Here is a 72,089-nt window from a genome sequence, read left to right as displayed (position 1 = left end):
CCCCAAACAGCCAATAGAACCTCCTCCATAATGAATTCAGATTGCAAAAAAGTATTCATGTCGTCAGTAACACGAACTGAGATATAAGATAACAGCATACGTATATCCTCTGGACCTTGAGTCGTAAATAGATCAGTAAAACACAAGCAAGCCACTCTTTCAATCTTCCCCTCCCCCTCAACCATACCCCTATCAGCATTCGCAATTCGATCTATAGTGTTAACTTGTCAATGTTGCATAACAAACCTATGGAAAAATGCAGTGTTACAGTCACCATGTCATAACCATGTAGTCCAAGCTCTCTACTCTCAGTACTTTTCAACCTTGTCAATTTCAAGGTTAAGATGCATCTTAGCCATCACCATCTTTTCAAGGACATCATCCTTTGGAGTCGCATCAACAAGAGCATGAAGGCGATCTTGAAGTTGACGAACACTCATTTTCGGTAAGCCTCGCACTCTATTGGCCTAGGCCATCAAACCCTCACCTATAGACCGAATGCAAGCAAGAACAAAGCCCACCGAAACCTCTCAAAGATGCTTAACTTTAGCCTTACAAGATTCTTTTAAGCACCAAGAAGCCTCAAACCGAAAGCTCCTAGTCCGATGCCCTGTATATATGTAACATCCTTATCAAGCAGTAATGGGCAATGGTAAGAGATGGAATGCACATAGTGGATGAGTTTGTAGTTAGGAAATAAATCTCTCCGCGCCGTTTAAGCCACCCCCTATCAAGCTATTCCCAGATGTTGTTATGATGGAATTTTCCTCTCTCCCATGCATACCAATACCCAACAAAGCCTAGATCAAAGAGCTCAACATCCTCAAGCATAGTGTGAAAAGCATCCATAAGCCGTTCATCCCTCAAATGCCCTCCCTACTTTTCATACGAAAATAAAATTTCATTAAAATCCATTATAACTATCCAAAGATAATCGAAATCAACAGTTAGTTGTCACAAAAGATCCCACGATTGAAAATGCCTACTCTCAACCGGTGAGCCATAAAACCCTGTAAACCGCCATTGATTTCCTTCAAAATCCTTCTCTACTAACACATCATATAACCAGAAAAGTAACTGTGTAAGTGAATTTTACATGCCTCCTTCCAACACAAAGCTAGACTTCTCATTGACTCATCACTACTAATCTCAATACCACATGAAAAACCAAACCTTCTACAAACCTTCTCCATCTGACTACTTTGTAGCTTCATTTCAATGAAAAAAGCCACACTTAGGTTCAACCCTTTCAACATATGTCGAAGGCGCCATATTGCATGAAAGTTCCCCAACCCTCAGACATTCCAACTTAGGAGTTCCGTGGTGCCTAACTACTCTGTCCACTAGAGCCAGTCAATATTCCAAAAGCATGAATGGTAATACGCTCAACAGAGGTGTCCTTAGCATCCATTCCCATAAAAACTGGAGAAAACCAGACTTATGTGATCATCTCTTCCCCTCCCTAACTTTCATTAAGAAATCCTCCTCCACAAAGTTCAAATTTGGGTTGTCATTTTCCATACCCTTAGTAATACAATTCTATCGCCTCCCAAAATTCAACCCCAAAGTAATATTAGCATGAATTACTGATAAACCGTAATATATACATATTTTTACCCCATGCTTGGCATATTTATGGATGACTTTTCCTTGGATTCATTGAATTCGATACTCCTAATCCTTTAAATTCATATTTTATACTTAGGCAAGCATTGGAAGGTGAAAAGAGCAAGAAACTGGCTAAAAACAGACAAAATGGGCCTAATTCAGCATGGCACACGGCCTAGGCACTTCTACACGGGTGACCACACGCCCGTGTGTGACACACAGATAGACCATACGCCCGTGTGTCATGGCCGTGTCAACATAAAACCAAGTCAGAATTACACACGGCCTGAGCACCTTCACACGAGCGTGGAACACGATTGTGTCCTTGTCGAGCCTAAGTCTAATTCTACTAAAAAAGGACAATTTTGGGCTAATTTGGGCATTCCAAAGTCTATTTAAAGCTAAAAGAGGATTGAAGGGGACACACAAAGTTGAAGGCAAAAAATACTCAAGGACAACTATCAGAATCACCTCAGAGGCAGGATCTACATCAAGACTGAAGATTTCCATCCGATTTCCTAGAAGTTCTTTGGGTTTCTTTATGCTTTGTTGTTTTCCAAACTTTGAGATGTTTTCCATTATTAATATGAACTAAACTCTCTAAATACCTAAGAGAGATAAAATCTAAGACAGATCTTATTATTATTTGAGTTATATAATAAATACTTGTTCTTATTTTTAATTGTGAATTTAACCTTTGCTTTAATATTCCAGGATATTAATTCAAGTTTTTGATGTTCTTATTCAGTAGAGTAAAAGTCCCTGTTTAAGAGTAGATCATTCATAATTAAGCGGAGTTGCATGCAATCCTAGAGATAGGATGACATAAATCTACCGGATTAGAGTCAAATCTAATAAGGGAATCCATAGATCGAGTTAATGCGACAATAGGGGTTTTAATTAGAAAGAGATTTCAATTAATCAACTTAAAGTCAGTTGTCTTTAGTTTCGAGAGAGATATTAACATAAATCAGGGATTTTTACGGTTTAAGTCAAGTGAATAAATCATCTAACTCAAAGGTAATAAGTAAAGTCTAGGTGGATTCTTCCTTGGGTATTGTCTTCTCCGTCGGTTTTCTAAAAAGTATTTCCAGCTTTAATCTCTGTCGTAACTTTAGTTAGTTAGATAGTTAATTTTAGTTTTAAAACATCCCTTTCATTCTTAGGCTAGATAATTAAAAGATAGTAATTACTAGTACTTTTAGTCCTCGTGGATACGATATTTCCGGTCTCACCACAACTATACTACTGTTCGATAGGTGCGCTTGCCTTAGTCTAATTTTTAATTAGTTTTACGACCATCAAGTTTTTGGCGCCGCAGCCGGGGACTAAGATATTAGGAACACTTAATTTTTATTACTTTATCCATTTTTAATTATTGCAATTTAATTTTGTTTTTATTTTTAATTACTAATTTTTCTTTTCTTTACATCCGACAGGTTTTTATAGTTTATGACTAGAAGAAACCCGTTAGGACCTCTACTTTTAAACAGTGAAATTGAGAGCACAGCTCGCAGAAATCGAAGAGAAATAAGGCAAAGCCTACAATACATAAAGGAAGGGCGAGACGACGATATCCATACTACGACTGAAGAGATGGTTGATAATCAGAATAATCTGCTACCTCCTGTGGTTGCTGTAAATCTAGTAGATCAAAATCCTGCTCCTCGTACTATGTATGGTTATGCTAAACCTACATTAACATGAACTGCATCGAGTATAGTTAGACCTGCTGTCGTTGCAAATAATTTTTAACTGAAACCTAACACGATCCAAATGATACAACAGTTTGTTCAGTTTGATAGTTTGCAGGACGAGGATCCAAACACTCATTTAGCAAATTTTCTGGAATTCTGCGAAACCTTTAAGATCAATGGCGTTTCTGACAATGTCATTCGCCTGCGGTTATTTCCCTTTTCATTAAGGAATAAAGCTAAACAGTGGTTGAACTCATTACTCGAGGGTCAATCACCACTTGGGAACAAATGACCGAAAAATTTTTGCTTAAATATTTTCGCCGACTAAAACGGCTAAATTACGGAATGATATCTTTTCTTTCATACAGATGGATTTAGAAAAACTTTATGATGCATGGGAGATATACAAAGATCTATTGAGAAGGTGCCCTCACCATGGATTACCCTTTTGGCTACAAGTTCAAACTTTCCACAACGAGTTAAATCCCTCGACTGGACAAATGATCGACGTAGCTGCTGGTGGAACTATCAATAACAAAACACCTGAAGAGGCTTATGAGTTCATAGAAGAGATGTCACTGAATAATTATCAGTGACAATTCATGAGGACAAAGCCGACAAATGTAGCCGGCGTTTTTAACGTCAATTTGGTTGCTATGCTTTCCAATCAGGTAGAACTTTTGAATAGAAAAATTGATGGTTTACTTGGTTCTACGCAGATACATCCAGTAATGCAGTACGATGCAGGTGGAGGTAGATTAAACAATTTAAAATATCCACCCTACGACCCCAACATGGAGAACGAGCAATTGAACTATATAGGTAATAATCTTCGACCTCAAAATAATCCTTATAGTAACACTTACAGTGCAGGTTGGAGGAACCACCCAAATTTCTCATGGGGAGGCCAAGGAAATCAACGACCACCACCCCCTCAAAGCTTCCAACAACAACCTTGCCAGCAAGAGAAAAAGCTGAACCTTGAGGAGATAATGACAAAGCTTATTTCAGTAGCAGAAACCCATTTTCAGAACATTGAAACTGCACTTAAAAATCAGCAAGCATCAATTCAAGGACTCGAGAATCAAATTGGACAACTGGCTAAGATGATTTCAGAAAGACCACCAGGGAGTCTACTTAGTAACACCGAACCCAATCCAAAAGAGCATGTGAAAACAGTTACACTAAGGAGTGGGAAAGTGTTAGCTGAATCTGAAAAAAAGTCACCACAAGAAGCTGACAGAAACGATTGAGAGGAGGTAAAACCCGACAAAATTTAGTACCGAAGGAGTATAGACCACCAATCCCATATCCAGCAAAGTTGAAGAAAGACATTATGGATGCATAATTCGGTAAATTTCTTGAACTTTTTAAACAATTGCATATTAACTTACCCTTTGTTGAAGCTATCTCGCAGATGCCTACATACGCAAAATTTTTGAATGAATTTTTGACAAACAAAAAGAAGTTTGAAGAATTGTCCACAATAGAACTAAACAAGGAATGCTTGGCCATACTCCAGAATAAACTGCCAACCAAATTGATGGATCCAAGAAATTTTACTATTCCCTACTTAATTGGTAGTTTAAATGTTGAAAAGGCACTGGCTGATCTAGGGGCGAGTATTAATCTGATGCCTTACAAAATGTTCAAGAAACTTAGTCTTGGGGAACCGAAACCCACTAGGATGAGTATTCAACTAGCTGATAGATCTATTAAATATCCTAGAGGTACTATAGAGGATGTGTTTGTAAAAGTAGATAAATTTATATTCCCTGTTGATTTTGTTGTGCTTGACATGGATGAGGATGTTGAGGTGCCGTTAATTTTAGGTCGTCCATTTTTAGCCACTGCTCGGGCTGTTATTGATGTGGGTGATGGTAAACTTGTGCTTAGGGTAGGTGACGAAGAGATTATTTTTAAAATATATGATGCCATGAGATTCTCTAGGGAACATGATGATTCATGTTATTTTATTAACTTTATTGATCATGCTACTCAAGATTCTTTACAGGAAATCGTACATAAGGACATGTTGGAACTATGTCTTGCCCAATAAAATGAAGTAAATGACGATGATTCTACGATAGGTAAGATAAAAGCTGAACTAAATGCCAATGAGCCCTCATTGAGACATAAGAGCTACGAATATATTGAGGTAAACAATGAATTAAAGTTAAAACCCTCTGTTGAAGAACCTCCTAAATTGGAATTAAAGCAACTACCAAATCACTTAGAATATGCGTTTCTTGGAAATAATTCCATATTACCAGTGATTATTGCTCCAGATTTATAGCCAACCGAAAAGGACGAGTTACTCCAAGTATTGAAGGAGCACAAAAGAGCCGTAGCTTGGAAAATTTCTGACTTAAGAGGGATCAGTCCTTCTTTTTGCACACATAAAATTTTAATGGAAGATGAATATAAACCTTGTGTGTAAGCTCAAACACGACTGAATCCTAATATGAAAAAATTTGTGAAAGCAGAGGTAATTAAACTCCTAGATGCTGGAATTATTTATCCTATTTCTAACAGCTCTTGGGTAAGTGATACGTGATGTTCGTGACAGGTTTTAAATATTTATAATGAATTGTTCTTGAAACTAACTATTATCACGATGAAGGCAAGTGTACCAATTGAACTGTAGTATAGCTTTAGCAAGACCGGATTGTCGAACCCAAAAGAACTAAAAGTCTAGTAATGGCTGTATTTTTATTATCTAGCCTAAGAATAATGGGGTTTGTTTTAACTAACTAATTAACTAAACTAAGAATTCACAGAAAATAGAATTGGGCAATTACTTTTAGAACAACGATTGAATTAAGACAATACCTAAAGAAAAATCCACCTAGACTTCACTTGTTATTTGACTCTGAATCGGATGATTTATTCATTTGACTTGATCCATAGAAATCCCTAAGTTATATTATTATCCCTCTCGAGACTAACAACATCTAACCCTAGGTTGAATAATTGAAATCTCCTTACAATTAATTCCCTAGGGTTGCATTAACTCTATCTATGGATCCCCTTATTAGGTTTCACCCTAATCTGGCAAAATCTTGTCAACCTATCTCTAGGCGCGCAATCAACTCCGCTTAATTATGACAAATGTACTCTTAGACAGGGTCTATTCTTCCTCTAAATAAGAGCTTAACTTGAATCAATATCCTGGAATTTCAAAACAATAATTAAGAATATATAATTAAGAATAAGTCAAATATTTATCATACAATTCAGAAAATAATAACAAGATTTGTCTTAGGTTTCATTCCCCTTAGGTATTTAGGGGTTTTAGTTCTTAATTAAAAAGGTAAACATCTCAGAAGAATAATGAATACAAAACATAAAGAAAAACTCAAAACTTCTGAAGGGAAATTGAGGGGAGATCTTCAGTCTTAATGATGAATCCGGCTTCTGAGATGGATCAATCGGATTTCCTTGAGTAGTTCCCTATTTCCTTCCCTATGCGTCCCCCTTTCCTCATTATCTAAGGTGTATTCATAGTCTTTAGAATGCCTAAGAACCCTCAAAATTGGCCTTTTCTGAATTGGACTCAATTTGGGCTCGACAGGGACACGCCCGTGTGCGATTACTTCAGGCTGTGGTTAAGCCTATTAAATAGGCACGGGCGTGTAGTCCACCCATGTGAGTCGTGCTTCGATTCTGCCAAATTGGCACGGCTGTGTGGTATGCCCATGTGAGGAAGTCCAAGTCGTGTTAATTTCGTACATTGGCCCATTTTCTCCATTTTTGGCCCGTTTCTCGTTCTTTTCACTCTCCTATGCTCACCTAAGTATAAAACATGAAATTAAGACACTAGGAGCATCGAATTAACCAATTTTAAGGAAAACTCATCCATAAAATGTGTTGAGCATGGGATAGAAATATGTATAAATTACAGTTTAGCAAATACCCCCACATTTAAGCATTTGCTTGTTCTCAAGCAAAATCCTCAACTCATAATCAAAATAAATTCTTCTCAACTTATAATTTCTATCAATAGTATCTCAAAATAATCTATAGGTAATCATACATTGAAAATTCAACTGAAAGAACATCAAAGTTTCAAACATTCCAAGTTGAGCATTTTATCATGAAAGCATAGGTTTCTCCCCTCATCTAAATAATTACTTTTGATTCAAAATATCACAGCGTTTCACATCCTCACTAAAGATTCACTCAAATTACTCGAGGTGTTTAAGGACAATAAATGAAGCACTCAATAGTCAATAATGTAAAGTCATTACCATAGGCTTGCATGAAAATTAAATCTCCACCACTATAAATTGAGATGAAACATCAATCAAAAGGTTTTTAGAGGGTTGTAACGTAGCTTTGGTTAGAGGATGTGGTCACAAGCTGAAAGAAAGGGTTAGAATCGAGATTGAATTGAAAAATTGCCTAACTAGAAAAATGACTAGTCATCAATTGCGTACAACAGAGCTTTTTCTCAGAATATGGAATTTAACTTCTTTAGCTCAGAAGATTACTACTACTAATATGTCTACAGATTTTTTTTAAGAACAAGTCAAATTACAAAATAGAATAAAACATAGCAAAGCAACTATTCCAACTCAAATCTCGACAAAAATAGGGATCAAAGTAATTTAGGGGATTTCAACAATAATGAGTTATGGGTTAATATTGAGGGTAAATCAATGACTAGGTTGTTAGGCTCAAGGGGGTTCACTAAGGGTTAATTGTGAAGGTAGGCTTTCATGGAGTTAGTAGGTTAAACCTAAGTGCCTTTATCTTTTTGACATATCAAATCAAATGGTGTGGTCTTGACATGCATAATCAAGCAAGTTCTAGAATAACAATTCAATACTGACGCACTCATAATGAAAGTGAGTATGAAAGAAATAATAGATGCTCTAAAGGCTCAAGATCTAGCAAAAATTATGGCTTTTTGATGTTTAAACTTGTGGATTTCAATTCAAGATAATACTTAAACTTGGGGAAACAACCTAAAATTTTAAATTCTTAAAAATCAACTTATCAGGTTTAATTCTCTAATGTCTTAAAGTTTAAATAATCAATGCATGAATGCCTATGTTTTAATTTAAGATATATCAATAAAAATCATAAACCAATCAAAATTTATCCTAAACATGATATGAGAGCTTTTTAAGAGAACAAGGCAATCATTCAGGGATTTTTCTGATAGTGAAATGAATACCCCCTACACTTAAGATGTACATTGCCCTCAATGTACAAAGATAGATATATAGAAAAGAACATAAATATGAGATGGAGAGAAGTGAAACTTCCTGAGTAATGAATGAATTTCCTTGAATTGGAGTTTTGGAGAATAATCAGCGTGAGGGTGGTGGAGGATACTCTGGTGGTTGTAGAGGTTCATTAGTCCATAAGTCCTGCGCCAACAGAATATTATATCTGGTGGTAGCTATGGTCGTGGTCGAGCAGGACATGGCAGTCGTGGAGAACCTTTCCCGGTGGAATTTTTAGTTTCTATGCGATGATTAGCTTAGGAGCTCTTTGTAACTGTGACAGAATCAAGAACTTTTTAGGAAATATAAGGAAGTATAATTACTCCATATGAAATAGCCGAAAGTAAAAATTGTTAAATAAAAATTATAAAACCTAATAAAAACAAGCTTAAATAAAAATAAAAAGTAGTTTTAAAATAAAAGTCAAAACATAAAAATAAATAATAAATAAAATTTTTCAAACATCTTCATCGCTAGATGGTTCGCGAGGTGGGGGTGGCAACGAGATGTGGAAGTGTTGAAAAATCTACTGTAGAGTAGCATCAATATTATCGAAGCACTGAAAACACTGTTGCTCGAATCGGGTAAAGCACTCAGAGATGTCAGCATATAAAGCCGCCGCATGAACTGGACAAGAAGAAGGTGGTGGCTGAGACGGTGGGTCCTCGTGATGTGGAGGGACATCATCAGTAATGTCCTTCAGGGCCTCCTCCTCGGTGGATTGGATGAGACGGTACTGAGGAGAGAAGGTGCCACGTTGTTTCTCGATCATTCTCATACTTAGCATGCTCGAGATGCACTGTGGGGACATCTGGCCCATGAGAGTGAGGGAGGATGATTGGGCTGCTGTATTGAGGAGCCCGAAGTGCCGAGCCAACCGCGTCACATAAGGCCCAATGGAGATAACCCCCTTCCTATGCCGCTTCATCTGATGTTGAATGGCGAGGGCAATGAAATCAGCAAGGTCTATAACGTGCCCGTGCGACATACACCATAGAAAGTAGGCGTCGTGAGTGTTGACGATGCCAATGCTCTCTCGCCTTCCTGTTAACGTGTGAGCCAAAATAGTGTGTAAGTACATCAGAGATGGAGGGAGAGCTGATGCCTTAGAGCGGCTAGGATTGTCGGAGGTAGTGCCAGGGATGATGGCGTTCCAACACTATGAAGGAGAGTGATGGATGTGGCGATTGAGAGCGTGAGGTTGATTCTCCTCCATGAACTCCTCAGTGTAAAGGCCCAGTGCGGTTCCGAACTCTGGGACGTTCAACTGGCGGACTAAACCGCTGAGGCAAAATTGGATTTTTTTCGGGTCATCAAAGCAGGCCATCACGGTTTGAAAATGGAACGTTGAGCAAAGTTCTATCGTGAGTTCGAGATATGTCGGCTCGACAATCTCAAAGAAAAGCCCCCAAGGATCGGTGGTGAGGAGGGCCCGAATTGCATCTATGAGTTGGACTTGTTCTAGCGCAGCCCAGTCTATACAGTGGCCCACTTCCAAGGGTCGGGCCCGTAGAATCTAGAAAAGTTCTTCTTGGGGCCCAATGGGAAACTGCAGGAAAGGGTGACGAATTTTCGCGGTAGGACCTGAGGAAGATGACTATCCCTTCCTTTCTTCGAAGCAGGGACAACGGCTTTCTTTTCTCGTGAAGACGACATGGTATACCTGCAAGCAAAACCATTATTTCGTCGTGATGAATGTTCAAAGTTAGACGAAAATAAATTTAAAAATGACAAAAGTCATAAATTAAAACTAATAATCTCAGGCACAACTACTAGCAAACTTAATAAAAAAATAATTAATTTTATGGTGTATCATTAGCATGATAATAGTATGAGTTTCATAAAAAATGGCAAATAATTCTATGTAGCATATTTTAGTGATGGAAAATGTCAACCCAAAAGGTATAAGTATTTCTATTATCCTAACCATAATTATTCACTTTAAATTAGTCAAATGGAGCAGATAGATCATGTAATAAGTAAGAACTTCAACATGAAAAAGATGATAACTACACTATATACAAAATTTGAGTGATAGAAAGATGAAAATAACAAGCATTAGAAAAATAAAAGAGAAAGGAGTAAACAAATGCTAGAAGGAGGAGAATGAGCGTCAAAAATGGGGTTGGAAGCGGCGCACGGGCATAGTAGGGAGGCCGTGTGGACTTGCAGTGGCTAGGGTTAGGGATTTTGGGTGAAGAAGATGATGAATAGTGAAAGGTATTTATAGATTTTAGGACACACAGCCATGGGACATGTCGGTGTTCCCCAATTTTTGGCCGTGTGATTCGCGAATTTTGAATTTGGGCGCGTCTGACATTTTGCCTACGCCCGTGTTCCTTGGGCGTGTGGGTGCACACGGCCGTGTCGCACGACCGTGTCTGTCTTTGTTTGCTTCTCCCACGCTCGTGTATGAAGGTCCACGCCCGTGTTGTTTTGGCAGGTTCGCCCACGGTTGCTTGGCACGGATGTGTCGCACGCCCGTGTTAATTTTACAGGTTCAGCCACAGTTTCAAGGCACGGGCCTGTCGCACGCCTATGTTGTTTTGGCAGATTCGCCCACGGCCATGTCACACGGTCGTGGCGATTTATCGTAGCCCGTGCTGGGGAAAATCTTTACCCTGTTTCCACACGGTCCTAAGCACGCCTGTTAGCTTGATCGTGTCTGTGTGGTAAACCTAAATTCAAGAGCTCCGTTAGTAAGTTAGGTGTTAAACACTAAAATTTAAAGAAGTTAATACAGCTAGTGCTCGGGTTGCTTCCCGAAAAGCGCTTATTTATAGTCTAAGCTCGACTTACCTATCCATTGAATGGTCATGGTGGTTCAAGGAGTTTATACTCTATATTCCTGCTATGAATCTCACCAAAATAAAGTTTTAGGCGGGTATTGTTTACCTTAAAAGTGCCGAACTTGGGATGACTTACCTCGACTGTACCGAATGGAAAAATACTAAGTACCGTAAGAGGGATTGTAACGGCCTAAATTTCAGTGATATCAGAATAGTTATTTGAGATCACTAAATCCGACATGTGAGTTTAGATATTAGTAAGTAAAAGTTAAGTGTGGTTTTAGAAATAATTTCGAATTAGTGAAATTATGAATTAAAGGAAATTTATAGATTAAATAAGATAAAAAAACGAGGTATAGAGACTTCAAATTCATAAATCGAGCCATAAATATTTTTATAAATATTTATGGAGTGTTAGTAAGTTAGTATTAAGGTTTCGTTAAGAAATTTTAAGGTTTCGGTAGTCAATTGGGTCAAAAGGACTAAATTGAATTAAGTGCAAAATTGTGAAATGTGATGAAATAGCTCTAGTAATAACTAAAGGAGGACTAAATAGGCAATTAAACACCTATTATTGGGCTGGACAGCATAAGTGTATAAGAAAAATAAAAATCAAGTGTGAACAAGGGGCAAAATTGGAAAATAGGGTAAAAATTAAATTGTAAAATATGATATATTAGGTAAAATCTAGAGTTTTCTTCATTTTTCTTCGTCCTTTCCGGCAAAAAAACCATTGAAGGGTACTTTTAAGCTGGTCTCTCATATTTTTACTGCATGTAAGCTCAATTCTTGATTATTTCTTGTAAACTTTGTGTTTTCGAGACTTTTACAACTAGGTCCACTTGTTTAAATCATTAGTTTTTAATTTCATGGGTAATTTTGAAAGTTTCCATGAATAAATGCTGAAATTTTATGATCATTTATCATGGAATTAAGGTTTTAATTTCATTATATGATGATTTTATGAAGAGATTTGCATAGACATTTATTTTAGGACCTACTTGTGAAAGTTGTTGGAATTAGGGTTTTGTGTTGAAGCTTGGAATGTCAAAGGCTGTGAAGTAGTTTTTAGTGTTTAGATAAAATGATATTTGAAAGTAATTAGTTTAATTGATGAATGAATTGAACAGGGACTAAATTGTAAAAACTAAAAAGTTTGGGGTAATAGTGTAATTTTAAAAAATTTAAGGGCATAAGTTGTGAAATAGAATAGAATCAGAATAGATGCTAATGAAGGAATGATTTTATAATTATAGATCAAGAAAACGAAGTGAATCGTGGAAATGAGAAAATTCAAGAATAGTCCCTAACTTTCTACGACTTTTGCAAATTAGCCCAGGTAAGCTCATATGACAAATTTAATGTTTTGTTATGAAAATATTATTGTTTTTAAGTATAATATTGTAGATAAATACTATTAAATTGTAAAAAGTATGAAATAGTATTTAAGTAAAAATACATATTATTTGGAACAATGGATTTCAGTGCTTCCATTCTGTAACCATAATCAATTGATGGAAATGATGTGATATGTGCTTCTGTATAAGACCATAGCTGGGCTATGGCATTGGTACAATGTGATTCGAGTTCCCGTATAAGACCATAGCTGGGCTATGACATCGGTGTGATGTGATAATGTGATTCCATATAAGACCATATCTGGGATATGGCATCGGCATGTTATGTGATCCATGTAAGACCATGGCAGGGATATGGCTTTGATGTGTGATGTGTGACAATGTGAAAGTCCATAATTTACTATGACAATATGATAATGAAGCACTCAATTCCTTTATTGTTCCTTAATTTGACAATGGAAGTAAATGAGAAATAGGCCCAAGGGAGTTAAATTTGTGAATAGTAACCTGGAAATTATCCATATGAGTTTATTAATGAAATTGTGATTTGCAGGATGACTTAGATAAGCTAATAGATATATGATTGTCTAAAATTTTTGGTAAGATTTGTGTAATTATGCCTATGAGCTTACTAAGCTTCTATAAGCTTACTTGTGTATGTTACTTGTTTTGTAGATTAACTTATATACATACGGAGGATCGGATCTACATCAAGGGTCACACTATCCAGATTTACTCCGGTAGATTTTGTTAATCAACTTTTTGGTTTATATGGAATGTATAGGAATTGATTTGATAATGTAATTGTGTGAATGATTAAATATGTAAAGTATGTTAAATATGATGTTTTGTGTTTGAAAATGAAACATACATATTTTGGATTGAAATAATTGATTGGTTGGGTTCTATTAGTGTATAATTGTGTTTAGGTACAAGAAATGGATAAAAGAATGTTATTTGATCAAGATTTATAAGTCAATGTTTTGGGCATAAATTAAGTATGTTTGATATGTAAAAATAGCTTAAAAATAGTGAAAAATGAGGTTTTCACACGGCCAAGTCACATGGGCGTGTGCCCAGGCCGTGTGGTAAAGTCAGAATCGCCCATGGGCAGGCCACACGAGCATATCCTAGGCCACACGGGCGCGTGCCCCTATTTTTAAGGAAAATTTTCTAAAGTTCCCAATTTAGTCCCAAATCACTTCCTAAGTATATTTTGGGTCTCGTAGGTCCATATGAAGGACTCAAAGATGAAATTTGAGAAATTTTTAAATTGAAATATAGATTTATGACTCGGTTTTATACGTTTATTATTGTTTAATTCAGGTAACACCTCGAACCCTATTCTGGCTTCAGATATGGGTGAGGGGTGTCACATTTATTGGTATCAGAGCTTCGGTTTAGTCAATTCTTGTAATATGTATAATGTGAAAAGTGTCTAGAGTTACATGCCATATAAATATTTGATAGTGTGATGTCTATGATCCGATCTAATCCTTGTTTTTATTATAGATTATCTTCAATTTAAAAAGATGCCAGATAGACCAGAACAAATTGAGTAAGAAGAGGTTAACAGCAGAATACAAACCTCGGAATAAGGAACAAGTAGTGAAGTTCCAATTTCATTGATGCGAGAACAAGAACTCAAAAATATGATATATGGATTCATGAATCAGTGGTATAATGAGAATGTGCGAGAAAGAAATCAGACTCAGCAACCTCCTCCCCCTATTTCAACATCGGTAGTACTCCTAGTTGCTCCTCCACCTCCTCCGACAATTGAATCTGGTGAACGTTCTCCATTCGAAAAGCTCAGAAAACATGGGGCCGAAAAATTTCAAGGAAGAACAGATGATGACCCCGTCAAAGCTGAGTATTGGCTACAAAGTATAATGAGGGTGTTTAAGAAAATGGTATGCTTATCAGATGATTACTTAGTATGTGCTGTGTCATTACTGAAAGAAGAAGCTTATAACTGGTGGGAAACAATAGAAGCTGTGGTACCGGCTGAGAAAATCACTTGAGAATTTTTCCAAAATGAATTTAAGAAGAAATATATCAGTAAAAGATATCTGGCTAAGAAGAAAAGAGAATTTCTCGACTTCCGACAAGGAAACAAATCAGTGGCTAAATATGAAAGAGAATTTATTTATCTGAGTAATTATGCTCGAGATATCGTACCCACTGAGGAAGAAATGTGTATCATATTTGAAGAAAGGATAAATGATGAGATCAGAATGATGATAGGGGGCACGAAGATACGAGAATTTGTTGTTCTATCAGATCGTGCTTAGAAACTTGAAGAAGTATATAATAGAAAAATGCAACGAGATAAAAGAAGTAAAGAATCTTTCAAAAGAAGTGCATCTAAGTCATTTTCAGCTTTACCAATGAAGAAATATAAAGAGGAATTTAGTCGAGCCACTTCAACACCGGAAAGATCAAGAAAGAGTAAACCAAGACAATCTTATTATAAAGCATCTGATAGACCTGCTGTTAGTGTGGGTAGTGTACAAAATACCCAAAGGCCTAAGTGCCAACATTGTGGAAGAAGTCACCCAGGTGAATGTAGAAGTAAGTTAGGAGCTTGTTATAAATGTGAGGTCATGGATCATTTTATTCGTGATTGTCCTCAATTACAAGTAGAAGAAGTGGAACAGAAGGAGAAACAGAAAACTCCTCCTCAAAAAGGAAGACACTCTGGTCAAAATAGTAGGGGCTACTCGTTCGGGTATGAAGGATACTGCTAGTCGATCAGAAGTTAGGGCCCCTGCTCGTACTTATGTCATTCGAGCAAGAGAAGATGCAACAGCTCCGGATATAATTGCTGGTACTTTCTATCTTTATGATGATCATGTGTATGCTTTAATAGACCCTGGGTCTACACATTCATATATTTTTACTATGTTAGCATCTGAAAAGAATTTGTTTGTTGAATCTACTAATTATGATGTACAAGTTACAAATCCGTTAGGCCAAAGTGTGATAGTTAATTTAATATGTCATAACTGTCCACCGAAAGTTAAGGGCTGTGATTTCCTCGCTGATTTGATGCTGTTACCCTTTCGGGAATTTGATATTATCTTGGGCATGAACTGGTTAATGAAACATGATGCGATAGTGAATTATCGAGAAAAATGAATTAGTTTGAAATGTCAGAAAGGAGATATTATTTTGGTTGAGTCTGGAAAGTTAGATGATACTGTTAGAATGATTTCATCTATTTCTGCTCAGAAATTGTTGCGTAAAGGAAATGACACTTATTTAGCCTATATTCTTGATACTCAAAGTTCTGAATTAAAATTAGAGCAATTATTTATTGTGAATGAATTCATGGATGTATTTTTTGAAGAATTACCAGGTTTACCACCCGATAGAGAGGTTGAGTTTGTGATAGATGTGCTTCCGGGAACAGCTCCCATATCAATGACACCGTATAGAATGACTCCAGCTGAATGAAAAGAATTGAAGACACAGTTGCAAGAGTTGTTGGACAAAGGGTTTATCAGACCGAGTATGTCGCCATGGGGTGCACCTGTCTTATTTGTGAAAAAGAAGGACGGTTCATTGAGGCTGTGTATAGATTACAACAGTTGAATAAGGTAACGATTAAAAATAAATATCCTTTGCCTCGTATTGATGATTTATTTGATTAGCTTAAAGATGCTGCGGTGTTTTCAAAGATAGATCTCAGATCTGGGTATTATCAGTTAAAGGTAAAAGAATATGATGTACCGAAAACAACTTTTAGAACTCGGTATGGTCACTACGAGTTCTTAGTTATGCCATTCGGTTTGACAAATGCTCTTGTTGCTTTTATGGATTTAATGAATCGAATTTTTCAGTCTTACTTGGATAAATTTTTGGTTGTGTTTATTGATGATATACTGATCTATTCAAGGACAGAATCTGAGCATGCTCAGTACTTGAGAATTGTACTACAGATTTTGAGGGAAAAACAGTTATATGCAAAATTCAGCAAATGTGAATTTTGGCTTCATGAAGTGGGATTCTTGGGTCACTTTGTGTCGGCTGATGGTGTACGAGTAGATCTGAACAAGGTGTCAGCAGTGATTAATTGGAAAACTCCAAAGAATGTTACGGAAGTGCGAAGTTTTCTTGGGTTAGCTGGTTACTACCGTCGATTTGTGAAGGATTTTTCAATGATTGTTTCACTGATGACCCGGTTACTACAGAAGAATATTGAATTTGTATGGTCGGAAGAATGCCAACGAAGTTTTGATCAGTTAAAAAAAAGGTTGACAGAGGCCTTAGTGTTGACTCAGCCTAAATCAGGTGTGCCGTATGTAGTATATAGTGATGCCTCTATGAATGGTTTAGGTTGTGTACTGATGCAGTCAGGAAAAGTTGTAGCATATGCTTCTCGGTAGTTGAAACCACATAAGAGGAACTACCCTACACATGATCTTGAGCTAGCTGCTATAGTATTTGCTTGAAAAATTTGTAGACACTACCTATATGGGGAGAAATGTTATGTGTATAAAGACAATAAAAGTTTGAAATATTTAATGTCGCAGAAAGAGCTGAACTTGAGACAGAGGCGATGGTTAGAGCTATTGAAAGAGTCATTGATTATCATCCGGGTAAGGCAAATGTAGTGGCAGATGCACTTAGTCGGAAATCTTCATTATTTGCTCTTCGGGCGTTAAATGCTCATTTGTCTATTAATGAAAATGGTTCTGTGTTAGCCGAATTAAAAGCAAAACCAGTATTCTTTCAACGATTTCGAGAGTTGCAACATGAAGGTCCGAAGTTGGTGCTGAAACAACAAATGGTTTAAGACAACATGAACTTAGAGTACTCTATTGATAATGGTGGTATGTTATACTATCGCAATAGAATTTGTCTCCCGAATAATCCAGAATTAAAGAATGATATCTTATCAGAGGCTCATAGTAGCATGTACTCGATTCATCCTGGCAGTATGAAGATGTATTGTGATTTGAAGAAAATGTATTGGTGGCCAGGGATGAAACGAGAAATTTGTGAATTTGTAGCGAAATGCTTGATTTGTCAACAAGTAAAAGCAGAACATCAAGTACCCACGGGTTTGTTACAACCTATAATGATTCCAGAATGGAAGTCGGCTATGGATTTTGTCTCTAGATTGCTTATGATTCCGAAGAAGAAAGATTCAATTTGGGTGATAGTAGATAGATTAATTAAGTCAGCGCATTTTATTCCAGTAAGAACAGATTTTTCACTTGAAAAATTAGCGAAATTATATGTGTCAGAAATTGTGAGATTACATGAGGTGCCGACTTCAATTATTTCAGACCGAGGTCCGAGGTTTACTTCGAGATTTTAGAGTAAACTACAGGAAGCTTTAGGTACCAAATTAAAATTTAGTATAGCTTTTCATCTGCAGACTGATGGGCAATCAAAACGAGTGATTCAGATTTTGGAAGATATGTTGTGTTATATACTCGAGTTCAGTGGTAGCTGGGAAAGGTATTTACCTTTAGCTGAGTTTGCTTATAATAATAGTTATCAAGCTAGTATCAAAATGGCACTGTTTGAAGCTCTGTACGGAAGAAAATGTAAAACTCCGTTGTATTGGTCAAAATTAAGTGAATCGAAATTAGTGGGAGTGGATTTAATTCAGGAAACTAAAGAGAAAGTTCAGACTATTCGAGAAAGTTTGAAAGTTGCTTCTGATCGTCAGAAGTCTTATGCGAATTTGAAAAGAAGAGATATAGAGTTCAATGTGGGTGATCGTGTGTTCTTGAAAGTTTCTCTGTGGAAGAAAATTCTACGGTTTGGTAGGAAAGGAAACCTTAGTCCATGATTTATCGGGCCGTATGAGATCACTGAGAGAATTGGTTCAATAGCTTATAGATTGACCTTGCATCCAGAACTTGAGAAAATTCATAATGTAATTCATGTATCTATGTTGAGACGATATAGATCAGACCCTTCACATGTGATTCTTCATACTGAGATAGAGCTACAATCAGATGTGACTTATTCGGAGGAACCAGTGAAAATATTAGCTCGGGAAGTTAAAGAGCTATGGAATAAACGAGTACCATTAGTAAAAGTGTTATGGCATCGACATGGATTGGAGGAGGCAACCTAGGAGATTGAAGAATCTATGAGATCACAGTATCCACATTTGTTTTCAGGTACGAAATTTTGAGGACGAAATTTCCTAAGGGAGGAAAGTTGTAACGGCCCAAATTTCAGTAATATCAAAATAGTGATTTGAGATCACTAAATCCGACATGTGATTTTAGATATTAGTAAGTAAAAGTTAAGTGTGGTTTTAGAAATAATTTCGAATTAGTGAAATTATGAATTAAAAGAAATTTGTAGATTAAATAAGATAAAAAACGAGGTATAGAGACCTCGAATTCATAAATCGAGCCATAAAAATATTTATGGAGTGTTAGTAAGTTAGTATTAAAGGTTCGTTAAGAAATTTTAAGGTTTCGGTAGTCAATTGGGTAAAAAGGACTAAATTGAATTAAGTGCAAAATTGTGAAATGTGATTAAATAGCTCTAGTAATAATTAAAAGAGTAGTAAATAGGCAATTAAACACCTATTATTGGGCTGGACGACATGAGTGTGTAGGAAAATTAAAAATCAAGTGTGAACAATGGGCAAAATTGGAAAATAGGGTAAAAATTAAATTGTAAAATATGATATATTAGGTAAAATCTAGAGTTTTCTTCATTTTTCTTCATCCTCTCCAGCAAAAAACACCATTGAAGGGTACTTTTAAGCTGGTCTCTCATATTTTTACTACATGTAAGCTCAATTCTTGATTATTTCTTGTAAACTTTGTGTTTTCGAGACTTTTACAACTAGGTCCACTTGTTTAATTCATTAGTTTTTGATTTCATGGGTAATTTTGAAAGTTTCCATGAATAAGTGCTGAAAATTTATGATGATTTATCATGGAATTAAGGATTTAATTTCAATATATGATGATTTTATGAAGAGATTTGCATAAAAAATTATTTTAGGACCTAATTGTGAAAGTTGTTGGAATTAGGGTTTTGTGTTGAAGCTTGAAATGTTAAAGGTTGTGAAGTAGTTTGTAGTGTTTAGATAAAATGATATTTGAAAGGAATTAGTTTAATTGATGAATGAATTGAATAGAGATTAAATTGTAAAAACTAAAAAGTTTGGGGTAATAGTGTAATTTCAAAAAATTTAAGGGCATAAGTTCTGAAATAGAATAGAATTGGAATAGATGCTAATAAAGGGATGGTTTTATAATTATAGATCAACAAAACAAAGTGAATCGTGGAAAGGAGAAAATTCAAGAATAGTCCCTAACTTTCTACGACTTTTGCAAATTAGCCCAGGTAAGTTCATATGGCAAATTTAATGTTTTGTTATGAAAATATTATGGTTTTTAAGTATATTATTGTAGATGAATACTATTAAATTGTAAAAAGTATGAAATAGTATTTAAGTAAAAATACATATTATTTGGAATAATGGATTTGAGTGCTTCCATTCTGTGACCATAATGAATTGACGGAAAAGATGTGATATGTGCTTCCGTATAAGACCATAGCTGGACTATGGCATTGGTACAATGTGATTCGAGTTCCCATATAAGACCATAGCTGGGCTATGGCATCGGTGTGATGTGATAATGTGATTCCGTATAAGACCATATCTGGGATATGGCATCGGCATGTTATGTGATCCGTGTAAGACCATGGCAGGGCTATGGCTTCGGTGTGTGATGTGTGACAATGTGAAAGTCCATTTTTTACTATGACAATGTGATAATGAAGCACTCATTTCCTTTATTATTCCTTAATTTGACAATGGAAGTAAATGAGAAATGAGCCCAAGAGAGTTAAATTTATGAATTGTAACCTGGAAATTATCCAAATGAGTTTATTAATGAAATTGTGATTTGCAGGATGAATTAGATAAGCTAATAGATATATGATTGTGTATAATTTTTGGTAAGATTTGTGTGATTATGCCTATGAGCTTACTGAGCTTCTATAAGCTTACTTGTGTATGTTACTTGTTTTGTAGATTGACTTATATACATACGGAGGATCAAATCTACATCAAGGGTCACACTATCTAGATTTACTCCGGTAGATTTTGTTAAACAACTTTTTGATTTATATGGCATGTATAGGAGTTAATTTGATAATGTAATTGTGTGAATGATTAAATATGTAAAGTATGTTAAATGTGATGTTTTGTGTTTGAAAATGAAACATACATATTTTGGATTGAAATAATTGATTGGCTGGGTTCTATTAGTGTATAATTGTGTTTAGGTACAAGAAATGGATAAAAGAATGTTATTTGATCAAGATTTATAAGTCAATGTTTTGGGCATAAATTAAGTATGTTAGATATGTAAAAATAGCTAAAAAATAGTGAAAAATGAGGTTTTCACACGGCCAAGTCACATGCGTGTATGCCCAGGCCGTGTGGTAAAGTCAGAATCGCCCATGGGCAGGCCACATGGGCATGTCCCAGGCCACACAGGCATGTCCCAGGCCACACGGGCGTGTGCCCCTATTTTCAAGGAAAATTTTTCAAAGTTCCCGGTTTAGTCCCAAATCACTTCCTAAGTATATTTTGGGTCTCGTAGGTCTATATTAAGGACTTAAAGATGAAATTTGAGAAATTTTTAAATTGAAATATAGATTTATGACTCGGTTTTATACGTTTTTTATTTTTTAATTCAGGTAACACCTCGAACCCTGTTCCGGCTTCGAATATGGGCGAGGGGTGTTATAGGGATTTCTTCATTCGGTTTGGTAGTGACAATGTGAGGATCTGCGGCATCTAATAAAACTTTATCTCCAACCTTAAGTTGATTTGGAAAGGTATTGAGCTTGTTCTGGCGTAGTTTTGGTTTATCATGTGTTCACAGTTTATATGTCTGCCATTCATCTAGCTCCTCGATTTGTAGCATTCATTCTTTATGAATAACTCCTCTACTATTGCTTGAAAATGGCTCATGTACTTCCTTCAAACTCATTTCCTACAAAGTAGGTTGCACCATATTGTCAGTTTTAGTAGAATGGTTTAGACAATCACCTTTAATTTTCGATGTGTTGCCGGAATTTCGAGCTCGAAGGGTGATTGTTTTGTCTTCTACACGAAGTATGAGCTCACATGTGTCCACATCAATAATCGTCCTAGTAGTTGCTAAAAAGTGCCTTCTTAAAATCAAAGGAGTGTTGTTATCCTCCTTTATGTCTAGAACAACGAAGTCAACGGGAAATATAAATTTATCAATTTTAACTAGCATATCTTCAATAATACCCCTAGGAAATCTTATAGTTTTATTTGCTAATTGAATGCTCATCCTAGTCTGTTTGGGTTTCCCAAGACTTAGTTGTTTAAACATTTTGTAAGACATGACGTTAATACTAGCCCCTAAATCAGCTAATGCATTATTAACATCTAAACTACCAATTAATTAAGGAATTGTAACACTCCCTGGATCTTTCAATTTGTTAGGTAGTTTATTCTGTAGAATAGCGGAGCAAACTGTGTTTAGCTTCACATGCAAAACCTCGTCCAACTTTCGCTTATTTGCTAAAAGCTCCTTTAAAAATTTCATTGCGTTTTATATCGACGATAGAGCTTCAATAAACAGTAAGTTAATATGTAATTTTTTTAAGAGTTTAAGGAATTTACCAAATTGTTCATTTGAGCGGTCTTTCCCTGTCGTATTAGGGTATGGCAGACGAGGTTTGTATTTTGTACTTACCAATTTCTGCTCATTGTGGTCTACCTCACCTTTACCTTTACTTATCTCAGTTTCTTGCCTTGGTTCTGGTTCAGGTGTGACTAACCCTTCCTCATCTTGACTAGTAATTGCGTTGAGTTGTTCCATTGGGTTAGATTATGTGTTGCTTGGCAAGCTACCTTGTGGTCATTCAGAAATCAACTTGGAAAGCTATCCAATCTGAGTTTCGAGCCCTTAGATCGATGCTTGTTGATTTTTGAGTGACATCTCAGTATTCTGAAAACTAGTCTCTGACACTGAGATGAATTTGGTTAGCATCTCCTCAAGGTTCGGCTTCTTTTCTTGCTGGTAAGGTGGTTGTTGAAACCCGGAGGATGTTGTGGCCTTTGATTTCCATGAATGCCCCACAAGAAATTAGGATGGTTCCTCCAACCTGCATTATAAGTGTTACTATATGGGTTATTTTGGGATCTAGAGTTATTGTTACCCATATATTGGATTTGTTCCTCCTCGATGCTAGGGTTGAAGGGTTAATAATCTGTGCATGCTCCTCCTCCATCCGAATCGCACCTCATCATTGGATGTACTTGAGTAGAACCATACAAACCGTCAATCTTTTTATTTAAGAGTTCTACTTTGTTAGATAGCATAGTAACCGCGTCAAGGTTGAAAACACCAGCTACTTTCGTCGGCTTTGTTCTCATAACTTTCCACTGATAGTTATTCAATGACACCTCCTCAATAAATTCGTAAGCCGCTTCAAGTGTCTTATTATTGATAGTTCCTCTAGTGGCTGCATCAATCATCTGCCGAGTCGACGGATTCAGGCCATTATGGAACTTTTGAACTTGTAGCCAAAGCGATAACCCAAGGTGAGGGCACCTTCTCAAAAGGTCCTTGTATCTTTCCCATGCATCGTAGAGTGTTTCTAAATCCATCTGCACAAAAGAAGAGATATCATTACGTAATTTGGCTATTTTAGCCGGTGGAAAATATTTTAATAAAAATTTTTCGGTTATTTGTTCCCAAGTAGTGATTGACCCTCGTGGTAACGAGTTCAACCATTATTTAGCCTTATTCCTTAACGAAAAGGGAAACAACCGAAGGCGAATGGCGTCATTAAAAACACCATTAATTTTAAAGGTATCACAAAATTCTAGGAAATTTGCCAAGTGAGCGTTGGGATCCTCGTCCTGCAAACCATCAAACTGAACAAACTGTTGTATCATTTGAATTGTGTTAGGTTTCAATTCAAAATTATTTGCAGCAATAGCAGGTCTAACTATACTTGACTCAGTTCCTGTTAAATTAGGTTTAGCATAATCATACATAGTGCGCGGAGCAGGATTTTGATTAACAGCAATTATAGGAGGTAGCGGATTTTCTTGGTTTTCAGCCATCTCCTCGGTTGTGGTTTGAATATCGTCTTCTTGCTCGTTCTGTGTATCTTAAGTTTCGCCTTATTTATCTTTGGTTTTTGCGAACTGTGTGATTGATCTCACTGTAAAAAAGTAATGATCCTGACGGGTTTCTTCTAGTCATAAACTATAAGAACCTGGCAGAAAAAGGGAAAAAGAAGAATTAGCAAAAAAAAAGTTAGAATAAAATTTAAATTGCAGTAAAAGTAAATGGCTAAAGTAATAAAAATCGAGTGTTCCTAATATCTTAGTTCCCTGGCAACGGCGCCAAAAACTTGATACGTGATATTCGTGACAGGTTTTAAATATTTATAATGAATCGTTCTTGAAACTAACTATTATCACGATGAAGGCAAGTGTACTTATCGAACAGTAGAATAGCTTTAGCAAGATCAGATTGTCAAACCCAAAGGAACTAAAAGTACTAGTAATGACTATCTTTTTATTATTTAGCCTAAGAATAATGGGGTTTGTTTTAACTAACTAACTAACTAAACTAAGAATTCACAGAAAATAGAATTGGGGAATTATTTTTGGAACAATGATTGAATTAAGACAATACCTAAGGAAAAATCCGCCTAGACTTCGCTTGTTATTTGACTCTGAATCGGACGATTTATTCATTTGACTTGATCCGTAGAAATCCCTAAGTTATATTATTATCCCTCTTGAGACTAACAACGTCTAACCCTAGGTTGAATAATTGAAATCTCCTTCTAATTAACTCCCTAGGGTTGCATTAACTCGATCTATGGATCCCCTTATTAGGTTTCACCCTAATCCGGCAAAATCTTGTCACCCTATCTCTAGGCGCGCAATCAACTCCGCTTAATTATGACAAATGTACTCTTAGACAGGGTCTATTCCTCCTCTAAATAATGGCTTAACTTGAATCAATATCCTGGAATATCAAAACAAGAATTAAGAATACACAATTAAGAACAAGTCAAATATTTATCATACAATTCAGATAATAATAACAAGATCTGTCTTAGGTTTCATTCCCCTTAGGTATTTAGGGGTTTTAGTTCATAACTAAAAAGGTAAACATCTCAGAAGAATAATGAATACAAAACATAAAGAAAAACCCAAAACTCCTGAAGGGAAATTGAGGGGAGATTTTTAGTTTTGATGATGAATTCGGCTTCTGAGATAGATCAATCGACTTTTATTGAGCAGTTCCCTACTTCCTTCCCTGTGCGTCCCCCTTTCCTCCTCCTCTAGGGTGTATTTATAGGCTTTAGAATGCCTACGAACCCTCAAAATTGGCCTTTTCTGAATTGGACTCAATTTGGGCTCGATAGGGACACTCCCGTGTGACAAGCCCGTGTGTGATTACTTCAGACCGTGGTCAAGCCTGTTAAATAGGCATGGGCGTGTGGTCCACCCATGTGAGTCGTGCTTCGATTCTGCCAAATTGACACGGCCGTGTGGTATGCCCGTGTGAGGAAGTCCAGGCTGTGTTGATTTCGTACGTTGGCCTATTTTCTCCGTTTTTCGCCCGTTTCTCGTTCCTTTCACTCTCCTATGCTTACCTAAGTATAAAACATGAAATTAAGGCATTAGGAGCATCGAATTCACCAATTTTAAGGAAAAATCATCTATAAAATGTGTTAAGCATGGGATAGAAATATGTATAAATTACGGTTTATCAGTAAGTCCTGTACAGGTTGTTCGTAAGAAAAGAGGCATGACTGTTATAGCCAATGAGAAGAACGAATTAATTCCAACGCGAACAGTCATGGGATGGAGAGTTTGCATTGACTAAAAGAAATTGAACGATGCCACAAGAAAAGATCACTTTCCCCTACCATTTATTGATAAGATGTTGGAAAGATTATCTAGGCATATGTATTATTGCTTTCTAGATGGACTCTCTAGTTACTTCCAAATCCCAATAGCTCTTGAGGACCAAGATAAAATGACATTTACATGTCCATACGGTATATTTGCTTATCGACGAATGCCTTTTGGTTTATATAATGCTCCTGCTACTTTTCAACGATGCATGTTGGCAATTTTTGATGAACTCGTGGAAGACATTATGAAGGTATTTATGGACGACTTCTCGGTATTCAGTAACTCTTTCCATCTTTGCCTTAAAATTTTAAAACGAGTTCTAATGAGATGTGAGGAAATAAATCTTGTGCTAAATTGGAAAAAAATGTCATTTCATGGTTCATGAAGGGATTGTATTAGGACACAAAATTTCTAATAAAGGGATCGAGGTTCATAAAGCGAAAATCGAAACTATTAAGAAACTACCTCCCCCTAGTTCAGTTAAGGTTATTAGAAGCTTTTTAGGACATGCAGGATTCTATAGAAGATTCATTAAAGATTTTCTAAATAGCTAAGCTTTTAATGAATTTACTAGAAAAAGATGTACCTTTCAATTTCAGTCAGGAATGTTTAAAAGCATTTAACACTCTTAAGGATAAATTAATTAATGCCCCGATTGTAGTTGCACCTGATTGAAATTTACCCTTTGAACTAATGTGTGATGCGAGTGATTTTTCAGTAGGTGCGGTTCTTGGACAACGAAGAGACAAGCACTTTCAACTAATCTATTATGCTAGCAAAACTTTGACAGCCGCGCAAGAAAATTACACGACGACTGAGAAAGAATTGTTGGTTGTGGTTTTTGCATTCGATAAATTTAGACCATATTTAATATTGTCTAAAGTTTTTGTTTACACTGACCATTCGGCACTTCGATACATGCTTACTAAAATAGATACAAAACCTCGACTAATAAGATGGATTTTGTTGTTGCAGGAATTTGATCTAGAAATTCAAGATAAGAAGGAAGCAGAAAATTTTGCAGTAAATCATCTATCTAGATTAGAAAACCCATATCTCAAGGGATTTGACGAGCACGAGATAAATGACACATTCCATGAAGAACAATTCTTTGCCATATCTGTCTCTAAGATGCCTTGGTTTGCAGACATCACAAATTATTTAGCTACTAACGTTACACCAAAAGGGTTGACACATCAGCAAAAGAAACGATTCTTCACTGATGTGAAAAACTATTTTTGGGAAGATCCTTTTCTGTTTCGTATATATGCAGATCAAGTTATTAGAAGATACGTCATGAAGTTAGAAGCAATGAAGATATTGGAACATTGCCACTTAAGATCGACTGGAGGACATTACAGTGGGACTAGGACCACATATAAAACGCTCGAATCAGGCTTTTATTGGCACACACTATTCAAAGACACCAACAGGTATGTTACTTCTTATGATAAATACCAATGAACAGGTAATATCTCTAAACATGACGAAATGCCTCAAACATACATGCTTTCATGTGAAATATTTGATATGTGGGGTATTGATTTCATGGGTCTATTCCCTAGCTTATTTGGGAATAAATACATATTAGTACCCGTTGATTATATGTCTAAATGGGTGGAAGCCCAAGCCTTACCTACTAATGATGCTAGAGTAGTGGTGAAGTTCCTTAAGAAACTTTTCTCTCAATTTGGAGCACCTAGAGCAATTATCAGTGATAGAGGCACTCATTTATGTAATCCTCAATTCGATAAAACCCTTAAGAAATATGAAGTTTACCACAGAACAGCTACCCCTTACCATCCTCAAACTAGTGGACAAGTCGAAGTCGCCAACCGAAAACTTAAACGCATCTTAGAAAAGACTGTAGAGTCAAATAGGAAGGATGGGGCAAAGAAACTAGATAATGCCTTATGGGACTATAAAACCGCTTTTAAGATCTCCATAGGAATGTCTCATTATAAACTTGTTTATGGGAAGAGTTGTCAATTACCGTTTGAACTAGAACACAAAGCATTCTGGGCTATAAAATTTCTGAACTTTGATCTCAAACTCGCAGGTGAAAAAAGATTGATACAGCTGAACGAGTTATAGGAATGGTGAGCTAATGCCTATGAGAACTCACGATTATACAAGGAAGCAAGAAGAGCCGCCATGATACTAGTCTAAAACAGCACAAGCAATTTGAAGTTGGAGATCTTATCCTGTTATACAACTCAAGGCTCAAATTGTTCCCTGGAAAGCTTAAATCACGATGGTCAGGTCTTTTCGTATTTTAAAATGTCTTTTCATATGGCACATAGAGGTAAGTCACCAAACTCAAGGTTCTTTTAAGGTAAATGGACATCGTCTTAAACTTTATAACGATGAGGATTTTAAAGACAATGGAAAGGAGCTACGGCTCCGCGAACCCATCTAAAATTCCCACAAGGTAAAGTCGAGCTTAGACTTTAAATAAGCGTTCTCGGGAGGCAACCCGAGAACTAACCCTACTAAATAACTTAGTTTATTTTTCCTTTTGTTTTACAGTCTAACTGCAGGTATTCTTGGAACACACGGCCTAGCATACGAGCGTTCTTTAGGCCGTGGGATCCCCACGAGCAGGAAACACGGGCTTGGCCATGGCCGTGCTAAAACAGGACAAATATTTTTCCCAAGACAGGAAGACACATAGGCTGTGATAAATAGCCACGACCGTGTGCACTATACGGCTAAAGGACACGGGCGTGTCTCAGACCGTATTGAAACTGCACTCTAATTTCCCAAACAAATCAGTAGAGACACGGGCTGCGATAAAAAGCCACGGCCGTGCAAGGCGGCCGTGGAATCCACACGGCCTTTAACATCGACGTGCCCAAGGTCGTGTGTGAACTTGCCCAAAGATCGAAACATTCAACGAAGTCAGAATAGAACATGGGCTGATGCCACGGTCGTGCTTGAAGGATGTGTGCAATCCTGATTAATTGACACGGTCGTGTTGGACTTACCACGGGCGTGGATAAAACGAAGGGAGCACCACATGGCTATGCGATGCCCACATGGCCTAGACACACCGGCGTGTCCACGGGCCGTGTGCAACACTGACTTAAATCATCAGTTGATAAGCACAACTCATGAACACGGGCATGGTATATCGAACATGGGCATGGGAAAAGCGAATGAATGTGCACACAGCCGTGCGACGCTGCCGTGAGCACCACACAGCCTGAGGACACGCGCGTGTCTTTAGAATCGTGTGCGACACTGACTGTGAGTTCACGAAAAACACGGGCTGGGAGCATACCACACCAGCGTGGGCCACGGACGTGTGGCTTAAAACGGGGCTTACACGACCGTGGCCCCTTTTTATTTTCCCCTAACCCTAATTTCTTCTCATTTCCCTTCACTATTCATCATCTTCTCCAACCAGCCACCCTCTTTCTCCTTCTTTTTCTTCACTTTTCTTTCTTTTTTTCTTTTTTCCCTTCTTCTTCCCACTACTTCCCTATTTTCTTTACCCCTATCCTCCTTCTCCATTTTTCTTTCTCCCTTATTTTTCCCCTCCCTCTCCAACCACCACGTGCCGCAATACGACTCCGCCAACCCCACCACTCCCAGTTTCCTCCCTTCCACTTCTAACCTTTTTATACTATTTTACTCATTTATTTAATTTAATTTGTTGAATATTATTACCTATATTTCTTTATCACTATTCTATATCATTTTTATCTACTAATACTTTACTGTCATTTGTGATTCTTGCTTAGTTTCAATTTTTATTGATTTGCTGCTTTAGAATGTTTTGAACATTTGCTATATGCTGCATAGTTTTTTTCTTTTTCGGGTCATTTGCTTTGATTGGATTAATTTGTATCATGCTTATACATATTTAGTACTCCATTAGTTAGTTCTCCACTAGTCATTACGATTCTACTTTTCTCGTGCCTGATTATATTACATTTAGATGTTTGTTCTTACTTGCTTGGTTTTTATGTTGACTCGAGTCATGTGTTTTTGTTTGCAAACATCATAACGAACCCAAAAGGTAAGAAAGCTGTGGTTCCTGCCTCTAAAAAACGAAAAGGAGTGACATCTTCCTCGGATCCCACTACCGAGATACAACATTCATTCCTCTAATTTCCACCAGGGCCTTAGGAGGAATTATTTCAGATCTTACGTGCTCGCCCTCTTAGTGTGGGGCGTTGCGCCGATTGGGCCGAACTAGAGCAGGTCCACCTAACTGATTCGGTTCGGACCCTCCTTGCCACCGTTTCATGGGACTGCTTCTTTGATATCATCGAGCCAACGTATTTGGAGTTCACATTAGAGCTTGGCTCGACCTTTCAATTACAGACAGTAATGGCGGAGCATGATGACCTAGGAACAGTCCAATTCCGCCTTGGCAGTCTAGTACGGCAGCTGAGTGTTCTAGAATTGGGAGCTGCCTTAGGATTCTATACAAACGAATTCATGGAGGCTGACAATTTCCCTCACCTCCAACGCCACATCCATCGTTCACCTTCATCATATTGGATAGACCTCATGCCTGCTATAGGCATTTATGGTCCTAGGCGTTCAAAGGCATCAGCTTTAGCTTCAACTCTGCGTTATCTCCACGCCCTTTTGGCACAAACATTAACAGAGATGCGAGAGAACACTGGGGTCGTCAACACTCACGACGCATACTTCCTGTGGAGCATGAGGCAGGGGCATATTTTTATCTCGCATACTTCGTCGCCCTTGCCTTTCGCCATCAGACAAAACGACACCGAAAAGAAGTCATCAGCATAGGCCCATATGTGACCCGTCTAGCGCGATATTTTAGGCATCTGAATATAGTGACACAGTCTACATCGCTCACTCTCATTGGCCAGATGTCCCCACAGGGCATCCAAAGTATGCTCCATATACGAATAATTGAGAGTCATCGTGGGTTCGACCCTCCTTAGTACCGACTTGCACGAGCTACCGATGAGGATGTCGACAAGGATATTCCTGATGATATCCCTGTATTTCAAAAGGACCCACCTTCTCAATCGCCACCGAATCACTGACCAGTTCATGCGGCAGCCTCACTGTGTGACGTCTCTAACCACCTTCATCGCTTTGAGCAATATTGCACTCAACGATTCGACAGCATCGAGGCGACTTTACAATAAATTTGCCAACATTTTCACATATCGCCTCCAGCACCACCACCTCAGGATCCAGCTATCGATGAGGACTTTTGAGTCTATTTATTTTTTCGATTTGTTTTTCTTTTTCTTTTATTTTTATTTTTATTTTTGCATTTCTTTTTGTCTTTATTTATCATTTTCTTAAAAGACCTTTATTAGTATAATTTGAATTTTTTTTATCTAGTTATTTCATTATTACCAACCATAATATCCCTATCGATTTAAATCCCCAAAACATTACTGATAGCATCGCAGTTTTACAAGGTTCAGTCGATGGGTGCTAATCAGAAATAAACAAACAATCTTCCACAACTGCCATGTCCTACTTGACCACGACCATAGCCACCATGACACCGACCACCACGATAACCTCTTCGCTGGGCACTGTGATTGTGGAACCCAACCTCTACCACCACCTTCACCTCTATCTACATGTCACATACACATCACTTTCAAGGTCTCTAAACCCGTTTCCACTCTTTCAAGGATTATATCTAAAAATTCAGGGCAATTTCACTTCTCTCACTCTCTTCTGATATTATGATTATATTACTATTATCTATCTTTGTACATTGAAGACAATGTACATCTTAAGTGTGGGGAGGTTATTTATGTGATTATCAGAAAATCCTTGAATTTTTATCTCGTTCTCAAATAATTTTCTCTTATCATTATTAGAGTGGATTCGAATTGATTTATGATTTTGATTGATATGTTTTGAATTAAATCATAGGTAACCGTGCATTGATTGTTTAAACTTTAAGACATTAGGGGATCAAGCATGATAAGTTGACTTTTGAGAATTAAACTTGCTAGGTTGTTTCCCTGAATTGAGGTATTATCTTCAAGTTTTGAATTTACAGGATTGGCATCAAATACCCATAATTTTCGTGAGATTTTAAGCCTTTTAGAGTATATATCTTTCTTGCTCACTAATTTTATTGGTTATGAGTGAGTCAACATTGATTTTTTATTCTAGAACTTGCATCAATTATACATGTCAAGACCACACCTTTAATTTGATATACTAAAATGATAAAGGCACTTAGGTTTTAACCCATTTACCTTATAAAAAAGCCTACCCACATAATTGACCCCTAGTAAACCCCTTCGAGCCCTAACTATTGTTTCTTGATTTTCCCCTTAATATTAACCAGCGACTTAACCATTTTTGATTCGTTAAGAATTTTTCCCTTCTCAATGACTCCTTTTTATCGAGATTTGATTTGATTAGTTACCTAACTATGTTCGTTCATTCCAGTTGCTGAATCATTTCTTATTATGTACTTTCCATTTAAGTACTTATTTTTGTTCTTATTTAAAAAAAACCGTATATTTATATTCATTCAAGTACATATTGTTCTAAAGAGCTTGGATAAGTAAGTCATTATATTGAGAGAAAAGCTCACTTCATTAGTTTTGGTTAGTGTTAATTCTGGCACTTGCCGGTAATTCAGTGATTAGTTTTGTTTTTTTCTAAGTTTGGTAACCTATTAAATTAATCTCAATCCTAACCCTATTTTTCAGCCTTTATCCACACATTTAACCCAAGCCCCATTAAAACCCGGTTAAAGACCTTTTGATTTGTGTATCATCTCATTATAGTAGTGGAGATTTGATTTTCATGCAAGCCTATGGTAATAACTTTTCATGTTTGACTATTAAATGCTTAATTATTGAACCTTAAACACTTAGAGTGATTTGAGTGAATATTTAGTGAGGATGTCAACCCTTGTCGATTTGGAATTAAAGGTAATTACTTAGATAAAGGGGGATACCTACGATTTCATGATTGAAATGTTCAATTTGAATTGTTTGAAACTTTAATGTTCTTTTAGTTAAGCTCTTAATGTATGATCACTTGTGAATTATTTCGAACATTATTGATGAGAATTATAAATTGAGAAGAATTTATTTTAATTGTGAGTTGAGGATTTTGCTTGAAGACAAACAAATACTTAAGTGTGGGGATATTTGATAAACCATAATATATACATATTTTTACCCTATGCTTGGCATATTTATGGATGATTTTTCTTTGGTTTCATTGAATTCGATGCTTCTAATCCTTTAAATTCATGTTTTATACTTAGGCAAGCATTGGAAGGCGAAAAGAGCAAGAAACGAGCCAAAAACGGACAAAATAGGCCTAATTCAGCATGGCACACGGCCTAGGCACTTCCACATGGGTGATCCACATGCCCGTGTGTCATGACTGTGTCGACACAAAACCAAGTCAGAATTACACACGGCCTAAGCACCTTTACACGGGCGTGGTACACGGTCGTGTCCCTGTCGAGCCTAAGTCTAATTCTACTCGGAAAAGGTCAATTTTGGGCTAATTTGGGCATTTCAAAGTCTATTTAAAGACCCTAGAAGAGGATTAAAGAGGACACGCAGTGTTGAAGGTAGAAAATACTCAAGGACAGCCATCAGAATCACCTCAGAGGCAGGATTTACATCAAGACTGCAGATTTCCATCCAATTTCCTAGAAGTTCTTTGGGTTTCTTTATGCTTTGTGGTTTTCCAAACTTTAAGTTGTTTTCCATTATTAATGTGAACTAAACTCCCTTAATACCTAAGGGAGATAAAACCTAAGATGGATCTTATTATTATTTGAGTTATATGATCAATACTTGTTCTTATTTTTAATTGTGAATTTAACCCTTACTTTAATATTCCAGGATATTAATTCAGGTTTTTGATGTGCTTATTCAGTGGAGCAAAAGTCCCTGTTTAAGAATAGATCATTCATAATTAAGCAGAGTTTCATGCAATCCTAGAGATAGGACAACATAAATCTTCCGGATTAGAGTCAAATCTAATAAGGGAATCCATAGGTCGAGTTAATGCGACAATAGGGGTTTTAATTAGAAAGAGATTTCAATTAATCAACCTAGAGTCAATTGTTTTTAGTCTCGAGAGAGATATTAACATAAATCAGGGATTTCTACGGTTTAAGTCAAGTGAATAAATCGTCTAACTCAAAGGTAATAAGTGAAGTCTAGGTGGATTCTTCCTTGGGTATTGTCTTCTCCATCGGTTTTTTAAAAAGTATTTCCAACTTTAATCTCTATCGTAACCTTAGTTAGTTAGATAGTTAATTTTAGTTTTAAAACATCCCTTCCATTCTTAGGCTAGATAATAAAAATATAGTAATTACTAGTACTTTTAGTCCTCGTGGATACGATATTTTTGGTCTCACCATAACTATACTACTACTCGATAGGTGCGCTTGCCTTAGTCGAATTTTTAGTTAGTTTTACGACCATCAATTACCAATGTACTCTTTTAAAAGAAGCCTTGAATATCGTTCAGACTAACCATCGAGCCACTATGCAAAGACTGTTACATTTCATTCATCTTGAAAACAACACCCTCCTCCTTACGCCAACAAAGTTTCCCAATTGTAGCCCTTTTAAGAACAGCTTTTATCGATAGATCCCATTCAAGAGACAAGTCCCTTTTTCCATGAATTATCCTTACAAGACAAAACCTTTCGAGTACCCCAATCAGCCACATAAAAAACAAAGGATAGACAATCGTTCATATTGAAATTGGGCATATAGACTATGATTTTGTGATAATATAGTTTTCTTCCTCTGCTTCAGAGGTTCCCTTACATCAATCTGAAACCTAATCCACATGAAACCCCTATAGCAAGTACCCATCACTTTCATATAATTGTCTAAAAATGTTCCTATGAAATTGCCAAATTGCCTAACCATGACTTTCGAAACCAACCAAGATGGCAAATCATGGATCTGAACCCAAAAATCCACAAAAACTAGCAAAATCTGTGGAAGACCAACAAATGACCATTAAAGGTCCAGAGACTCCCTTCCAAGAATCTGTCAAAATTAATTTCATAATAGAATTGGAACAAACCTCTTGTCCCTCAGATCGAAAATCGTCATGCCACCGTGAAGTTGCCAAAGATTGTCTAGGGTCGTCTTTATGGCCTGAAATTAAATAACACTTGCGGTTAAAAAGCTTTCCACCGTACACAGATCGTCCTTAACTGCCCTTTCAGATCCACCTAAATCCACTTTCCACTTTCCACTTTCCATCCCTCTTCTCCCCTATCTCACCATTATCACCACACTGCCCATCATGCATCCACTCAAATGAGATCTACCAGAAAACAAAACCAATTAAAGCGAAAAACACCCTAAGAAAAATCATAAACCCCCCCCCCCCCAAAACTGCGCCAAAATAGTAGACAAAAGAATCGTGCCAGAAAAGCAAACTTGAATATTTTAATTTTTAATAAAATAAATAAAAAATCTGTTTCAAAAATAAGATTTAAAAAAAATCAACTTAATATTTTCAACATTAAATGATAAGTAGTTATCTACTTATCATCTTCAATACTTTTTTATTGAAAATTTTATATTAAGTAAAAAATTAATATAATTATCAAACACAATTAAAAAAAATTAAATGTTAAAAATTTTCAGTTTCAATGAATTATTAAACACATTACTTGCAAAATTGCACTAAAAAATTGGTTTCTAATTGAGCAAAATAAAATGTTCTCTAATTCATAAGTTTTAACCTGAACAAGTCATAATGTATAAGCAAATACAACCAATTATAATCACTGCTTCTTTTAAAATAACTATTTAAAAAGATTTTCAAATAATCTTTTTATGAATTTTTTTTATATAACATAACATATATAATCCAATATCTAGTTGATTTGATAAATCTTTAGAATAAAAACAAAATACTAACTATTAATATATAAGGCTTTTGAAATCATTAGATGTAGTGCTAAAATTATGATCTCTAAAAATCATGTTTTTTATTCATTTATTCATTAATTGATAAGCTTTTTTTTTTATAAATTCATAACATTTTAAAACCAAATTTCTTTAAAGATTAACTCTTCTATTTAAGGATTTTGGAGTTTGCCTGATTTGATTTTTCCACGTAAAATATCTATTAATATGATAATAGTAATCTTTAAAAAATCAACAATTAATTATGATCAAAATATGTCAATTAAAAAAGAAGTTATTGTTATGAATATCTTATTAAGTGGATGGCCATCATGATCAAGATAAAGTTTTTATGTACTTTAAATTCTAATAGTTATTAGAATTAGAGCTCTACTTCTTTCATACTTCTTATGCCTATAAATAGAGACTCTGATGAAGCATTGTAATTATCCATTTTTTATCAATAAAGTACATTCTCTATTGCTTTCATATTTTCTTTATTCTTTATTCTCTCAATCTCTATTTATTTTATAACATGTTATCAGCACGATTTTGCTCAAAGTGATAGTTTCTTTTATCGATGATCAAATTTATCCTCCATAATTTCTAATATCTTTGATGGCAAGATGCAAAATTTTTACAGGAAGTTTTTTTTATTTGATGTTTCATATCTGATTATTATTTTTCATTCTTCTTTCATTATACGTTATCATTGTTTTAAGGATGGTGAAAGATTTGATATCTTTATCTATATGAAATCGATAAATAAGATCTACTCTCAAAGTTTGCTTTTTAATATTTGCTTGAGGATGATCTCTTTCTCTTTATTACAAAGGATATTTATAATCACCACTTCTCATCCATGTAAGCCAATCTAATCAACTTCTTTTGAAATTTGATGTGATTTCTATTAAAAAGTTTAATTTATATAATTCGCTATCCGTATCTCTATAAATTTATAAAATCCTTCACGCTTTTAGTTATTGGGATTTTTATATGGAGATAAATATTTTTTTCATTTTTAATAGAATTGATTGGTTTGATTTTAATTTTGATTAAGATATATGACTATTGCGGAATGTGAGTAAAAATACTTACTTATCATGAATTTTGGGATATTCACCCTGTTTTTGATAATTTCATATCATTATAAAATTTGAGATGAAATTATGTCATAAGAGGTGGAGGTTAGAAAATGTTTATGTTTAAACTTTTATAACTGTAAAGTTATTTTACTTTGACATATATAAAAAATATAAAAAATATATATTATCTAACCACAATGATTTATTAGTGACATGAACTTATTATTTGTTACGTTTAATATATATTTTATTTATACCTATTCATTTTATTTTTATATGAATAAATAAAATTTTATTTAAAATAAATTAAGCATTCATTAATGTTATACAATAAAATTATTTTATGCTCCTTGTGACAGCCCTAATTTGACCCTAGTCGGGAAGTGGTTTCGGGACCACAAAACCGAGTCATAAAAATAATTAATTGTTATATTCTATGCTTATTATATGTGTACATGCATATGTGAAAGTTTCATGCTCTAATTTTGTCATTTGTATGTGAAATTATTAAATAGGACTTATGTGAGACAATTGTGAAATGTGATAGCTAAATTTAAAAGTGGTCTATTAATGCATGTTATAAAAAGATGGGACTTGCATGTCAAATATCTCTTTTTGACAATAGTGGCCGGCCAAACTCATACTTATGGGCATTATATGCATGGGTTAATATTATTATATTAAATAGTGGTAAGAAACATGTAATAAAAAATTGTGTTAAATTAATGAAGTGAATAAAACAAAGAAAAGAAAGAAAAGTGTTCATCTTTTTTATTTCTTTGGCCGAAAATTCTAAGAAGAGAAGGGAGGGAAAACAAGCATTCGGCTACTCCTTTATAGTCTTGAATAAGGTAAGTAATTCATGTTAGTTCTTGGATTTTTAGCATATTTTAAGTTAGGTATTAAGTTTCTTACTTAGCCCATGACAAAATTTTGAGTTGTGTGGTGTATTGAGCATTCGGCCATGGGAGAAATTGAAGGGGATAGATTGTTGTTCTTATAGTTTAATGAAGTTTGAGCTAGATAATACTTAATTGTTAGTATTTACATGTGAAATGGATGAACTTGGACTTGTTGAATTACTTGAACAAATAATTTGTTTTCAAGTGTTAAATGTGAGCAAATGTCGTTGGGTGATTGAATGAAATAATTAGAGGTTTTCATATCAAGAGGTTCGGCTTGTAAATGAATTTTTAAGGGCATAAATCTTGAATAATGTTTTGCATAAGCTTCGGCTTTGATAGTATTTATATAAGTATAATTAGTTCATTTTGATAATATGGTATGAAGTGATAAGTAAAAATATAATGGTAGCTTAAGTTAAATAACATTCGGCTATGAATTTTTGTGTTTAAATTTTTGAATGTTGAATGTTTTAGAATGATGAAATAGAGATTATGCTTAAGTGAAATTATAGATATGTGATGATTGATTGGTGATATGCATGTTTAAATAACATGCATGCAAAGAATGTGTGAAAGAATGAATTGGTAATAAATCTGCTTGGGACAGCAACAGTAACGTGATTTTGGAAAATCACCATAAATTGTGGGAGTTGAATTAGAAGCTGAATAAATTATGTAATTAAAGCTTAATGAATCTATTTTCTTATAAAAGAAACTGTGAAAGCAAAAGAATTTCTGATAATGAGATATTTGAAGTGATGTAGGACAAGGTCAAAATGACTTCTAGATCCCCTGTTCTATTTTTATAAAATCATGATAAATTGTACAAAAATGGTTATATGATGGAGTTTATATGCTTAGACTCCTTAATGAGTCTAGTTTAAAATGAAATAAATTAGGACATATTTTGAATTCTGTACAATGAAAAATTTAATTCGTAGTGAAGAGTGGTCAGATTAGTCAAACAGTGAAACAGGGGAAACTTTAAGAAAAATCTGGTATTGATTGGCAAAGCTAAAAATTCTTAAAATTTTATGGATAAAATATATATGAGTATATTTTCAGGGAAATTTTACGACAATTGATTTGGAGTTTCGTAGCTCCAATTATAAATAATTTAGTGACTGTTGCTCAGGAAGACAGCTTATTGTGAATTTGTGATTATGTGGTAAATATTGATAAAAAATTTGTTAACGAGTTGCTTAATGTTTTCTTATAAACTTACTATGATATATATGTGTGAAAGTCGTATATATATATTATATTCTGAAAGTAATACTTGAATAGTCGAATAATGACTAGTTTAAAATTGTTGAATTTAAGCTCAAGAGCATAGAGAACCAAGGTTGGCCAAGGGAAAAGAGAAAGTAGTTGAATAGCCAATCTAAGACTGTTCGAAAATATTCGAGGTAAGTTTTGAGTAGTCACATTTAGTATATAATTGATGATGCCTTGATATGTGTATATTAGATGAATTGTGACCTTTCGGTTCTACTTGAATTAAGTTGTGTGATAAATAATTTATGTATATGACTTATAGTCGAATGGTCACTATGTGTTAAGCTTGAATGGTGAAATGGATATGTGATATTTATGTATGACTTTCGAATCGAAATGTAAATGATGGTATTCATATGGAGCTTATATCCGAACGTAGCAAATGACTACTAATGTGATATGTTGAATAAGTTGTGTTAATATATGATTAAATATGCATGATATTTGATGTGTATCCGGACTTAGGGTCCACAGGCTATGTGCTGGAATTATATCCGGACTTAGGGTCCGCAGGCTATGTGCTGGAAATATGTCCGGGCTAAAGTCCCGCAGGCTTCAAGCTGGTATTATACCGGGTTTAAATTCCCGCAGGCTTGTGCTGGTAATTGGTTTCAAGTCCTAAGACCTGACAGGCTTAATGCCAGTAAGTTAAGTAAGATTACGATATTGAATGTTCGCAGTAAACCATCGTCGAGTAAGTACTATACATTTAATATGTTCAGGTACATATTACTTACTAATCGGTGAATTGATTTCGAAGTGAATCATTAGCATCAAATAAGAATATATATAAATATGATTGATGGTTATATTTGCAAATATGAGAATGATTTAATCGATCATGGTATATTTGTATATGAATTATATGTTAAAATTTCTTTATGTACTCATGTACATTCAGTCAATGATTTTGTGAATTATTAGTATCAAAGAATGATACTTAAGTGTGAATGATTGTTATATCTACGAGTAAAACAATGACCTATTCGGTCAAATGTTGTTATTATATGAGATTATTTGATTTAAATGCATCGCATGAACTTTTAGTAAAAGAAAAATATGTGCTGAGAATCTATGTTTATGTTTATGTGTATTCGGCCATGAAGCAATTTGGATTGAGAATAAGTCTGTTTAAATGAATGTTTTGATTTTTGATAAGTTTTAATTATTTGTGATGCTTAAAACTTACTAAGCTTTGAAAGCTTACTTCGTTTGTTACGTTCTCTGTTTTATAGATTGTTGATTCCAGTTACCTGCTCGGAAAGGGAATCGTCAGCTACTCGTCACACTATCTATCATTTTGGGGTACTACCATATTTTGGAGCTAGTATGGCTTGTATGGAATAGACTTAAGCAAATGATATTTTGAGATGTAATTATATATAAGCCATGTGAATATGGCTACCTTTGAATGTCGATACAAGTTTAAATTTCGATCTTTAACTGAGTTTGGCGATGTATATTTTTATTTTATTTTTATTGTGTATGTTTTTAAAATATTAAATTTTGGATCAGTAACTCTTCATAATCCACCCCGGCGACGGACACGGGTTATAGGGGTGTTACATTCCTGAAGAGTTAATATTGCATCAAACTGTAAAAAGCTCTTTAATAGCTTATATTTTAATTCCCTTAATGCAAAATTTTATAAAATATAATATTATTTTTCAGACCAAGAAGATATATGTTGAATAAAATATTCATTTATTTTACGTTAAAACCATATATATATAACATGAGATACTCATGTGTTTTTATTATATATATATTCCCTGAAGGAATACGTTACACTATATGATTGAAATATCTAATGTGCTCCTACAATAGTAATATTGTGAAAATGACTTTAACAATATTTTCGAATGATCTCATACCTTCTAGTGGCTAAGTAAAATAACAAGTTACTAATGAAAAACTATGAAATTCTTCCCACTAGTTTTGCTTCATTCCCTGAAGTAAATGTAGTAGTACATAGCAATTATGAAAAATAAAAATATAGAGATCATGATTGTTGTTGTAATTGAGGATGTGATGGGAGACTAATCATGACAACATGAATAGATAAATTTTGGTTTGAAATACATACATGTTTTGCGATGGTGATTATCAAATAAAGAATTAATTGAGGCGTTTAGAAGTCTATACTATTAGATTTATTGCATTACCTGAAGTGAATGCAAATATAAAGAAAATAAAAGATATAATCATAGACCATTAAAAGTGGGAACATAGTAATAAATAAGAGAACAATGAAAGGTCTCAAGATAACTCTTCAAAGGGTAAAGATAACTTATGTTATCAATGTAATATGAAAGATTATTAGCCACATATGTGACATATGCCCAGATATTTTGTTTCTGTTAATATTCTTTGAGGATGGATATGGGAATCTAGTAATAAATTTTATCATTATAGATAAAAATATTTATCTTATTTGATACCAAAACAAACAAATATTATTCCAATATTTGATAGTACAAAATTAGTCAAAAGCTTTAGAAGAGCTAATATATTAATATCTTGTGATGGTTAATCCATTGGTTTTAAAATATATTTATAATAGATCTTATATTGTTATGAGGAAAATATTATATTTCATATGAATCACTATTGCTATAAATATTTATTTTGAAAGGATGAAAAAAGAGAATTGAGTTATTAATTTATATTTATTTTATAATTATTGTGATCTTTTTTTGTTATCATCCCCATTAAGGGGTTGGAAGCAAAATATTTGACAGTGAAATATTTATTTATGAGCAATAAAATATGATAATTCTATCTAAAGCTCATTATGGTTAGATGCACCTGAAGTTGCAATTTTTTTTATAGATATTTTAAGATTTTGGTATATTTCCTGAAACGAATCTTGCATATAATTGTTTGGAAATTATATTTATTTTGTTGGCTTAGTAACATTATAATATTCACATTGATATAGACATTTCCAGTAGTAAGTGTCACAATAGCATTTATATGTGGATACAAAGTAAAAGGAACGATAATAAAATTATTAATTTGTTACAATTTAGTACAATTGAAACACATGTTAAAGTAAATCGGAAGTTTACTGATATAAATACATTTATTACTTGGCGTGACCAGTTAGACTATCCTGGATCATATATGATGCAAAAATTAATTAAAAATTAATATGGACATTTATTAAAGAACTAGAAGATTCTTTAATTTAAAAGAATTATCATATGTTGCTTGTTCTTAATGAAATTTGATTATTAGAAACTCACTAGTTAAAGTTGGGATTTACTGTCTTGCATTTCTGAAACGAATATGGGCTTATTCATCCACCATGTGGATGATTTTGATATTATATAATTTTTGGTAGATGCATCTACAAAATAATCACATATGTGTTATCAATTTGTAACCTATCGTTTGCAAAATTACTTGTTTAAATAATTAATTTCAGATCAAACAATTAAGAAAATTCATCTTGCTAATACTGATGAGTTTATATCTCAATCTTTTATTGATTGAGTTTGAAAAACTTTTGTAAAAGTTTGCACATAATGGTTTAAAAAAATCATTGATTAAATACATCTAATTAATGTCTAAACGTTACTTATGAAAACTAAACTCCCTATTTCAACATGAAATTATGTTGATTTACGTGTTGTACACATCAAGCCAATAAATTATAAATACTCCCCATTACAATTGGTTTTTGATCAATAGCTAAATATTTCTCATCTTTGAATTTTTGTATATGCGTATATGTTCCAATTACTCCACCACAACGCAAAAAGATGAGTGAATCCTCAAAGAAAGTTGGGAATATATATTAAAAATAAGCTTTTTTATATTATTAGATGTTTTGAATGTATTTGAGATTCAATAATGAGATGATTTGTTATTACAATTTTGATTCGATAGATTTCTCGACATTAGGGGGAGAAAAATAATAACTTGTAATGAGTTAAGGGGAGATTAATTTGAACTAAAAGTTTAATAAGGATAACTCATTACAAGTTAACTATTAGATGTATTTACAAACTTAATGGGAATAACCAAGTGTCATATACCATCTAATATTTTAATTTGAATCAAAGTCCCAATAGGACAATCAGTTAAAATAAATAATAGTTTGATTGGTTCCAAAGATGAAAATTCTTCTAGATGGTCATATAGTGGAGAAAGGTGCTCTAGAAGAGACATAAGACATAACTAATAAGTAAAACTTCAGTAGAGATTCAAGTACCTGAAATTGAATTTTAAATTAATGAAAATAAGATATCTCGATAAGTTATGTCAATTCGAGAAAATGTGGGACTGAATAATAAAAGTGGTCAACAATGATTTTGCATGCAATATTATTATTGAAATAATGAAATAGAAGGAGGATCTTGAATAAATATATTGAGAAATATAAATATGGAATAAATTGATCAAAATAGAAAGACGTAACTCAAATACAATTAAATTCGAAGAGTTTTTGGACCAGTAGTCCTAATATCTAAAGGTATAAATCTAGTGAGGATGCAATTGATGTAGTTTTGCAATTGAGTAGTCCTGACATTGATTATGAAAAAATATAATATTCTTTTGTAGTGGATGCAATAACCTTTAGATATATTATTAAATTGACAATTCATAAAAGATTTAATTTGTGTCTAATGGTTATTGTTACAACCTTTTATGAATCACAATATAGTAAAGTTTATATTAATATCCTTGAAGGATTTAGAATGCTAGAAGCATATTGAAATTCTCGAAAAATTGTCCATTTATATGAATTGAAATAATTTGAATATATGTGATAAATTTGACTTAGTGAATAGTAGTTGAATGAGGATTACAAAATAATCCAAAATACCTATTTGTGTTTTTATAAAAGAATCATGATTAAAGTTTGTTACGATTATTGTTGAATCTCCTGTAGAGATCAAAATATATTTCCCCAAATTTTCCTCACTCATGACTTTTAAAAGAATGGTAATATAAATGCTTAGCAAATACATTCAAATAGTCAGTTGGAAAACTAATATTCAAGATTGAATACGCAGAATATAAGAAAATATGTGATGTTTTCATGAGGAGGAATAAATATGCGTTGCACTCTTTTTCTCTTAATCAAGGTTTTTTCCCATCGGGTTTTCTTCGTAAGGTTTTTAATGAGGCAGCATATTATGTGTATTATAGATTGTGTACTCTTTTTCCCTCATTAGGTTTTTATACCACAGGTTTTTTTCTAAGAAGATTTTAACGAGACACATTATCTATTAATGGACATCCAAGGTGGAGTGTTATGGATACCTTATTAAATGGACGCCCATCATGATCAAAATAAAGTTTTAGTGTACTTTAAATTCTAATAGTTATTAGAATTAGATCTCTACTTCTTTTATACTTCTTATACCTATAAATAGAGACTCTGATGAAGCATTGTAATCATCCTTTTTGATTAATAAAGTACATTTTCTATTGCTTTCATATTTTCTTTGTTCTTTATTCTCTTCATCTCTCTTTATTTTATAACAGTTATAATAATTTACTAACTTTTTTTAAAATTGCAATTAGTGTAAAGGTGAATTAGACTTATCTTGAGTCAGGTTCAGGTTAGGCCAATGCAAAATTTTAAATCTGTTTTCTAGGTTCGGACTCGACCCGACTTGAAAAATGGACTTAGAATTTTTCCAAATCTTTACCCAAATTAAAAATGCTAAATCTAACTTGACTCGCTCGTAATATTTTTTTATATAAAATTAAATTAAAAATATAATATATCAAATACATTAAAAATATTAAAATAAATATTTTTCAACAAATTAAATATATATAAGGGTAAAAAAATTCTTCCTAAGATCCGGCCGTTTAAAAATGGGATTTGTTTATTTATCCAATCTCTTTTATATATATATATATTTTATCCAACCATTCATAATTTTTGAATAGATCTTCTGAATAGATGATCCATGGGTATAATCACAATAATGCTAAAACTAATTCCAAAATCCTAGCACATGTGCTGATGGGATTGCATTATTGGAGAATTTATCACTGCCTATATTTAGTACAATGTAATTGCATGTATAATAGAGCTTGCTGTTGCTCCATTAATTATTCAAATTACTGCATCTCTACTCCTGGATACTTCTCTATTGTTTGGATGCATTTCCCTGCAAGTATCTGCGGAATCTGGATAACAGTCTTTAAGTCCGGACTCTGATCTAAAGCTTGCTGTACTGTATTTATCCTAAAATGTTATGTAGTTTCTGACAGCTATTCTCTGATGGTCAAATTTGTTAGAATTCCTGTGATAAGATCTTGATTCCAACCCGTGAAATGCACAATTTTTGTAGTTTTGTTTAGCTTTGAGATGTGTGAACTGTGGAGAAGGCCCATCTTTAATTTGTCAAAACTCATGATTTTACAACCTGGTTTTTCTTTTTGCCCCAACACTGCAGTGGGTAAGTCTCGGGCAGGATGATCTTCAGAGTCAACATCATTCGGCAAATCAATGATGGAACAAATCTGGGTCCGTTCTTAACTTTTGTAAGAGTGTAAGAGGATGGAAGATGTCCCCACTCCCTCAATTGCCCCAAAGTTAAACAACATTCGATATCCGGTAATCGTATTGAATGTCAATTATATTTGAAGTGGAGTTAAATCTTTAAATTGGTGATAAATTATCTTAAAAATATTTGTATCTATAAAACTCGAATTCGTTTGAATATCAAATTCTTTATCACCTAAATCAACAAATCCATACATACGCGTATTGGTTTGAGCTATAGAAATACAAGAAAACTAATGGAGTAAGGACGAGGATAACACAAAAGAGGCATCAAGTAAGTATGTTAAAGACCACCCGTGGAAGGCAAATTCCACCACATTGCTTGCAGAACGGTGCTCATTTCCCTGCCACAATCTCTCCCTCAAACAAACCTCAGGATTCCCATAATTTTCACTCAAATTATCAATAAATTATAATCAAGGCTTTGCAAGTTTCGAGGTCTTCACGGGCTTCATTAAGAGAAAAAACACTTTTTAGATAGTTTTTATAAATTCCTTTTCATTAGAGAGAGGCAAGAGGATAGCCAAACCCAAAACTTTGCTTTTTTTAGTATTTCCCCTTGGCTTCTAAGTAAAACTCATAAAAAATTTGCCCATAAAAAGCAATCAAGAAAGACCTTTTTATTTCATCATTGCTTGTTAGTTTTGGACAAAAAGTTATGGCTAACACCAACACCTTCCTTCTCCAAATTACTACACTGTTTTGCCTGTTGTTTCCCGTAGCAAACTCAGTTGTTTTCAATTACCCTGCTATTTTCAACTTTGGTGATTCAAACTCAGACACAGGTGAACTTGTTGCAGCATTGGGAGATATCCTGGATCTTCCTAATGGTCAAACTTATTTCAAGACTCCTTCTGGCAGATTTTGTGATGGTCGCCTCACCATTGATTTCCTAAGTAAATGCTCTCTCATCCCAACTTCAAACTACATATATATTCATAAAAGTGAGACATGGGATATGTCCCAAGGCCAATCTTCTAGTTTACAAGAGATTAAAAAAATAAAAAAGAAATTGATATTGTATTGGTGGTAGTATGGGCAATTTTTTTTGTGTTACCACAACTGAAAGCAAACTTCCACTGGCTGGGACACATATGATCCACCAACCAAACTAATTATTTATTTATAGTTGGCATTTGGTAACCAACATAAAAAAATTAGTGTAAACTACAAGCCTAAACCCTGGTGATTCATGTTTGTAAACCATGGCTTCCAAGCCTTACATTCTCTTGGTGTTCATCTTCTTGCCTTTTGCCAATTCCATTCACTTCAAATTCCCTTCTATTTTCAACTTTGGAGATTCTAATTCTGACACTGGTGAGCTTATTTCTGCCGGTATTGAGAGCCTTGAGCCACCTCATGGTCAAAGTTACTTTCAAACACCCTCTGGGAGATATTGTGATGGCCGTCTAATCATTGATTTTCTCAGTTAATTTTCTCACTATTTAGAATTTTCTGTTCTATCTGCAGTTTTATTGATTAAGTAATGGCAAATTACCAATTTTCTATTGTATCTGCAGTTTTATTTTGTTTGTTTGTTGGGGGTATTTGTTACAGTGGATGCAATGGATCTGCCATTTTTAAATGCTTACCTGGATTCAATTGGCCTACCAAGTTTCCACAAAGGGTGCAATTTTGCAGCTGCAGGCTCAACCATCCAACCAGCTACTGCACAAAGTGTCAGTCCATTTTCATTTGGTGTTCAAGTGGCTCAGTTTGTAAGGTTCAAAGCTCGGGTTCTTGAATTGCTAGCCAAAGGTGCAGACATAGACAATCATCTAGAGAATACCTGCAATTATATATACCTGTTGGAAATGTTAATAGATATCCATTTATTGCAGGTAAAAGACTTGATAAGTACCTTCCAGCACAAGATTATTTTCAGAAGGCGCTTTACATGTTCGATATAGGCCAGAATGATCTTGCTGGTGCCTTTTATTCCAAAACTTTGGATCAAGTACTTGCCTCAATTCCCACAATCTTAATAGAATTTGAAACTGGAATAAAGGTCAGCTTCGAGAACACTTCACCAGTTTAAGAATGTTTTTCATCTTCGAGGTTCCCATGTTTTCTCATGGAATTCCTCTGTATTGAAAGACACATCTGATTATCTTGATGGATACTTTGAGCAAGCACTTTTATACATGAATTCTTTGCGTCTGATTGTAGGCATTATATGATCAAGGGGCAAGGAACTTTTGGATACATAACACAGGACCTCTTGGATGCTTAGCTCAAAATGTCGCCAAATTCGGAACGGATGCATCTAGCCTTGAAGAGCAAGGGTGTGTTAGAAAGCATAACCAAGCTGCCAAAATCTTCAATCTGCAGCTTCATGCCCTTACTAAAAAATTGCAGGGCCTGTATACAGATTCGAATTTTACATACGTTGACATCTACACGATAAAGTCGAACCTTATAGCAAATTATTCTAAACTTGGTAAGTATCATTTACTACATTACTGAGAATTTCCCCCCTTTTAATTTAGTTTTAGTAGCAAGAAATCCTACAAGGGTTTCAACTTATGCCTTTGTGTCTGATATCTGAGTGCAATTAGAGGTAAATGAAGGGTACATGAATAGAATAGAAATAATTCTTGAGTGCTTACCATTTTGAAGGATTTGAGCAGCCTATAATGGCTTGCTGTGGATTTGGTGGTCCACCTTTGAATTACGACAGCCGAATCTCATGCGGGAAAACTAAAGTCATTAACGGAGCCACAGTTACGGCCAAAGCATGCAATGATAGTTCTGAATATGTTAACTGGGATGGAATTCATTATTCAGAGGCTGCGAATCAGTATGTTTCATCTCAAATACTCACCGGAAAATACTCCGATCCACCCTTTTCAGACAAAATGCCATTCCTTCTTAGTCTCAAGTTCTGAAGGCCTAATATTTACTCATTGCTGCGACTCTCTTTGTAATTTGTATTGACTTATAGCAGTCATTGCAAATGTTATTGATCAAAAGTTACTGTAAAGAATTATAGTTTGTAACTGGAAGTTCATTTTCCAGATATTGCACTCTGTCATTCAATTACTTCATTGACCCAAAGGTAAACTATATATGTGCAGAGTGTATATGCAGCAAAATTCCCTTATATGAAAGTGTAGCTACAATCTCAAACAGGAATAATTTACCATGCTTTGATTTTCGGTATCCGGTATTTGACTTAAGCTATGCATATTGGATTTACATGCTAAATGATAGGCAGATAAAATCATTCATGAATGAATGAATGTAAAGTATGACAGGTCTCAAAAGTAAAGTCCTTGTGTCACCTGAGGGGAAAACATATTTCACTTCCCTTTTCTCGATTAGTGGCCTAAAGCATTCTGATTATGCTGATAATAGAAGTCGGTTATGTGTTATAATCGAGCTTTGGCTTTCTAAAGATAAACCAAAAATCTGTACTACTGCTTGGATTGCAAGTTTCTCATCAACCATATTTAACATGAGTGATCGTATAACTAGATGTTATACATGTTTCCTCATCCAAAGGAAGGGATTCGAAAGACAAATCTTATAATACAGATAACCTTTACTTCTTGGAGACATAGGCATAATATTGTGCCATAGGAACAACAAAAGCAATCACCAACAAACCTCCAACTACAAGACTGAATTGTCCTCTTTTCTCTTCGGTCTCTTCCCTGGATTTAAAATTCGATTCCCGCTTGTTGTCCTTAACCTGGGGGCCACCAGGATCTGGCAGTCCATCAATGGCGGCAACTAACCTTTTGGCACTGCTATAAACCGCTTCATTGTACTTTTCTTCCGTAGCCAAAACTGCAATCACAAAGAACAGTACCATGATCAGTAAAGTTGCAATAAACGAAATGAAAGGAAAAGAAAGATATTTATGCATATGAAACTTCAACCCTCACTGTAAGCTATACCATTGATGAAAAAAGCCAATATGGTTTAAGACTGAGAGTAATCAAATAAATTCATTAGGTTGGAATGAAAACCAAATAACTGAGGCTATCTTCCTGTTGGCATCTAGAAATCAAAGTCAGCCATTCTTGGATAAGAGAGCAAGGCCTAGAATAGTAGAATGTACTTTCAAACAATGGAATTAAACGAAAGAGCTCACCGTTGAAGAGTGGTAACTAAAATTGCACCATGAATAAATGTATACCACTTAGCACTAGCAACTCATATGCAGGGGCTAGAGAAGACAACTAAAAGCTTATAGATAATTTGTGCATGTTGATCACACAACTTGTTGATTGTTTTAGTTTTATCATCGCACAGACAACAAAAAGAAAATCTCCAACAAGTTCAATCAGGATAAATGTAATTCTACAGGGTATTGCAGCAAGAACCTACGACTCTTTCAATGAAACCTCCACTTAGTAATCTTTGAATTCTTATTTTTTTCGAGTTTTGGACGGTCTCATCATTGCTATGAAAATGTTATTGTGTAGATTTCACATAATGAGCTACATCCTCAACATTTCCAAGAACATGAAAAAAGAATATAAGGTTTCAACTTCAGAATATTTACCAGGAAGGTTCTCAGTCACAGTAGCATCGAGAATATTTTCTCCGACAGCTTGTACGAATGCAGGTCCACCGGTGACCGCCCCTTCTTTTTGGCTCGTAACAAGTACAACAATCCCTTTATTACTACCCTCTTCAAGTGTAGGATACCAACGCTCCAGAACTTGGTCAGCATACTCAAAAGCATCAGCTTTGCTCTGCAATCAAATCTTGTCAATCTTCAGTATCAAAAATCACAAAAATCCTGGATGATTTACTTCCCTAATTTACTTCTTCACTCATAGTTCTCACTGTTCACTGAGAAACTCAATACAAAAGAAAGGAGTTAATGGTATTATCACCAATCAGCTTCTCTACAAATTGAGTTAGATTTAAGCTAAACAGCCAAAATTGCCTACAACTTTTTACTTGATTTTCTAAGTGACCAAACAGACAGTTAATGACTACAGCTTCTACCGTTTCTTCTCATTGCAAATTTCATATAGTTCAACCAACGAACAATAATAAACCAACAAAAGGTATCTCATAGAAGACAGAAACTCACAATCATACAAGTAAACAAGTAAAAACATCAAAATAAGATCTTACAGTGAGCTTTCTAACAGTAATAAAATTGATGTGGAAGTTCTTCCTTGACTCCAAATCAGACAAAAGGCGCTTCAAATCAGATTTTGTCACTCGACTAAGCACATTAGCATCATCAACTACATAAGATTCCTTTGGTGGTCCCTCATTTATCACATCAAATTCCGATGCAATTGCATTGCCAGTGTATAGAACTGGAGAAAAATTGAGTGCCAAAGAGATAGCTAATGCTGCTAGCCCTTGCTGTGCATGAACAAACCAATTTCTGGGTTCTGCCAAAGATGGTTTTACTGATTGGGAAGTGGGTTTCTTGAGGGTACAAGTAATGGGTTTTGAGAGAAAGAGAGAGGCTGGTCTTGGTTGCTGTGAAGGTAACAAAAGGTTCTTGGAAATGGATGCTTTGGGATTCAAGATTGGATGAAGGGAGTGAGAAGAAAGAATTGTTTCCATTTTAATATTTCACCAGATCGGGGATTGCAGAGAGATGGAATTTTTTTTCAAAGAATTTAAGAGAGAAAGGAAAGATTTTTATTTTCATTACAGTTTCAATGTGTTTCTGGTTGTGTTTAGTTTAGAATAGTTGTGTGGTCTGGATGTTGTCCTGTTTTGGATTTGGTTGGCCACATTTTTTCCCTGGAGGATAATGCCTCTCATCCATGTAGATAAACAAAGGGTATTTTAGTAATATTGTGCTTCATTTAAATATTTGTTTTTTTATTTATAATATTTTAGCCAAGACAACATGAATTTTTTTTATTAAACTAAATCTTTATAACTTACAAATAGAGTTTGGGTAAAGGGTGGGTTAGCTTTTTCTTTTTTTTTTTAATTAAAAATTTCATGATGGAATCAAATATAAATTTAAGTAAAATTTGTCTAATATATTTACTAAAATGCCATTGTATGATTTTTTTTTTATAATTTTTTATTTTTAATAGGTAAGTGTTGAGTTGCTTATCATGAAAGAGTAAAATGTAGATATATAGTTATGTAGTTTAGAACACTTTTCTAACCCTTTACTTCAAATGTATTCCACTATTTAACAATAGCGCAAGTTGTAATTTAAGCTTAACTCATTGTAGCATCATATCTATACATCAATCAAGATCACCATCTATTTGGATTTTCCCTTTTAAAACTTAACTACGAAGTGAACATAAATATAGTTTATATACGAGTATTTTCCACTAAAACAATTTTCTCTCAATGAGCAAAATAAGTGCTCTCTAATTCATACATCATCAAATAAATAAGCCTTCTTTAAATAGATATTATAGGCTTGTAAATCTCCCGGGTAGTGTAAACGAGATATGCTTTAGAATTGTACTTCAATTAAAAATTCTATATGGCATCAAAATAAGTAGTGACATTCTTTAATTAAACTTCTATAGAAATTAAATCTCTTCAAATATGGTAACTTGATCACACATAAATTCTTCAAATAGAATTCTTGCTTGGTTGATAATTAACAAGTCCAAATCCATAAAATTATAACTTAAAATCTTCAAAGAGATGTAAAAATTAAATCAAGTTATTTCAGTTAAAAGTATATCAACATATATGATAAGTTACACAATCATCCAATTGCAAAATGAGTTGCAACTGACAAGTGTAACTAAAACGTACAACTAGCATTACAATAGCTTAAATGAATTGCAAATGTTTATAGATGTTCATGAAGTCCTCAGTAGATTCAACATCACTATTATTACAATTGTCTAAATTGGTTGCAATTACAACATTAACTTTTGAGGTGAAAGACACATAATTACTTAAGTATCCATCTTCTTTTGGACCATTTAAAGAACCATTATCACTCCAAGTTACACAAAGAGATTTCTTTACAACCCACTTCAAAATTTTTGCTCTTCCTTGTCAGTCTCGTAACTATCTTATTAAATTTTTTTGTGAGGAGGCTAATTGCTCCTACAAATTTTCAATGGTAGTTTCTCCTTCATTTGCAACTAAGAATGCAACTTGCAAATCAATGTTATTTTCTACCATACCCTTGCTCTTCTTGATCTTTTCAAGATTTATTTTGAAGTTTTGTAAAGATGCAAGAGTTAATAAAAAAATTGCTCAAAAGAGACCTAAAATCCTTTTCAACTAGTTTAGCATTCTAATACTCTTTACCAAGAGTAAAGGCTTAGTTAGAGATATCACTAAGTTTTGTATAAATATCATACAATGATTCATCATCAAGCATTTTGAGAGTTTTAGACTTGGTCATTAACATTTGGATTAAGGGCTATACTATATTTTATAATTTTTTTCTTTCATTTTTTATCATGAAAATTTTATACATTACCGCATTTGAATTATTTTTTTATTTTTAATCATGTATTAATTTATATTTAAAAATATTATTTATAATTACAATTTTTTTATTATCTTTTTTTACAAATAACAATATAAGATTAAATGCTACACAAATATGTTTCCTCTATAGAAATATAGAGAGTATTCTAGAATATATATTAAATTGAAAATAAGAAGATATGAATGTAGAGAGTTGTATTTTTGTTTTTATATTGAAATTTTATTTATTTATAATTATTTTGTTGAGTTCATTTCACAATTCATAACTAACTTTGGAGTTTTAGTATTTGTGTAAACACTAATGAAAAAGTATGATATGATCCCAAAACTATCACTAATAGCCATGTTAGTTTGATTTCTTTTATTATTATTATCTTTTGAATTATATTTTTATACTATTATTGTATAAAATAAAAGTTGGAATAAGCAACCTTAAAATTATATTTTTTTTGTTAGGTATTTAAATTTTTTTTTTGTCAAAGAACGATCTAAACTATAATTTCATAACTATTATGATCTATACTATTATATTTGTTAGAAAATTTCTTTCAACTAATTAAGAGTTGATACATGACATTTTAATAATATTAAAAAATTAAATTAAATTAAATTATTATTTAATAATATCTCTCTCACACACATCTTTACTTCTCTCTCTCTTTATTCACAACACCAAACATGAGGAAATATGTTGGTATAAGAGTAAGTAATCCTACATTATATAGGATCAAGTTACAAATAAATTATTAATCTATATATACCCATATTTTATATCCACGTCGCTTAAAAAAAAAGAGAAATGAGACTTTATAGGTATATATAAATATCTGTTTTGTAAATTTTATTTTCACATTAATAATGATACTAAAAAATAAGAAAAAATTTAATACTGATGTCGTAGAAAATATTTCCGATTAGAAGTGTTTTTTGTCAATAAGCTATAAATACATCTAGGTGCGAATATTTTCGTATAATCAGCCTATTCCAATACTTCTTAATAAAAAATGTCTAAACCAGTAAATTTAAATTTCTTTTGGCATTTTAGTCATAAGTAGATATTGGTTACTTTCAATCACATAAAAATGACTACAATGCCCTCCTGTTAGTATTAAAGCGTGGGACATGACAGCCACAATTAACTGTCCCACAGTATCTAGCGTTTGTCTATTAACAACCATGAACTTTATCTTCCCTCTGCCATGGCCTTTCTCCTCTCCTTCTCTACAAACCCTCCTCTAAACCCTAAGCTTTCCTCTCTAAACACCCCACTTTCCTCCACTCTCAATACGAAGAGACATTTCATCATTCATACTACTTCATTTTGCTTTATTCTTTTAGCCCAACAAAACCCAATCCCACAATCTTTAGCTCAAGCTTCCACACCTTCCAAACCGGCTTTGAACCTTGCAAACACCAAATCTTGGTTCCAATTCTATGGTGATGGTTTTGCCATTAGGGTTCCTCCTGAATTCGAGGACATCATGGAGCCTGAGGTACTTTTTATTTTTTTATAATTGTTTGTTCTTTGCAATTTGGTCTCAATGGAACTGGGAAATAAATGATGGTATTGTTAACTTGTCTGGTTTTGGTTTTATTCCCCTCCCCCCACCCCCCCCAAAAGTTTCAAAATATATTGGTAAAATCTAATAGGCTTCTTTCATTGTTCTTCACCAGAAAAGTAGTCCTAACTATGCCATTTGTTTTGATGCATTCTAGCTAAATCTAGTGCATTTTTATAATTGGCACTTTTTATGTGATTAAACTGCAAAAAGAGATTATTCGATACTCATGGATCAAAAATGTTAGTTGTTTCTGGAAAATAATGTTAATAATAAGTTATGGTCAAGATATGTAAAGATGATTAGAGTTTTGTTGATAAACTTTAATGGATTGCTCATTTTTTGTAGGATTTTAATGCTGGAGCGTCTCTGTACGGGGACAAAGCAAAACCCCGGCCATTTGCAGCACGGTTTGCATCTACTGACGGGTATGCAGTACTTTTATGCCAAGTTCCTTTCCCTTACCTTTGATTCTTATGTTTATATATGTTTCCTATATGATAATATATGCAGAGACTTATGGTGTTTGATTTCTGTCATATTTCCATATGTGCAGATCTGAAGTTTTAAGTGGTGTTGTTCGCCCAACCAATCAACTCAAAATCACCTTCCTAGAGGTTTGTTTCTATAAGTTTTATTATTAGAGCTAGCTTTTCTCCAAAAGCATAAATGAGATGTTGCCTATGATAAATGCATGCCATATGTGTTAAATATAGATATCGAATCATATGTTGGTATAAATTTAGATCTTAGAGCTATCTTAAATTATCGCTATAATCTCATTAGTCATCTAGGCTTCCTCAAATTAATGTAATGTTTGACCTATCGCTTAATTTGTTTTTATCTATTTGTAAGATTTTGCTACCAGCTCTTTGTAGAACTTGATGTGATCTTTTCTTATGAACAGGCCCAAGAAATTACTGATTTGGGTTCCATAAAAGAGGCAGCCAAAATCTTTGTCCCAGGTTGATTTTAGGCTCCTTAAAAAAATGATAATTCTAGCTGTCTTCTTGATTTCTGTCATCTTTATTGTTTGTTTTCTTGATCCTTGCAATGGCAGGTGGAGCAACTCTTTACAATGCCAGAACCATAAAGATAAAAGAAGATGAAGGTTTCAAGTAAGCCATTTCGAGCATTCCGGGGTCTGTTATAAACTGACAATTATTGATTCAATTAGTTAAGCATAGACTACACAATTAATGAAAGTAACTTAAGCAAATCCTAATCATCTTCTTTCAGCAGATATTATTTTTTGCATCATCTACTGTTAATGGTGGTGTTTCTCAGAATTTTAAGTGTAACCTTGGGAAACATGCATGTTAGATAACAGATAAGTATTATGTATGTTGCACTACAAAGTTGCAAAGGATAAAGAATATAATATGGAAGAAAAGTTATTTAAAGCATGTGCATTTTGATGTCAAATGACTATCTTTGCCTCTGAGTCTTAATATTTGCTATGAAATGCTTGATTCATGTCAGGACTTACTATTTCTATGAATTTGAAAGAGATGATCAACACATTGCACTAATGGCTACCGTTAGCAGTGGAAAGGTGTGTTAATCAATAATACTCCTAAATGTATATCAGTTCTAATTTGCATATCACATTGACTAACACTTGAAGCAGGCTATTATTTCTGGAGCAACAGCTCCGTGTTCCAAGTGGAATGATGATGGAGTGAAGCTACGTTCCGCAGCAATCTCATTGACAGCTCTGTAGTCCTTTGCACAAACATGTTTTTTGAGTCACATATTCCACTTTGTACAAGAATCAGATTGGTTTAGGCATTTCATTTATCTTGACATATACTGAAGAATTTTCGACTCGACACCTAATTCATAGCAATTTACCTTCTTACAACAGCTTGTGAACAGCAGAAAGCTGAGAGTCTGAATTCAAGTCCTGATCTGAGCGCCCCATTTTGTTCAACAAGACCTTTTTATCTACATACAGGATTTATGATGTCTGAAAGTAACATTAACCATGACTCCATATTTTTGCTATGGAATATAAAAGTATACTGATAAGAAATTTCAACAACTTAATTGGCCTTGCATTTATCCTTTATTTTAGCTTATATGAATCAAAGGTTACCTATTTTTTCTTTCCAACTCTCTATCTAAACTTCAACATAAATACCCTTATAATTTCTAATTTTTATTAAAAAATAAAATATGAATTAAGTCCCAACTGTATCACCTCAGTATAGACACCTATAACAAAAGCAATAAACATCATCATACAAAAATAAGAATGCTCAACAACCAGTAAGCCAAAAATCCACCATGTCCCAAAGTCAATTTGTCCAATGATCAACATATCACCATTTAATTCATTTTCCTTCAAACATCCTCTTGATGTCCAAAAATAGCACACCATTTAAATTATATTACGAGTATTTTTTGGTATATTTTTAATTTGATATTTTAGAGAAATATTATATCACTGGAATTAGTAACTTCAAAAATAAAATTTATCATGATTAAATATATTGAAAGTTTACTCACTTAAATAACAAAAATATCATTCTTTTTAAGCATTTTAGTTGTGGATTATAATTTAGAATAAAAATGTTAGTTACTACATAGATTAGCATATTTAATATATTTCTATATATTAGAAGGATCATCCAGGATTTTATTTTAAGGGGGCGAAATTTTTCAATTTGAACAACCTTCTTATTTTAATGTAACGAAGTGTCAATTTTTATCTGATACTTTTTTTTCTTATCGAACAAATTAATTTAGGGCACGTTTGGTTCGCTGTATTGGATTAGAGGTGTATTGGATTAGAGGTGTAATGGAATAGAGGTGTAATAGCAAATCAACTGTTTGGTTGAATGTAATGGAATAGAGGCGTAATAGTAATCTTGTGTTTGGTTGAATGGAATAGAGGTGTAATAGCATAATGGAAAAAACTAAAATGACTAGAATACCCTTAGCATAAATTTGTTTAGGTAAATAATTATTGTTATTGTTATTAAATTTTAATAAGATTATTAATATCAATAATAAATAATTTAATCATATTTTAACATAATTATTATTAAATATATTATAATTAAAATATATAATTTTATAAAATTCTTAATAATCAATATTCTTATATGAATTTATATACTCATTTCCTTTTATATATTAATATACCACATTAACCGGTTTATATTTATATCAATGGCAAAAAAAATTTGGGAGAAGATTTTTGAGGACTGCTTTTGTTTGCAAATAACATCATTCATTCTGTGGGGAAAAAATTATGAATGAGCCTGCTTATTAATTACCTTTTTTATTTTGTACTGAAGTAGTTGCCACTGGTTCAAAAGTCGATATATATGTAATATTATTAAAATAATATTTTTTATTTTAATTATTTAAAAATATTTTTAATTAATGCGGTGTATATGAATATACACATTTAATTAGTTTTATTTTTAATAAATTTTTCTAATTTATTCATTCAATTTTAATCACCTTACAATTTATTCATTGTATTATATCTACAGATCCAATTTTAATATATTGAATATTTGTTTTTTAATCAAGTTCTTTAGTTGATTATATCTAATGTTCCAATTTTAAAAAATTCGAATAAGTATGTGCATGCACATTTATACCAGAATACATATTGAAAGAGAGAATGTGTGAAGGGCAAATGGCTTGATACATAATAGAAGGTCAAACCAAAAGATAATTAAAATTGATTACACATCATACTCAATCAAGTGCTTTTAAGAAAAAAATTGATTTATAACACACATGGACATGCATAAATAAATAAGCAAGGAAAGAAAAGGGAATTACTTTCTATCACTCAAAAGGTCAAAGAGTTTTCCATCATATATCTCAAAATAGCTAAGCCACAATTTAAATCTCTGACTGTGATAAACTGGCTGATGCAAGAATCTAATGAGGTCTTGTGCAGCTCTGAGAGGTAATGGTTGCATTGTGAACGTCTTACCACTACCTGAAATAAAAAATATATTCCGTGAACTGGAAATTAGCAACAATACCACAAAACCATGAACTGCAAAAACAAGGAGATGTGAAACAAAAGACTATAAACCAAGGAAAATAAGAAAATGACTATCATGTCTTAGGCTAATGTGATTTCTTTAGTTTACAACAGAGCTTTCTTCTCTTTTACAGAAACTAGTTCTTTTAGCACTAATTCTCTCACCAGTCTCGAAATTCTGAAACCCAATCATATGCATCAATTTTCTACTAATAATTCTAAATCTTCCAAATAGTTTCCTCCATTCTGTTTAAAATATCATGTACATCAATTTACAAAAAACTATGGTTCCAACTAGAGTCTAATTTCTTCATGACTCTTTGAATTTGGGGTCTGGCAATGTTTCTAAACCAAAGCAACCATTCCTGGTAAGGCATAAGGGCGCAAGAGTAAATGTAAATTGATGGAATATAAAATAAGATTGACACTAAAAGGAAGTTTACACATTTAACAGCCAAAACTAATTCACTATGAAGTTCTGAGGATTTACAATGATTCAAAAACTACCACTTTAATATTCACGAAAAAGCTATATTTAGAAGAAACTGAAAGGAATAGATGGCTATACACCATCCAAGATGCATGTAAGCTTTGAGATTCAAAAATATTTCCTTCTAACATTATTAGTGCTTCAAGCATACAAAAGCAGAAAATAACATATATAGCACACATGACATTCAGGAAGAAAAGTCTGAAACTGTACGTACCTGTTTGCCCATATGCAAAACAAGTGGCTTTTGTTCGCTGAAAAATTATGGGAATAATTGGCTCAACAGTAACACGATAAACCTGTTGAAGCGAACAAGAGGGGGAAAAATCAATCTTTGGCTCTAGCAAAACACTAAACAAATTGGTCATAATCTACTCAATGTTATTCAGGAACTATGTTTAGATGGCAACAAGGCATTAATTTTTAACCAAGCATTACCTCATCATTAGTAACATGCTCATCCAGAACAGCATCAAAACAGAATTCATGCTTCTCTATGTATGCTGTCAAGTCCACCTTTCATATAACAACCAAAGCAGATATAAGCATGAGAAGAGATGACAAATCAAACAAGCACCAATAATTCTAAAAAATTCATCTCAACAACACATAGTAACCTCACATTAACTTTTGTGAATAAGGGACAAACCTTTAGCTTGGGTTCATGGACCGTTAAAACATTCTCATCTACAGTTACTATATCATCCTCCTTCTGAGAAATTTCTTTCTTGTTTAATGGTCTTTTACGTACCTTGTACCATGTGCAAGAAAAAAATTAAGCTTCATAGGAAACTTGAAAATTAAGGCATAGAAGACTGTGCTACGAGCAGGCATCAATTGTTCCAGCCCAGATAATATAAAACACAGTGACAGAACATACCATAACTTTAATCTTAGCAACATTATTTTCCCTTGTACTGATCTCTTTTTCATTGGCAATGAATGACGAAGCAGAGGCATCTGCACTACTTTGCTCTTTTGCAATTAAAAGTACATTAACCTAAATCAAATTGCATATAATCATAGAAACAATAGAAACATAAACAAATAAAATACATGTGGTAAATTAAAAGCGGAACAACAGTACCTGCATGAGTAGATTAGGAAGGAGGCGTTGGTCGATGCCTGTAGAAGTCAAGGGAAAGGCCAGATGCTGCAATCCAGTAGATTGCAACCACCGTGCCATAACAGCATCACCAGCATCTCCGCCGACGGGACCAGCATTGTTGAAGGACCCGCCGCCTCTAGCGTGATCGTAAAACGCCGTCGCAGCAGCATTGCTTTGCTGCATCTGGCCACCCGTGTGGCGCTGCGATCGCCTTTGCGGAGCCAATTTTTTAAAATTTGTTTATCAACGCTACCATAAGAAAAGAGATCAAATTTCAGAAATAATAATAACAACAACAGCAATACAAAGAAAATAAGAATATAACTAAAAAATTACTAAAAAAAATTACTCAAATTCACGCATTAAAATTATATAAAAAAACAGTAGAAAAAACAAATAAAATTACTAGATAATGTTGAAAAAAAAAGACAAAAGGAAGACTGCGATTGAAGATCTACGAACAGATCTGAGAGAGAAATCAAATTATAAAAGCAGAAAATAGTGTTTGATTTTATTTAATTTATTTTCTTTTTCTCTCGAGAAATTAAAAAAAATCGATGAGAACTGAAATCAAATAGAGGGAAAAATTAAGATTCTTTGTATATAAATACCAGTGCCATGCCATGCCCACCACACGTGAAAAAAAACATATATAAAAAAGAGAGGTAAAAAAGAGAAGGAGAAGAGGCGATGAGAGTGGAGAAGAAAGCTAGAAGGAAGAAACAGAAGACGTGGATTTTGGGTAAAACAGAAGCAGGAATGGGGAGGGTAAAACAGGGACCAAAACTGAAGGAGCGCCTAAACTGAGCTCAAAGAAGGGATTAGAAATCGGTGAATTTCACCGATTAGATCAGTAATGGTTTAGCCTCGTAATAGCAATACATTGAACCAAACAACGGATTAGAGGCGTAATAAGTGGGGCCCACCGATTAGGGGTGTATAAAATTAAATATATTTTTTTAATATGCAAAAAAGAATAACTAATACTATACTAAAAATTTCATAAATATCATTATAATTCTAAAAATTAAATATTTCTGATACCCTTTTCTTTAAAAAATATTCGATTTTTTGTTAATCATAATTTAATCCAAAAACTTAAAGAATATAATAATATATTAAACAACAATATATTAGGAAAAAGAAAAAAAAACAATAAGTCAAATAAATAAATAACATAATTTATACAAAAATATTTACTGAGAGGTGTGTAAGGAGGCAAGAGGAAAATAATTTATATATTTTTACTCTGTGCTCTCAGTCTCAACATCAAACACCTTTGTTTTTCTCTCAGCAATGTCGCACCTTACCAGAGAAAGATAATTTCTTAGCAAAGTATACAAATTAAAATATAAGAAAGTCACTAACCTAATATATATGGGTATAGGTCAAATCAATTAATTCTGAAATTTGGCCTTAAAGTCCATATTGAGTCTCTAATTTTAGTCATTCAAGACTTATCATACATTAATATTTGATTATTATTATTATTAAAGTTATATAATTAAAAATTAAAAAATATTTTATCAATATAAAGTATAAACTTACGATTTAAGGGGACGAATTATATAAAATACAATTTGGCCAAGGGACGAATGTTATATAATATGGACATCAAATTTAAAATACATGATAATTTATATATATAATTTAAAAATCTGAAAATTTAAGGGAGGATGGCCTCGCCTAGATCCATCCATGAGAAGGATTATATGTGTGTCAAATTGAAATTAAAATTAAATGTTTTTATTCTAAATAAATATTCAAATTTTAAATTGAAAAATATGACATGCTTCTAATCATAACACTAGAAATGTACTTATCATTTAATATGTAAAGAGCAGCAAAATATTTGAAAACTAACATTGTCGAAACCTTTTTGGCAATTCGATTTTTTATTTTAAAAACGAAAATAGTCACCACTAATCTTTTTTATTAGGTGTAATCGGATCAGTTTGTAATTTGATAATTTTAATAAAAGGTTAGATTTACTAAAACGATGATTTTTGGCCTGCAAAATCTAGGAAATGAGTTCGGGAGTCGGTTACTCATAAGGATTAGCACCCTCATAACGCCCAAAATTAGTACCTAGTTGATTGCTTAATGTCTTAGTGTTGAGAATTGAGAATTCAAAGAAAGTTTGAAGTACGATCCCCTTTTTTGCATGATGTTATTTGATTAAAATATCGCTAATTAAATTAAATTTCATGAAAAGGGCCTTCTTATTTCAAATTAATCGAGAAAAAAAATCATGTCCCGTAAGTTAGGGCACGATATCTCGAATCTTTAAAAACAAAAATACTCATCATTTGATTATTACCTAAATCTTACGTGTTTTGAATTTTAAATAGGATGTTTGGTTATTTCGGTTCTAAGAAGAGGCCATACTTCGAAAGTTAGGAACATGACTCCTCAAATTCCGAAAATAACGAACATTGCCTCGGTTTTAATTATTTTTTATGCGCTTGTGCCGAAAAACAGATGAATGTATGTAGCAATATTTGCAATGTACGAAGATGGCAAAATTATGTTATTAACAAAATAACAACATAAGCAATGAAATAAAATGACAATACTATAATGAACACAATAATAATAAATAATAATAACAATAATAAAAAATATTCAATTAATAATACTATATGATAATAATGATAATAATAGTGAAATAATATAAAAACATATGATAATATAATTATATCTAAAATAAAATATACTAATATTATTAACATTTAAAAGTAAAGGACCAAAATAAAATAGATAGGGAAATTTGAGGGAAAATACTAAATGACTATAATATAATAATAATAATAATAATAATATCTAATGACAAAAATAAAAAAAAATAACTACGTAAAATTGTATAATTTAGACAAGAGGAAAAATATAAATAATCATAAAATAAAAGTGCCCAAAATGATAAAATAAAATAATGAAATGAAAAAAAGGGAAAAGGACAAAATTGAAATCCAAAAGATATTCTAAGTATAAACTAAAAAAAAAAGCAAAACAAAGGATTAAATCAAAACAAAATAAAATAAACAGGGACCCAAAGGGTTATTTTTCCAAACCCATGTCATTTCCTCAAGTCAACAGTGGGTCAAAAGATTGAATCACAAGGAAATCAAAATAATGGGGTAAAAATGAAATAGAATAAAAATATGTAGGACTAATTTAAAAACATGCTAAAAAGTAGAAGGACCAAAATAGCAAATAGCCATTCTTTTGAAAAACACGCAGATCCTAGGAAGGGGTCGGATCATCAGGTCAAGCGTCAAAATGACGTCGTTTTGGGTGTCTGAAGGTTAAGCCCAAACGGCGTCGTATAAGGCCCTAAATAAATAAAAAATCATAACAAAAAAAAAACATTTCAGACTCTGTTTTTTTTTAATTATTTTCTCTTAGTTTTTTTCTCTCAAAGCCACCCCTATGTCGGGCCATGGGATAGTCGTTCTCCACCGTGACCGCCGGTTATCAACGACGGAGACTGCTGCCTTTGGTGGCCGGAGTTCCCCAAAATAGGCCCTTTTGATCCCCTTTTTGAGTAAATTGTGGATCTAAGGTTAGATTCTCCAGAATATAGTCGAAGCTCGACTGGAAATCAAGAAACCGTTCAACTCCTCTTCTTCGATGAAGCCATCGACGGTGGTGGAAGATGAACAGGTAAAAGATTTAACCATTTTGTTTTATTTTTCTTATATTTTTTGAAACAAGAAGAAAGAAAGAAAAAACTAAATAGGACTACCTTCATATTTTCTGTAATGACCCAAAATTCACGGGCACCTGAAAAGTGAGTTATAGGGCCTCCGTCTTAGTGAAATAAGTTCAAAAATAATTATTAGAAATATTTATGAGTTTAGTAGTGTACTTAATTAGGTTTTAATTAGGTGAATTTAGCTTAATTTAGAGTAATTTGTAAAAAGAACTAAATTGAATAAGGGGTAAAAGTTTAATTCTAAAATAATAGAAAATAAAAAGGATTAAAATGGTAATTAAACTATTTACAAAAGTTGAGGCGGCATATATGTATTAAAATCTAAGATTTTATTTAGGTTATATATATAAATATTATATATAATTATAAACCATCATTATGGTTTTATATTATTATTATTATTAGTATTGTTATTATTATTAAATGAAGTAAATAGTAGACAATTGTATGGTTATAATTAAATACATGCGTAACAATATGTATAATATAATTGTAATACAAGTATTATTTATTAAGTAGATATTTATTATTTATTATTAATAAGTAAAAGATATTTATTGGATAAATAATTAAAACAATATTTTTTTTGGTATGAAAAACAAATTAGATAATGACATTTGTAATAATATAAATATGTACACTTGTTATATAATTATTAATTTACTTAATATTAAAGTAAAAGATATTTTAATATATGATATTAGTATTATAATATGTTAATAAAATAATAAAGCATAAAAGAAAAATAAAGAAACAAAGAAACAAAACAGAAAAGAAACAGAGAGCATTTCGAAGGTAGCAGGAAAAAGAAAGAAAGAAAAGAAAAAGGGGAAATAGGGTTTTTGAAGTTTGGAGTTTAATTGGTAAGCTCAATCAAGTCCTTTTCTCTTAATTTTGATGTTTTAAAAGTATTAAAACAAGGTTTTGATGGAATTAAGTTGGTAGTTTAGAAGTTTTTAGGTTTTTAAACAAAGTTCATGTTGAATAAAATGATGAAATAGGGGTTTAATTGAATGAAATTTAAGTTAGAATAGATAAAGGGATTGAAATGTAAAGTAATAAAATTGCCGATGCACTACAAAGAGTAGCGGAAATTGTTCCTACTACGACTTCAGTTCCAATTCAAAGACGGGCCCCGATAAAAGAATTGAGAAAGTATGGTGCCACAGAATTTATGAGTCTAAAAGGAGTCCATCCGTCTGCAGCTGAAAATTGGATGGAGTCGACTAAAAGAATTTTACAACAATTAGATTGTACCCCCCGAGAGTGTTTGATTTGTGCTGTATCGTTGCTACAAGGAGAAGCTTACTTATGGTGGGAATCAGTGGTTCGACATTTACCAGAGAATCAGATAACTTGGGATCTATTTCAGAAAGAGCTTCAAAAGAAATATATCGGAGAAATGTATATCGAAGACAAGAAACAAGAGTTTTTGACGTTACAACAGGGTGACATGACAGTAATAGATTATGAGAGAGAATTCTCGAGACTCAGCAGATATGCCTCAGACTGCTGAGTAATAATATCACTGCTCTTACCAGCTCCTCCTCTGGCAACCGAACTACCTCTACTTGGACCTCTGCCTCGAGCAGTAGATACATGAATTTCAACCCAAACACACCAGTACGACACATTATGCCTAAAACGGTATATAGTACCTGATCAGAATACGACACATAAAAGTGCCTAAAACGACACACGAGGTGTCTGATACGACACACGAGGTGCCTGAAATACGACACATAAAGTGCCTGATCAGTAAAGCTGGCAAATCACGTACACTTCCAGATCTTATGGCATGTCAATTATATCCGACTTAGCTCAACTAGTTAATAGGGTATTTCAATTCTCAATTCACTTTCATTTCCAATCCAAGATCACTTTTCAATTAAAATTTTCACATTCAAATTAATTTACAATTCTATTATACATACACATTCACCATTCAATTCAATTCTCATTCAATTCAAATATCAATACTTACTTATAAATCACTTATTAAATATAGAATTTATATAAAACATTTAATAAAAAGTAATTTGAATTATAGTAATACAAACTGTGAATTTCTCGTTTTAATCCTCGATAGCTTTCTCCTTCCCTTTGTGCGCCGATGTCTTGGGTTCTTTGAGTAGCCAAAATCTTTTCAACAATTCTTCTATTAGGAAATTCTTTACCTAACAATCTCACCTTGTCTGCAATTGTAAGCAGTTGTTCAACGTAGTTATTTGCTACTTCAAACTCTTTCATTCTCTTTACTTAAAATTTTTGAACTAAGTCCATCGCTTGCATGTTCTTGATTCTTTCATTCCCTTCATATTCTTTTTTAAGATACTTCCTAAGTTTCTGTAGCGGATTCAATTACATGATTCTTGTGAGAATTGATGGTGAAACTATATAAAATATGCATGCCTTGACTTTAGCCTTCCTCGCCTTCTTCTTATGATTCTCCATCTATTCAACTGTTAGATTGGTTGGATGTTATGGATCGAGTCATCGGACGATTTGTAGGAAAATTGTTTGGTTTAGTAGGGCTTTCCCCCTTGTTTTCTTTTCTGAGGCATATCTGCTGAGTCTCGAGAATTCTCTCTCATAATCTATTACTGTCATGTCACCCTATTGTAACGTCAAAAACTCTTGTTTCTTGTCTTCGATATACATTTCTCCGATATATTTCTTTTGAAACTCTTTCTGAAATAGATCCCAAGTTATCTGATTCTCTGGTAAATGTCGAACCACTGATTCCCACCATAAGTAAGCTTCTCCTTGTAGCAACGATACAACACAAATCAAACACTCTCGGGGGGTACAATCTAATTGTTGTAAAATTCTTTTAATCGACTCCATCCAATTTTCAGCTGTAGACGGATGGACTCCTTTTATACCCATAAATTCAGTGGCACCATACTTTCTTAATTCCTTTACCGGGGCCCGTCTTTGATTTGGAACTGAAGTCATAGCAGGAACAATTTCCGCTACTCTTTGTAGTGCATCGGCAATTTTATTACTTTACGTTTCAATCCCTTTATCTATTCTAACTTAAATTTCATTCAATTAAACCCCTATTTCATCATTTTATTCAACATGAACTTTGTTTAAAAACCTAAGAACTTCTAAACTACCAACTTAATTCCATCAAAACCTTGTTTTAATACTTTTAAAACATCAAAATTAAGAGAAAAGGACTTGATTGAGCTTACCAATTAAACTTCAAACTTCAAAAACCCTATTTCCCCTTTTTCTTTTCTTTCTTTCTTTTTCCTGCTACCTTCGAAATGCTCTCTGTTTCTTTTCTGTTTTGTTTCTTTGTTTATTTATTTTTCTTTTATGCTTTATTATTTTATTAACATATTATAATACTAATATCATATATTAAAATATCTTTTACTTTAATATTAAGTAAATTAATAATTATATAACAAGTGTACATATTTATATTATTACAAATGTCATTATCTAATTTATTTTTCATACCAAAAAAAATATTGTTTTAATTATTTATCTTATTAATAATAAATAATAAATATCTACTTAATAAATAATACTTGTATTACAATTGTATTATACATATTATTACGCATGTATTTAATTATAACCATACAATTGTCTACTATTTACTTCATTTAATAATAATAATAACAATACTAATAATAATAATAATATAAAACCATAATGATGGTTTATAATTATATATAATATTTATATAATATTTATATATATAACCTAAATAAAATATTAGATTTTAATACATATATGCCGCCTCAACTTTTGTAAATAGTTTAATTACCATTTTAATCCTTTTTATTTTCTATTATTTTAGAATTAAACTTTTACCCCTTATTCAATTTAGTTCTTTTTACAAATTACTCTAAATTAAGCTAAATTCACCTAATTAAAACCTAATTAGGCACACTACTAAACTCATAAATATTTCTAATAATTATTTTCGAACTTATTTCACTAAGACGGAGGCCCTATAACTCACTTTTCCGGTGCCCATGAATTTTGGGTCATTACATTTCTCCCCCCTTCATAAATTTCATCCTCGAAATTTACCTGAGAAAAGATGAGGATATTGTGCTCTCATCGTTTCTTCCAGTTCCCAAGTTGCTTCTTCCACTTTATGATTTCTCCATAACACTTTTATTAAAGGAACCCGTTTGTTTCTCAACTCATTTACTTCTCTAGCTAATATTTGCACTAGCTCTTCTTCATAAGACAGATCCGGTCGAATTTCAATGTCTTCAGTGGAAATGATATGTGAAGGATCTGACCTATATCTCCAAAGCATAGAAACATGAAAAACATCGTGAATCTTCTGTAACTCTGAAGGTAAAGCTAATCGGTAAGCAACCGGTCCAACTCTTTCTACTATTTCATATGGCCTAATAAAACGTGGACTCAATTTACCCTTTCGGCCAAATCTCAAAACTTTCTTCCAAGGTGATACTTTGAGGAATACTTTATCACCAACAGAATATTCAATGTCTCGTCGTTTCAAGTCTGCATATGATTTCTGCCTATCAAAGGTTGTTTTCAATCTGTCTTTAATCTTCTTTATCATTTTTCTGTTTCTTGAATCAATTCTGGCCCAATCATTTTTCTTTCCTTCAATTCTGTCCAACATACTGGTGATCGACACCTTCGACCATATAATGCTTCATACGGAGCCATCTGAATACTAGATTGGAAACTATTGTTATAGACAAATTCAGCTAATGGCAAATAACGTTCCCAACCTGATTCAAAATCAATGATACAAGCCCGAAGCATATCTTCTAATATCTGTATTACCCGTTCGGAATGTTCATCTGTTTGATGAAAGGCCATACTAAAGTTAAGTCGAGTACCCAATGATTCATGTAGCTGTCTCCAAAACCTCAATGTGAACCGCAGATCTCGATCCGAGATTATTGATACCAGAATACCGTGTAATCTAACAATTTCTCGAATATACACTTCTGCAAGCTTCTGCAATGACCAATCTGTTTTGACAGCTATAAAATGAGCTAATTTTGTAAGCCGATCAACAATTATCCAAATAGCATTCTTTTTGCTCGCCGACAATGGCAATTTTGTAACAAAATCCATTGTGATACGATCCCATTTCCACTCAGGAATGCTAATAGGCTAAAGTAATCTAGTAGGAACTTGATGTTCTGCCTTTACTTGCTGACATGTCAAACATTTACTAACATATTCAACTATGTCCCTTTTCATTCCAGGCCACCAATATAATTCTCGTAAATCATGATACATCTTCATACCTCCGGGGTGTAAGGCAAATGAACTATCGTGAGCTTCTCGAATAATTAACTCTTTAAGCTCAGAAGTAGCTGGAATACAAATCCGATTTCGGAATCTCAAATAACCATGATCATCAACATTAAAGTTTTTTACTGTGCCATTCTGTACCATTTCTCTCTTTTTCAACAACTTATCGTCTTTCAACTGTGCTGATCTGATATGCTCAAACATTATCAGCTTCATCCTTAACTCGGCCAAAAGACTTCCATCATCACTGATACTGAATTGTGCAAACATTGCTCTTAATTCAATTGTAGCTTTTCTACTTAGTGCATTAGCTACAACATTAGCTTTTCCCGAATGGTAATCTATAACACAGTCATAATCTTTTAGGAGCTCTATCCATCGTCTTTGTCTCAAGTTTAATTCTTTTGGGGAAATGAGATATTTCAAACTTTTATGATCGGTATAGATGTAGCATTTCTCACCGTACAAATAATGTCTCCAAATCTTCAGGGTGAAAATCACAACTGCTAGTTCCAAATCATGAGTCGGGTAATTACGTTCATGTGGCTTCAATTGACGAGATGCATAGGCTATTACTTTTCCATCCTGCATCAGTACACAACTTAAACCATTCAAAGAAGCATCACTATACGCTACAAAATCTTTCCCCGACTGTGGTAATGTTAATACCGGTGCCTCTGTCAACATTTGCTTTAAAGTCTCCAAACTCTTCTGGCACTGATCATCCCAGGTAAAAGGAACATTCTTCTGCAGTAGTTTAGTCATGGGTAGTGCTATCTTCAAAAATCCATTTATAAATATTCTATAATACCCAGCTAAACCAAGAAAACTGCGTACCTCTGATACGTTTCTTGGTGGTTTCCACTGTACAATCGCTTCAATCTTCTTTGGATCAACTCGGATTCCATCTGTAGATACTACATGTCCTAGAAATACAACCTCTGACAACCAAAATTCACATTTGCTGAGCTTTCCATACAACTATTTTTCCCGTAATATTTGTAGTATAATCCTGAGATGCTGATCATGCTATGACTCTGACTTCGAATAAACCAGTATATCATCAATAAAAACAACTACAATCTAGTCTAAATACGGTTGAAAGATACGATTCATGAGATCTATAAAAGCAGCTAGAGCATTTGTTAACCCGAATGGCATTACTAAGAACTCATAGTGACCATATCTTGTACGGAAAGCTATTTTTGGAACATCGCTTTCTTTTACTTTCAACTGGTAGTAGCCTGACCTTAAGTCAATCTTCGAAAATACAGAAGCTCCTCTCAACTGATCAAACAAATCATCAATGCGAGGTAGTGGATACTTATTCTTGATTGTCACCTTATTTAGTTGCCGATAATCAATACAAAGTCTCATCGAGCCATCTTTCATTTTAACAAATAATACCGGAGCTTCCCACGGTGATATACACGGTCGAATAAAACCACAGTCTAATAAGTCTTGCAACTGTATCTTCAACTCTTCCAACTCTGTAAGTGAAATTCGATACGGAGGTATAGAGATTGGTAACGTACCCGGATAAACCTCAATAGCGAACTCGACTTCCCTATCTCGCGGCAAACCCGGTAGTTCTTCTGGAAATACATCTGGAAATTCGCATATAGTCCTAATTTGACTGCACTGACTCCCAACTGAATCAGAATTAATAACGTATGCCAAATATGCTGAACAACCCTGCTAAAGTAATTTACTAGCCTTTATTGCTAAAACAATTCATGCTGGCCCACTAGTACGAATACCATTTACTTCAACCCGACCTTCACTCTCTGTCTGAATGCTGAATCTCTTTTTATAGCAGTCTAAAATCACTCCATGTTTAGATAACCAATCAATCCCCAGTATTATATCAAAATCCCCAAATGGCATAATCAACAGGTCAACTGGAAAGTTTTATTCTGTATAATCAACGGGCATCTTGGACAGACCTAATTCACTAACACTGTTTGCCCCAACGGACTCGACACCTCAATAGACACTCTAGACATTTCGGATTTTAATTTTCTCGACTCAACTAATTTTGAATTAATATAAGAATGTGAATATCCAAGATCAATCAAAACATAAACAGGTTCAGAATACAGTAAAAATATACCTGTTACCACATCGTGGCCGTCGCCTTCTTCACGAGTTTTGACCACATAAACTCTAGCTGGTACTCTTGCTTCAGACTGCTGAGTAATAATATCACTGCTCCTTCTATCAGCTCCTCCTCTGGCAATCGAACTACCTCTACTTGGACCTCTACCTCGAGCAGTAGATACTGATCTCTATGATGTGACAGGAGTATCATTTTTATTCTTCGGACAATCTTTAACAAAATGCTCCGTCGACCCACAATGGAAACAACCTCCTGTCACTTTCCAGCATTCACCTAAATGTCTCTTTCCACAATATCCACATTCTGGAATGTCCACATCTCGAGGTGGACCTCGTATACTACCAGTAGATACCGTCGCCTGTTTTCCCTGGCTTCTTCCTCTTCTGTTCGATCTAAAACTGAATCTCCAACCACCCTGAGATTCTTTTAGTCTTTTCGGCTGAGGATTCAAACTGGTAGTTCCCGTACGCTTCCCAGCTGGTCAAACACATTCAGTCTTTTTATTGAAGCCCAACATTTGTTCTACCATTTTAGCTCGCTCAATCAAGTCTACCATTTCAATAATACGTTGAGATACCAACTGTAATTTGATCTCATCTCGTAGACCCCATAAAAATCTCTTACATTTTCTTTTCAACTATGTTGTTCTTTTTTTTTCTTTTGTGTGTGTAAAAAAATTACATGCCATTTTTATGGCTTTTATAGCCGATTACATAATATTCAATATTCTTTTTACCTTTCTGTCGTTTCTGTCTTTTGTTCTCAGTTCCTCTTTTTTCTTCTTTGCAGGTATCCATGGCAAGGTCAACGGCGTTGGGGGGCTGCGCCTTGCTATTTTGGTGAAACGATGGCAGGGAGGGATAGTCCTCGGGCGTCGTATCCGCTGACATGGTAAGGAGCAGTGGCGGATAGGGTTTTTCTAATTAGTTTAAGTTTTTGGGCTTGGGATTTTAGGGATTTTAGGTTAGCAAATTTGGGTTAGGGTAAATTAGGCTTGTAATTTGGACTTTAATTATTATCTTGTTTATGTTGTTGTTTTATTTATTGGGCTGGATAGATTTGAGCCATTATAAACATATTTTAAAATGGTGATTG

General features: G+C 33.8%; 4 protein-coding genes and 2 non-coding genes across 8 annotated transcripts; 3 read left to right on the top strand and 3 right to left on the bottom strand.

The window, feature by feature from the left end:
• Positions 1–3,641: 3,641 nt before the first annotated feature.
• LOC121210608 (small nucleolar RNA R71) lies at positions 3,642–3,747 on the bottom strand. Its single transcript, XR_005905722.1, has one exon. It is a non-coding gene; the product is annotated as a small nucleolar RNA R71 (small nucleolar RNA).
• Positions 3,748–23,263: 19,516 nt separating this feature from the next.
• Positions 23,264–23,370, top strand: LOC121210745 (small nucleolar RNA R71). Its single transcript, XR_005905860.1, has one exon. It is a non-coding gene; the product is annotated as a small nucleolar RNA R71 (small nucleolar RNA).
• A 21,511-nt stretch (positions 23,371–44,881) lies between these two features.
• Positions 44,882–48,430, top strand: LOC107887753 (GDSL esterase/lipase At1g54790). 2 transcript variants are annotated; one of them, XM_016811992.2, is made up of 5 exons: positions 44,882–46,729; positions 46,859–47,059; positions 47,143–47,309; positions 47,471–47,741; positions 47,921–48,430. In XM_016811992.2, exons 1-5 carry the CDS (start codon positions 46,507–46,509, stop codon positions 48,187–48,189), a joined length of 1,131 nt encoding a protein of 376 aa, XP_016667481.1. In that variant the 5' UTR covers positions 44,882–46,506; the 3' UTR covers positions 48,190–48,430. The 2 variants fall into 2 exon arrangements, with proteins under 2 accessions (XP_016667481.1, XP_016667473.1); XM_016811984.2 differs by having other exon boundaries at positions 45,779–46,197.
• Positions 48,431–48,700: 270 nt separating this feature from the next.
• Positions 48,701–51,048, bottom strand: LOC107887770 (UPF0603 protein At1g54780, chloroplastic). The gene is made up of 3 exons (XM_016812002.2): positions 50,399–51,048; positions 49,815–50,007; positions 48,701–49,093 (listed from the first exon to the last, which is right to left on the bottom strand). The coding sequence occupies exons 1-3, from the start codon at positions 50,843–50,845 to the stop codon at positions 48,846–48,848; spliced, it is 888 nt and encodes a 295-aa protein (XP_016667491.1). The 5' UTR covers positions 50,846–51,048; the 3' UTR covers positions 48,701–48,845.
• A 2,803-nt stretch (positions 51,049–53,851) lies between these two features.
• On the top strand, positions 53,852–56,317 carry LOC107887779 (uncharacterized). Of its 2 annotated transcripts, none has more exons than XM_016812010.2 (7): positions 53,852–54,207; positions 54,622–54,701; positions 54,830–54,890; positions 55,181–55,238; positions 55,334–55,391; positions 55,756–55,828; positions 55,904–56,317. In XM_016812010.2, the coding sequence occupies exons 1-7, from the start codon at positions 53,914–53,916 to the stop codon at positions 55,994–55,996; spliced, it is 717 nt and encodes a 238-aa protein (XP_016667499.1). In that variant the 5' UTR covers positions 53,852–53,913; the 3' UTR covers positions 55,997–56,317. The 2 variants fall into 2 exon arrangements, with proteins under 2 accessions (XP_016667499.1, XP_016667506.1); XM_016812017.2 differs by having other exon boundaries at positions 53,858–54,207; positions 56,141–56,317.
• Positions 56,318–57,981: 1,664 nt separating this feature from the next.
• On the bottom strand, positions 57,982–60,446 carry LOC121209331 (kinesin-like protein KIN-13A). Its single transcript, XM_041079850.1, has 7 exons — positions 60,293–60,446; positions 59,866–60,135; positions 59,659–59,778; positions 59,428–59,529; positions 59,217–59,294; positions 58,996–59,077; positions 57,982–58,240 (listed from the first exon to the last, which is right to left on the bottom strand). The coding sequence occupies exons 2-7, from the start codon at positions 60,067–60,069 to the stop codon at positions 58,074–58,076; spliced, it is 753 nt and encodes a 250-aa protein (XP_040935784.1). The 5' UTR covers positions 60,070–60,135; positions 60,293–60,446; the 3' UTR covers positions 57,982–58,073.
• Positions 60,447–72,089: the final 11,643 nt, after the last annotated feature.

Source organism: Gossypium hirsutum, chromosome A11 (assembly GCF_007990345.1).
Source record: "Gossypium hirsutum isolate 1008001.06 chromosome A11, Gossypium_hirsutum_v2.1, whole genome shotgun sequence".
Lineage (NCBI taxonomy): Eukaryota > Viridiplantae > Streptophyta > Magnoliopsida > Malvales > Malvaceae > Gossypium > Gossypium hirsutum.
The sequence above is the reverse complement of the archived record's forward strand: the minus strand, read 5'-3'. Positions and strand labels throughout refer to the sequence as shown.

Bases quoted from the DNA above. Each gene is read 5' to 3' on its own strand.
- LOC107887770 (XM_016812002.2), bottom strand. From the start codon at position 50,845: ATGGAAACAATTCTTTCTTCTCACTCCCTTCATCCAATCTTGAATCCC. The intron at 50,008-50,398 runs GTAAGATCTTAT...ATTTGATTGCAG, and splicing joins TTACTGTTAGAAAGCTCACT to AGCAAAGCTGATGCTTTTGA. The intron at 49,094-49,814 runs GTAAATATTCTG...TTGTGATTGCAG, and splicing joins TGTGACTGAGAACCTTCCTG to TTTTGGCTACGGAAGAAAAG.
- LOC107887779 (XM_016812010.2), top strand. From the start codon at position 53,914: ATGGCCTTTCTCCTCTCCTTCTCTACAAACCCTCCTCTAAACCCTAAG. The intron at 54,702-54,829 runs GTATGCAGTACT...CCATATGTGCAG, and splicing joins CGGTTTGCATCTACTGACGG to ATCTGAAGTTTTAAGTGGTG. The intron at 55,392-55,755 runs GTAAGCCATTTC...GATTCATGTCAG, and splicing joins AAAGAAGATGAAGGTTTCAA to GACTTACTATTTCTATGAAT.
- LOC121209331 (XM_041079850.1), bottom strand. From the start codon at position 60,069: ATGCAGCAAAGCAATGCTGCTGCGACGGCGTTTTACGATCACGCTAGA. The intron at 59,530-59,658 runs GTATGTTCTGTC...ACATGGTACAAG, and splicing joins TTGCTAAGATTAAAGTTATG to GTACGTAAAAGACCATTAAA. The intron at 59,078-59,216 runs GTAATGCTTGGT...TCGCTTCAACAG, and splicing joins AGCATGTTACTAATGATGAG to GTTTATCGTGTTACTGTTGA.
- LOC107887753 (XM_016811984.2), top strand. From the start codon at position 45,960: ATGGCTAACACCAACACCTTCCTTCTCCAAATTACTACACTGTTTTGC. The intron at 46,198-46,858 runs GTAAATGCTCTC...TATTTGTTACAG, and splicing joins CCTCACCATTGATTTCCTAA to TGGATGCAATGGATCTGCCA. The intron at 47,310-47,470 runs GTCAGCTTCGAG...GTCTGATTGTAG, and splicing joins AATTTGAAACTGGAATAAAG to GCATTATATGATCAAGGGGC.